At 38.5% G+C, this 72,089-nt stretch overlaps 1 protein-coding gene across 1 annotated transcript; it reads left to right on the top strand.

Moving 5' to 3' along the window:
* The first annotated feature begins 21,178 nt into the window (after positions 1-21,178).
* Positions 21,179-54,032, top strand: Eda2r (ectodysplasin A2 receptor). Its single transcript, XM_004661007.2, has 7 exons — positions 21,179-21,264; positions 37,217-37,313; positions 45,793-45,971; positions 46,506-46,591; positions 48,584-48,748; positions 51,236-51,617; positions 53,640-54,032. Exons 2-6 carry the CDS (start codon positions 37,227-37,229, stop codon positions 51,607-51,609), a joined length of 891 nt encoding a protein of 296 aa, XP_004661064.2. The 5' UTR covers positions 21,179-21,264; positions 37,217-37,226; the 3' UTR covers positions 51,610-51,617; positions 53,640-54,032.
* The last annotated feature ends 18,057 nt before the right edge of the window (positions 54,033-72,089 follow it).

Raw genomic sequence — 72,089 nt, 5'->3', positions numbered from 1 at the left:
GCCAGATGCACAAGGTGCCACATGAATCTGGAGTTCATTTGCAGGCTAGAGGATGCTGTGCTCTCTTTCTCCCTTCCCATCTTTCTCCCTTTCTCTCCCATAAATAAATAAATACAAAATTGTGCTGTAGAGATGGCTTAGTAGTTAAGATGCTTGCCTGTGATGCCTAAGTGCCGGGCTCCTTCCCAGTCAGGTAGTGCCGAGGGAAGCACCAGGCCTGCTGGTTCCTCCCTAGGGGTTGAAGGAGGATGATGAACGTCGGACGACTCAGAACCTCTCCTGGCCACCGGAGAAAAACCACACTGAGTCAGGAATCTTTTCAATACAGGAACTCGCAGAAACAACTCGCTTTGTTGCTATGAGCAGTTGCCTATATCATGTTGGGGACAAAGGCGGGGATTTTAGGATGGGGAAGGAGGTAAGGGCCAATAGTAAAACTTTTAACTATTGAAATGGTAATTACAATTGCTACACAGAGGTAGCAGGCCAGAAGCCATTAGGCATCTTGCTGAGTAATAGCTGGCCAGAGACAGGTTGCCAAACTTTAGCTAGGCTCAGGAAGTTCCACTAGGCCTCAGCCTGGGCCTTTCAGGGCCCAACACCTAAGGACCCAGATTTGATTCCCCAGTACCCATGTAAGCCAGATGCATGTGGAGTTTGTTTGTGGTGGCTGAAGGCCCAGGCATGCCCACTCTCAATCTCTCTCTTTCTCCCCCTCTTTCTCTAGCTTTCAATTAAATTAAATTAAATTAATTGACATTATATAAAGATTATAGGTGAGATATCAGGCAGGAACAGTTACTTTTCAACACATGGAAAAACCAAGCTGTTCCAGCAAAGGAAGAGGAAACTGAAAAGCACTACACACACACACACACACACACACACACACACACACACACACACACACACACACACACAAATACACACACTGAATCATAAATTGGCTGAATGACCAAGATCTGAATTCAAATTTGGCAGTGAAGATCATGAACTGAAAAGGTTGAAGTAGAGTGTGAGCATCAGCGGAAGTCCATGAACTACATGGCTTTACTCTACCACAACTAAGCCCCACTTGAACATTGCAAATACTTCAAAAGAAAAACGACAGGTGATAAACTTGCAAGTAATGAAATAGAATGACATACGTAAATATTAATGCAGTGGTAAAGACAACAAGGATGTATAGCTCCTTCAGAAATTACTAATTCCAGGGCTGGTGATATGGCTCAGTAGTTAATGTGCTTGCTTGCAAAGCATGATGATGTGGGTTTGATTTCCTATTACCCATGTAAAGTCAGATGCACAAAGTAAAACATGCATCTGGAATTTGTATGCAATGGCAGGAAGCCCTGGTGTGCCCACACACACTTTCTTTCTTCCTGAAAATAAATATTTTAATTACTAATTTGACATTAATAGCCTCCAGTGAGAATGAATTAGATTTAATCTGAAACAAAGACCTCAAAGAATTATTAAAGAATATTCAAATTAAAGAAGGAAACAAACTTATGAACAAATCCCAAGAGATCACAAACAGCTAAATAAAGTAAGGAAATTGATAGAAGATATGAAGAGGAATTCAATAAAGAAATAGAAATACTGAAGAAAAGCCAGGTGTGGTGCATGCCTTTAATTCCAGCACTTGGAAGGCAGAGGTAGGAGGATTGCTATGAGTTCGAGGCCACCCTGAGACTGCATAGAGAATTCCAGATCAGCCTGAGCAAGAGTGAGACCCTACTTTGAAAAACAAACAAACAACAACAAAAAAAAAAACTGATGAAAAATTAAATGGAAATACTAGAAAAGAAAAATATGATAAGCCAAAGCCAAAACTAAATAAATGCCTCACCAATAGAATGCATCAAGGTGAGGACCGAATATCTGAACTTGAAGACAAGGTGGAAGATTTAGAATATTCAAACAAAGATAAATTAATCAGAATGTAGGAACAGTATTTTGAAGATATTCTAGACAGTATGAAATGAATCAGTCTAATAATCATTGGTAAGAAGGAGGCAATTTTAATTCTCAAGATATACAAACTATCAACAAGGACATGGCAGAAAATTTTCCCCAAATACAGAAAGGAATGCCAATCAGAATAAAAGTCCCCCCATCATATAATTAAAATTCTACAGAACACACAAATATCTTGAGAGCAGCAAGACACCAAGAAATGTATAAAGGAAGGCCCAAACAAAGCTACAGATTTATCAACAGAAATTTTAAAAGCCAGCAGGAGTTAAAATGACAAATTTCTAGTTCCAAATTAAAGGCCATACTGCAAAATTAGATTACTACACCCAGCATACCTATCTGCTATAATTGGAAGATCAAGAAAATCTTTCCATGATGAGAACAGGCTTAAGGCATTCATGTCCACTAAGCCAGTTCTACAGAAGATACTTGAAAGAGTACTTCAAACTTCAGGAGAAACATATCTGTAAGGCTACAAGAAAGGAAAATGACACTTGAATGGAGGAAAGGAGTACAGAGCAGGAAAAGAGTAGAAAACATAAAAGAGTAAAATCTCCAAAAAACTGACAGTAATTAGTACATATCATCAAAAATAACTCAATATAACTGATCTCACCTTCCCAATCAAAATATACAGAATGCCAGGCATGGTGGCACACCCCTTTAATCCCACCTAGCACTTGTGAGGCAGTGGTAGGAGGATCACCAAGAATTCAAAGCCACCTGAGACTAAATACTGAATTCTAGATCAGCTTGAGCTATAGTGAGACCCTACTTCAGAAAAACCAAAAATAAGTAAATAAAAATCTATAGAATACAATGTATGGGCAGGCATGATGGGCTAGAGTGAGTAGGCAATACACTTGTTTTCTGGCTCCTTCTACCCCCCCCCCCCCAGTTTGGGTTCCCTGCACCAGTCTGTGTGCTGGAGGACATAGCACAAAATAAGCCAGATCCCTGTTTTCTTGCTCCTCCCAGGCCCCAGGTCCTGGTAGGTCCCATTGAGGCCTGGTCCTTGTGTGAGCTGTGGAATCAGACCTTTGCTCTGCTATCCTGACTGGCCACTGGGTACCAACATCCTTGTTCACCTGAGTCAGGGTGTGCATGGGCCAAAGGGCAAAAACTTGCTTCCTCTTCAATAAAATAAATGGTCTTCCTAAAATGGGTAGACATAAATGCAAAAAAGCCAACAAAAGTCAAACAACTGAGAGATCTCCACCAAGAATGCCTAGTCCTACAATGGAATCCTCCAATGAAATCAAAGGGAAATCAACAGAAATTCATTCCCAAAATGAAAACACAACAACCAATGAGAGCTAGTAAAAAAAAAAAAAAAAAAAAAAAAAAAAAAAAAAAAAAAAAAAAAAAAAATTGCTGAACTGGAAGCAAACCATCAAAGAACCAACAATCATATCTAAGAAATTAAACAGAATCATCTCCTAGAGCATTCAGATTTTGAAAGTAGGCATAACTTGATTGAAGAAAATGTTAGAATCCTCCAAAGAGATATGAATAAATTGAAGGTAAGTCAAGAAATGGGCGATCTCAACAACTGGTTGGTTAAACTTAATGAAAACTTGACCAAATGCAAGAATGAACTACAGGAAGCATCAAGAAAAACAGAACTAAGATTGAAATTGTACCTCAAAAAAGAGATGGACATGATGCAAAACAACACAACAGAAAACAAATATGAAATAGAACTTATAAAATCCTCTCTAGAACCCCACACCAACAGAGTTACTCATGTGAAAGATAGAACCTCTGACCTGGAAGACAAAAGAGAAGAAATTGATCAGAAGGCCAAAAGCTTTGCTAAGTTCAAAAAATCAAGTGAAAGGAACATGAGGGAACTATGGGATACCCTAAAACAACAAAATATAGGTATACCAGAAGGGAAAGAAATCTAGGCCAGAGGCATAGAGACCATATTCAACAAAATTATCGAAGAAAATTTTCCTGAATCTCTCAATGAAAACAAAGGAGAAAATGCTTAAAGCAGCAAGAAAGAAACAATTCATAACATACAAAAGGAATTCCATCAGAATTACATCAGATTTCTCAATGGAAATTCTAAAAGCCAGAAAAGCCTAGAATGGATCACTTCAAAGTCTGAAAAACTATGGATTCCAACCCAAGCTACTCTACCCAACAAAAGTATCTCTCATAATAGATGGTGAAAGAAAAAATTCCATAAAAGTCAACTCTATGATTATATGACTATAAATCCCAACCTAAGGAAAATACACGAGGGAATACTCCACACAGGACAAACAACCAATCTTAAAAGCCAAAAAGAAGAATATCACAATAACCAAAATAGATCAGGCTCTGCATGATACAAAACACAAGAAAGCACCAAACCCCATAAAACACTGCATCACGGCAGGGATTAATACAAACCACACAGCAATAAATTTAAATACTAATGGCTTTTAACTCACCTATCAAAAGACACAGGTTATCAGGATGAATCAAAAAATTGGACCCTTCTATCCACTATCTTCAAGAAACCCACCTTACCACTAAAGATAGAGACCTCCTCAGGGTGAAAGGTTGAAAAATGATATTTCAAGCAAATGGAAATAAAAAAGTGGGTGTTTCTAGGGTTGCTATAATAATACCTGATAAAATATACTTCAAACCAAAAGTAATCAAAACGGACAAAGAAGACCAGTGCTTATTCATAAACGGAACAATCCAACATGAGCACATCACAATCATAAATATATTTGCACCAAACACAGGTGCACCACAGTTTATAAAACAAAACCTGCTCAACAATAAAACAGAAATAAACACTAACATCATCATAGTCAGAGGCTTCAATACTCCACTATCAATAGAAGATCATCCAAGCAGAAAATCAACAGGGAAATAACAGAGCTCAACAACATCATAAATCAATTAGACCTAACAGATTTCTACTGAACTTTCCACCCAAAATCTACAGAATACACATTCTTCTTAGAGCCCTTGGAACCTTTTCTGAAATTGACCATATATTATGCCATAAAGCCTGCCTTCATAAAGTCAGGAAAACTGAAGTAACTTCCTGCATCATGTCAGATCAAATGTTTTAAAGTTAGAAATTAACAACAAGAGATACATCAAGAAATCCACCATCTACTGGAGACTAAACAAGACACTTTTAAACAATCAATGGGTCATGGAAGAAATAAAAAAGAAATTGTAAAACTGCTAAAATTGAGTGATAATGAAAACACAACCTACCAAAACTTATGGACACAATGAAGGCAGTTATAAGGGGAAAATTCATAGCCCTAAATGTCTTCAATACAAAGACAAAAACATCCCATATCAATAACCTGACTATCCACCTAAATGCACTGGAAAAACAAGAAGAATATAACCCAAAGAGCTCCAAATGGAAGGAAATAATCAAGATTAGAGCAGAAATTAATGAATTGAAAACTAAGAATACAATTTGTAAAAACCGAGGAAATGAAGAGCTTGTTCTTTGAAAAAATAAACAATATTGATAAACCACTGGCCAGTTTGATCAAACAAAAGATGAAGAAGTCTCAAATTAATTAAATCAGAAGCAGAAAAGGAGAGATTACAACAGACATCAATAAAATTTAAAGAATCATCAGGACATACTTTCAAAGCCTCTACTCCACAAAATTGAATAATCTGGAAGAAATGGATGAATTCCTAGACACATACCACCTACCAAAACTAAACTCAGAGCAAATCAATCTGATAAACAAACTTATCGCATCCATGGAGATTGAAAAAGTAATCAAAAACCTCTCCCAGACAAAAAAAAAAAAAAAGTCCAGGACCAGATGTCTTCTCAGCTCAATTCTATCAAACCTTCCTTGAAGAACTGAAACAAATTTTTCTCAAACTATTTCACATAATTTATGACCAGGGAATCCTGCCTGACTCTTTTGATGAAGGTAGCATCACCTTAATACCAAAACCAGACAGAGATGCAACAAGGAAAGAAAGGTATAGGCTTATATCCCTAATGACCTTAAATGCAAAATTTCTGAACAAAATCCTTGCAAACCAAAGTCAACAATACATCAAAAGCATTACCCACCTTGATCAAGTAGGCTTCATCTCAGGGATGCAGGGATGGTTCAACATACATAAATCAGTCAAAATAATACACCACATAAAGAAACTGAACCATAGGAACCACATAATCATCTCAATTGATACAGAGAAGGCCTTTGACAAAATACAACACCACTTCATAATCAAAACACTGGAAAGAATAGGCATGGAGGGTTTATATCTCAACACGATAGAGGCTATATATAAACCTCCTAAAGCCCAAATAATACTTTATTCAAGGAGTTCCCACTGACATCTGGAACAAGACAGGGATGCTCACTCTCACCACTACTCTTTAACATAGTACTAGAAATTATTATCCCAAGAAATAATACAGGAGAAATAACTAAAATAAAAGGGAATCAAATTGGAAAGGAAGAACTTAAGTTAGCCCTATTTACAGATGACATGATCCTGTACATAAGTGACCTGAAAGTCTCCATCTCAAAATTTCTAAAGGTGATTAATTCTTTCAGTAAAGTGGCAGAATACAAAATCCATGCACAAAACTCAGTAGCTTTTCTATATGCAAATGAAAATATACATAGAAAAAATCAGTGAGACTGCCCATTTTCAATAGCAGCAAAAAATTGAACACCTTGGAATAACACTAACCAAGGGTGTGAAAGACATATATAAAGAAACACAAAAACACTCAAGAAAGAAATAAAGGAGTACTTGAGAAGATGGAAAGACCTCCAATGTTCCTGGATAGGTAGAATTAATAGTGTGAAAATGACAATTCTACCAAAAGCAATATACAGATTTAATACAATACAAATAAAAATACCAGCATCATTCTTCACAGATAATGAAAATATGATCTCAAAATTCACATGCAATGGCAGAAGGACTCGGATACTCAGATATCCAAACATATCCTCAAAAAAAAAAAAAAAAAAAGAAAGAAAGAAAGAAAAAACTCTGGGCCGTATCACCACACCCCATCTAAAGACATATTACAAAGCCATAGTGAAAAAAACCAGCTTGGTACTAGAATGAAAACAGAAACAGAGCCGGGCATGGTGGCACATGCCTTTAATCCCAGCACTTGGGAGGCAGAGGTAAAAGGATTGCTGTGAGTTCAAGGCCACCCTGAGACTACAGAGAGAATTCAAGGTCAGCCTGAGCTAGAGTAAGACCCTACCTCGAACCCCCCCCCCCCCACAAAAAAAAAGCAGAAACATAGACCAGTGGAACAGAATTGAAGACCCAGAACTTAGGTCAAGTAACTACAGCTACTTGATCTTTGACAAAGGTGCCAATAATGTAGACTGGAGAAAAGACAGCATCTTCAACAAATTGTGTTGGGCAAAATTGATAACCATATGTGGAAAAATGAAATTAGACCCACTCATTCTTCCATACACAAAAATCAAGTCCAAATTGATTAAAGACCTTAATATGAAGACCTGAAAGTCTTCAACTACTGGAAGAAAAAATAGAAGGCACTCTCCGTGATATAGGACTAGGAAAAAACTTCCTGAACAAAACCCCAGTAGCCCAGGAAATTAAACAAGCACTCAACCAATGGGATCTCATGAGGCTAAAAAGCTTTTGCTTAGATAACATATCATACTCAGAGCCAATATACTACCCACTGAATCGGAGAATATTTTTGTCATGTATACCACTGACAGAAGCCTAATATCTAGAATCTCCAAAGAACTAAAAAAAAAAAAAGAAAGAAAGAAAAAGTAAACAATAAAAAAAAAAAAAAAATCAAAGAACCCACTCCAAAAGCAGGGCAGAGAACTAAATAGGGAGTTTTCAAATGAAGAATTACACTTGGCTAACACACTTAAGAAAATATTCAACAACCCTAACCATTAGGGAAATGCAAATTAAATGAACTGTGAGATTCCACCTTACCCTGGTACAGATAGCAAACATTAAAAAAATCAAATGAAAACAAATGTTGGCAAGGCTGTGGAAAATAGGAACATTCATTCCCTGTTGGTGGGGCTGTAAGCTGGTATAACCACTGTGGAAATCAATATGGAGACTCCAGAAAAGGATGAATATAGAGTTACCAGCAGACCCTGTTTATCCCTTACTAGGCATTTACCATAAAAGCTCCACATCTCAGTTCATAGATATTTGCTCAAGCATGTTTATAGCTGCTGAATTCATAATAGCTAAAAACTGGAATCAGCCCAGGTATCCATCATTTGATGAATGGATAACCAAGATGTGGTATATCTACATGATGGAATTCTATTCAGCAGTTAGGAAAAAAAATGACACAATGAAATTTGTAGAAAAATAGTCAAACTTGGAAGAGATTATTCTGAGTAAACTCACACAGTTACAAAAAGGTAACCACTACATGGTCTCACTCATGTGCAGTTCCTAGTCTGAATCAGCCTGAGTAGCTGACATACTTGAATAGTATCTTGAGGCTTAGACAATAGGGAGGGTAGGGCTTGGGGAAGAGATGGAGGAGAACAAAAACTGAAGCCAAATTGAACTGGTGTCATAGAATTCTATGTCCTGAAAGTCAGACTAAAAGGCAGAACCCTCAAGAGGACCTTAGAGGGCACAGCTGAATTGAAGGGCCCTAGAGAGGGTGAGATGAAACCAATCTCAAATTTCTCCTGCTTATATTTATTCTCTGTCTTTTTCTTTTTTCTTTTCTCTTGGCACTGGCCTGTAATTACCTGTACCAGGATGTGGTCTACATCCACAATGAGCTGTTGATCAAAAAGACTAGATCTCCCCCCAAAAAACAAGACAGACTTCTGTCAGAGCTCTTGATTACCCACCATAGATTAATGGTATGACCTTACTGCCGAAGACACCAAACGCTGTCAGCATGGACCATGGAGAGACCTGGTTGGAATCTGGAGGAGAGCCAGTCCCCTAACAATTAGCCCATCTAGTGCTGGAAGGCACTACATGAGCTACTCGGGGAAAGTGGCAAACATCTGTCCAAGAAACTCAAAATCTAAGCAACTCAGAAGCAAACAACCTGATGTGATGCTCACACAAGTGCAATAGTGGTGTGCAGCTATGGTGGGAAACCAACTGCTCTTGGATTGACTAACAGATCCACTCAGTGGAACGGAAACCATATCTGGAACTGAGAAACAAGTCAGATTCTCATCCAGATAATGATTCTGCTTTCCATTGTCAAACTCCCACTAACCTTGGACTATAAGAGGGTCTATGCCCTTTTAATTCTCTCAAAATTAATAATGGTTATCCCATTTAACCAGTGCAGACTTCACTCTCCGTTGGAGAATCTGCTTCTCTTTTTCAGATGGGAGCTGGACCTGAGGAGATAAATGATCCAGTGTACTCCATCCAGGCCCCAGCTGAAACCACAGAGGAATTTGGGAAATGAACAAGAGTGCTGCTTTCTTGGTGTATGTGATATCAGCACAAGGGTGATGGAGATAGAAACTAAGGACACTCAGCACCTACCAAACCAGAGATCTAGAGGCTCCTAAGTACTCATAACTAAACTAGACATAAAATGCTCCCATCATGGCTCAGGGAGTTTTGCAGAAGAAGGGGTAAAAAGATTGTTAAAGCCAGAAGTTGGGACATTTTGCACAGAGACATTGCCAGACCCACACATAATGCATGACACACAATCCCTATGTGATTGACGTGCATCCCCAACAAGGAAAGCTTGTCCAGAAAAGGGGCAGGGAGGAGGGAAAGTATGGCACCAACATGCATTGTTTACATACTAAATATGTTCATAGCTAATAAAAAAGAAAAAAATAATACACAAACTAGCATAATGGATTAAATGTTAGGACCTTGTATTTGTTGCCACCAAAGAAATGCACTTTACCATAAAAGGCAGAGCTTTAGGGTGAAAGGAAGGAATAAAGATATTTAAAGCAAATGGAGCTAAAAAAAAAACAAGCAGATATTACTCTTCTAATACCAAACACAGTAGATTTCAAACCAAAACTAGCTGGCATGAATGTGAAAGACTTCTATAAAGAAAACTTTAAGACACTGAAAAATGACATAAGATACTAGATATTGGAGAAACCTTCCATGTTTCTGGATTGGCAGAATCAATGTTGTGAAAATGGCTGTATTATTGTAAGAAACATGTGTATTCAATGCAACTCCCATCAAAGTGCTAATGACATTCTTCGCAGAACTAGAAACAAAATGACTCAAGAATTCATAGGAGATCAAAAGACTATAGGCAAAAAACCCTTAATCTAAAATTATATAGTCATCATGATGATCACAGCATGTTACTGGAACAAACAGATGAATAAACCAGTAGAATAGAATAAAGGATCCAGAAGCAAACCCCACACAGCTATGGGCACCTAATTTTGACAAAAAACATACACAAAAAAAGACAGCTTGGGGGCTCTAGAGATGACTCAGGGGTTAAGGCATTTGCCTGTAAGGGCTAACGACATGTGTTTAATCCCCCAGTACCCACATAAAGTCATATGTACAAAGGAGCACATGCATCTGGGGTTCATTTGCAGTGGCTGGAATCCCTGGTGTGACCTCTTTCTTTCTTTCTTTCTTTCTTTCTTTCTTTCTTTCTTTCTTTCTTTCTTTCTTTCTTTCCTTTCTTTTTTCTTCTTTTCTTTTCTTTCTCTCTCTCCTTCTCCTTACAAATAAATAAATGAAATGTTAAAAATTAAAAATAAAAATACAGCCTAATCAGTAGATATCCACCTAAAAATTCATGAAATTAGACCTTCATTTTCCCCCCCTGTACAAATGTCAATTCATAGTGGATCAGAGTTTGGCTATTGCTCAGACAGGCAGTTGATATGAAGAATATATAAAGAACTGAAAAAGATAAATATCGACAAAACCAGTTGGTGTTTGCTTAGAATGAGTGAGGATGGGGTTTCAGAAACCTTTTCCACCATTTATAAAAGATTTCATTACATACATGATATGCCATCTCTGGGTGTTCTACAGATTAGGGAAAATTGTCACTAATAATCTTGCTTACTTATGGACCCAACATGCTATAGTAATATGACACATAATGTGAGTCTCCTAGCACCATAGTGATATGATTATAATAGGTAAAACCAACTCATTCAAGGACCCCTCTACAAAAGGGCACTCATGTATGCTACAGTAAACCAGGGCAAACACCCTCATCTCTGGATATCATAGGTCACATTGAAGAAGCAACTGTTGTTTTTGTTAAATGGATATAGTATGTCTGTCAAATTGCCTTCCTAACACTTATGTTATCCCCATAGGTTAGTAATGATTATTGCTACTATCAGTCTTGGTCAGAGAAGTTATTTTTTTCCAGTGGGCAGGAGTTCCTAAAGACTCAAAACTGGTCAAAGTGCTGAAAATTAGTGACTGTAGCAGACAGCTTCAGGTTCGCTGAGATAAACTTCCAGACCAGGCACAGTTATGGAGGAAGGGATATTTATAAAAGTTTACAGGTCCAGGGGAAGTTCCATAATGGTAGAAAAATCTGGCTTGCTTTCACAGGTCCAAGCAGAGAGAAAAAGGGAAAAGCCACAAGCTAAAATGCACACAGCACACTGCAGAAACTTCAGGTGGAACTAGGCACTTTGCATATCTTTAAATTGGCATTTCAAACCCACCACCACACCTTAGCACTGGACCCTCAGATCCACCTCCTCCAGCCAGGTGGCTGCAGATCCAAACTACAAACTAATAAAACACCAAATATATTGGGGGCCATCTATTCAAACTACCACAGTGCCTGTTGAATGTTCATTTCTAAAGAGAAGAAAATGAGTATACTTCTATAAAACTATCCTTCAGTGTTCAGGGAACATCACAGAAGAGGGAATAGAAAGAGTGTAAAAGCTGGAGGTAAGGTTGGAATGTTGTAGGACTCTGTCCTCTGGGTGTGGCATGGCCACTGCTGCCTTAAATTCAGAGCAGCTGTGATTACCCACAGGAGGCCTGACAAGATTTGTAGCACTAACATTCCCTAGTGAGAAAGAGGCAGAGCTCAGAAGTCACAAGAAGTAGCACACACTAAGGGCTCATGAGGCCGCACACCAGAACACTCCCCTCTATAGAGCTTTATAAGTGGTTAGTGATTTGCTATGTGAGAGACTTATTTGGTTGTTTAGCAAGCCATAAGATAGTCATATCCTGCAAATAACACTCATTGGTTCACTAAGCTAGACTAAAGTGAAATCATTCCTTTGGTCTGTCATTGTTGCCTTGTCAGAAGTGAGTAGATGTTTGTTCATGTCTTCTCAGGAAAAGCTAACACTACAGATTATAAATTGGGTCCATGAAGAAAAGCCTGATATCTGAGTCCATTGGAGGTACTTCAAAACTGGCCTCTTCAGGACAGGTTTGGATCTTGACTACAGGTATTGGCTTGGAAACTAGAGCTATATAAGCTTACTTGGATCTTGTTATTACTTGTGCTGGCCTGGAGCTTGTGTCTATCCCTGATACTGTAACAGTTGTAGAGACTAGTTCTATAGATTATGGTATGGAGCGTGATAATGTTGGGGTCTGCCTTGATGGGGCTGTTGTGGAACCAAGAATAGCCTGGATTCTGAATACTATCAGGCTGTTTTAGAACCTAGGTCCTGTGGGACTGGCCTGGTACTTGGACAAGCCTGTGACAACACAGATCAGCAAGGGAGTAGGGTGGGCCTGGTGACTCCTTATACAAATAGCAGCTCATTGCCCCAGGCTATGGAGGCTAACCATGAACAGGGTATGCCTAAAACCTGAACCTATGGAAGTTACTGTAGAACCAAGTGCCCTTTAAAAGCTTACCTGGAATCAGGGTGTGCCTGGTAGCTCAGCCTATGAGCCATCGCCTGGTGGCGTTAGATTAACTTGTGCTGTGTGGAAATTTGAAAACTCTGGTTCTCACTTCACCATCTCTATCTTAATGTTTTCCACACTATGCTGCCTGGTCTTGAAGGAGAGATAATATGAGTAGTATGAATCTTCCTTTCCTACCATTTCAATGTGTGTTTTCTGTACTATACCAAGTACATTAATCTCACATGGATTTCTTATGAAATGAAGGTACTTTTGTATGTATATAACATGCCAAATTCATGTTTCCACAAGACAACAAGAACCAGAAAGTCTTAGTTCACCAACATGGTGATGTCATTTGCTTAATGTTTTACATGTTCATTATTTTCATTTTCCAAATAGAGGTAACACTGAAGTGCTCTAGAAGGATTGGTGAAAAACCTCCCATAGCTATAAATTGCCTGTATACAGTATTTAATCTAATAGAGAGTAATTATGTCCTTTGTAATCAGTAAATTATAATTCAAACTTCCTATTGAAGGAGAAACATAAGCAACATAGCCTTTTTATATATAAGCAGTCAGAGAGGGACAGAGGCCTAAAAAGAATAAGATACCACCTGCCTGCCCTAGCAGATCAGATCCTAGTCTGATCCAGTCTCATCCAAGATGGCTGTAAGCAACACTCCCCGGCAGTAATTTCCAGCTTCTTCCTTAGATCTGCACACTTGAGTGGGCTGGCCTCTGCTGAATCAGCCTTAAGTCCAGGAACCAACCAGCTCTCTCATTATATATCTGTGTGTGATAACAAGGCTTATTCTTATTTTATGTCTGATCCATATAAAGGAGCCTAACCATGTATGTAAGCTCTCTCTTCTTCCTGTGGTTTCTCCTGAACACCAATATGTAAGTCTCCCTCTCCTCTTCCCAACCTGGCTGAGAGATGTCTCTGGTCTCCATTTCCCCTCTCCCTTTCCAGCCAGACAAGGAGGGGACTTCTCCTTTGGCTTGAGTCTTTCAGCTAGCCTCCTCCCTGAATCTTAGTTCCCCCAATAATAAACCTCATAATTCATAATGCACCCATCTTTCTTAAAATCAGATAAGAGCCCAAAAGTTGGGTTCACAGGCCTTCTCTGAACCCCAAAATCCAGCATCACCATGATATAAAGATTAAGAGTGATGACTATTTGTCTCTACGCTACTTTGAAGTAATACCATTGATAGATGAAGATTCAAGATTGTAGGTCATTATGGTCATTGTGTACCATGCTTCCGGTCTTAGGCTTCCTAAAGTAATACATAGGAAAGACATGGTTTTGGCTATTTGCTCCAGTCAAAATTATGTCCTTTCTGGGATGGAGAGATGGCTTAGCGGTTAAGTGCTTGCCTGTGAAGCCTAAGGACCCCAGTTCGAGGCTCGGTTCCCCAGGTCCCACGTTAGCCAGATGCACAAGGGGGATGTCTTAGTCCATCCTGGATGATGAAACAAAATATTTCAAACTGGGTAGTTATACCACATACAATTATTTCTCACAGTTTTTAGTCTGTGAAATCCAAGATCCAGATGTCAGCAGATTGACTTTCTTGCTGTATTCTTGTGTTCTCACATGGTAGAAGGAGCAAGATATTTCTTAAAAAAAAAAATCTCTATATATTTTCTTGTAAGCATACTAATCCCATCCATAAAGTATCTACCCTCATGACCTAATCACCTTCCAAAGACCACCTGCAATTACCTTGCATGTTGGCTTTAGGTTTCAACATCTGAATTATGGGAAGGCACATTCAGACCAAAGCATCGGGAGAAAAGGTTACTAAGGTGATAATTTGTTATTGAATGAGGATAGGAGAAAACTAGCTTTTTTTTTAAATTTATTTGAGAGCCACAGACACAGAGAGAAAGACAGATAGAAGGAGAGAGAGAGAATGGGTGCGCCAGGACTTCCAGCCTCTGCAAACGAACTCCAGACGTGTGCGCCCCCTTGTGCATCTGGCTAACGTGGGACCTGGGGAACCGAGCCTCGAACCGGGGTCCTTAGGCTTCACAGACAAGTGCTTAACTGCTAAGCCATCTCTCCAGCCCAAAAACTAGCTTTTTAAGGCAGTTTCAGTTCAGGATTGAGGCTCAAAGAGAACGATGAGATGCCACCACAAAAATGGAACTCATCCAATCAGGACCTATCTACAGTCTAGCACACTACTTAGACAGATGGCCCAAGTGGGTTGGCTCTAGGATGTGTCCCCCTTCTCTCCAAACCAACTGGGTCTCCCCCTTGCCTATAACTACTGCTGTCTTCTTCCTGTCTCAAACTCTGCCCCACACTGCTTAGCTGTGTTTTTATGCTTCTCTGCTTGGCTTCCTTTGGGCCACCAGAATACATATGAGTCTGGCATCCTCTTCACTCAGCCTGGCTGCTCTCACCAACTCTAGACTTGATACCTGTATAATTTCTTTAAATTCGGGGTAACTGTGAATGTAACCCTCTTGATTACTCATTTGTCCTCTGAATCTCTTGGTCTCTGCTTTATATCTGCCCTCTTTTATTTTTTTCCTTGAGCCTCATTTGTTTTCCACTTCTCTAAAAACATATGTCATGATGGTTTCAACTAAGTCTTTCTACATGAGCTCCTCGAGTCCTTCTTCCCATGTGTTTATGACTGTTCTAACTTATCTTCCCACTATTTGTGATTTCTCCCTTAAACAAACACCACAATTTGTTATTATCCCCTCAATAAACTTAATAATTCATAATTTATCCTTCTTGAGTCCATCTTTATTAAAGGTAGGACAAAACTTGGGGTTCATAAATTCTGGGTCACCCCTCCTGAACCCCCAAATCCTGCATTAGTTATGACCACCATCCAAACTACTAAATTGTTTCTGTGTTTAGAACTGGATTAAGGAATCTGCAAATCTTTATAGAAATCTTGTTTCTCTTTTTATGTTATTTATTTGCAAGAAGAGAGAGAGAGATACATAGAGGAGACAGACAGAGAGAGAGAGAGAGAGAGAGAGAGAGAGAGAGAGAGAGAGAGAGAGAGAGAGAGAGAGAATGGGCATATCAGGGCCTCTAGCCATTGCAAACGAACTCCAGATGTATGTGTCCCCTTGTGCATTTGGCTTACATGGGTACTGGAGAATTGAACCTGGATCCTTTGGCTTTGCAGGCAAACACTTTAACTGCTAAGCCGTCTCTCCTGCCCTTGTTTCTTTCTTTAGTTATGGATGTATATATTGAGGTTCAGAGATGTTAAGTTACTTTTTCAAAATAGCACAGCAAATAAACTGGTAAATAATAGATTAAGAAATGAAGGCCATTCTCTATGTTCTGTTCTTTTTTTTTTTTTTTTTTAGTATGAGAGCAACTTAATTTATTTGGTTAATAAGTTATGATCCAGAAAAGACTCAACCAAAAGACAAAGGTGTGTATGACATGTGAGCCATCCTCCCCAATAAGAATGTAAGCCATAACTACAGACTTCCTTACACCCTGTTGCAGTCATGTTCACATTGCTTCCAGAAAATACCCGACCAAGAGAAGCTTATGAGAAAATAAAGGTTTATTTTGGCTTATGGGCTTGAGGGAAGCTTCATGATGGGATGGCACGGGGAAATGATGACATGAACAAATGATGGCATGATGTGCACCTCTTGGCCATCATTAGGTGGCCAACAGAAACAGGAAAGTGTGTCAAACACTTGAAAGCAGAAACTGGCTATAATGCCCATATGACACCCCCCCCCCCCCCACCAACAATGCACTGCCTCCAGGAGGTGCTAGTTCCCAAATCTCTATCAGCTGGGAACCTAGCATTCAGAACACCTGAATCAAACCACCACATTCTGCCCCTGGCCTCCATAAATTGATAACCATCCTTAATGTAAAATGAAATGCATTCAGTACATCTTTTTTTTCATTCAGTACATTTTTTAAAGTCCCCATAATTTTTATCACTCCCAATGATGTTCAAACATTCCCATAGTCCAAGTTCTTTTAACTGAGCCATAATATCAAATGAACCCCCCCAAAAAAATATAATAGCACAGAATAAACATTAACACTGCAAAAGATGGCATTGAGCATAGCAAAGAAATAATAAAGCAATACAAAATTTAAACATGGTATTGCAGTCCAGTTCACATTGTTAGTAGAAATCATACAACCAAGAGTAGCTTCTGGGAAAAAGAGATATATTTTTGCTTACAGGCTCAAGGGGAAGCTCCACAATGGCAGGGGAAAACGATGGCATGAGCAGAGGGTAGACATCACCACCTGGCCAACATAAGGTGGACCATAGCAACAGGAGAGTGTGCCAAACACTGGCATGGGGAAACTGGCTATAAGACCCATAACCCCCAACAATATACTCCCTCCATGAGGCATTAATTTCCAAATATACATCAGCTAGGAACCTAGCATTCAGAACACCTAAGTTTATGGGGGACACCTAAATCAAACCACCACACATGGCAAACACCAAACTCTGTAGTTCCAAGCCCAACCACTCTAGCCAGTGACAAGTCTCCAAGTCCAATAATACTAACCAGCAACAAGTCTCTGGATTTCCAATCCCACCCCTCCAGCTAGGCTATTCACAGTCCTGGAAAACTTGATCAGGGGCCAGCAGCTCTCTTTAGCAGCCATCTCATGGTTCCAGCATCTCCAGTGGGTCTCCACTGTAACCCACAGTTCATCCTCATGGTTTCATTGGATATCCATGCAGGCAATCCACTAAACCTGCTTCACATGCCCATGGCTATTTCCAAACCACAAGACCCTCTCTTTCCTGCATTTCTTATACTCCATTGTACCAGCTAGGGTGACAATTTGTTAATCCAGAGTGGACTAAAACAGACTTTGAAGAACATAACATTCCTTGAGCATTCAGGCCCCTTCCAAAGAGTATACATTCTTCTTGTTGCCCCAATGCAGGTCAGCTGACTCAATCTCAAAGGTTTTAATCTCTCATATAATTGCAGCTAAACAAGCAGAAGGTTCAGTCCAAAGATTTCATTTCTGTGCCATACCCCTCTGCTCACACCAGTCCATTTCTACACAAAGCAACCCTACACAAGTTCTCAGGACATGGGCATAACAACAAGCTTCTCACACAAACTGTGTCTAGCCCAGTTCAAGCAAAGCTCTTTTTCACCCTCACAAGCCAAACCTCACAGTCGATAGTTTTTACAGCATTCAGGTCTTTTAACTCTGACTAGAATAGTCCATCAAGCTATATTTACAGTACTGCAAGGCGTCTCGTAGGCCAAGATTTCAAATCCTTCCACATCCCTCCCAAAAATCAGCTCCAAAAGGCCAAAAGCCATACAGTCAGATGTCTAGCAGCAATGATACCACTCTCTGTATCAACCTTACTGTTGCAGTTAGGTTCACATTGTTGCCGGAAAATAGCCAACCAAGATCATCCTATGGGTAAAAAGGTTCATTTGGCCCACAGGCTCGAGGAGAATCTCCATGATGGCAGGGGAATATGATGGCATGAGCAGAGGTTGGATATCAATCTCTTGTTGGCCAACTTCCTGGCCAACACTAGGTGGCCATAGCAACAGGAAAGTGTGCCACTATGTCCTGTTAATTATTGGAGGAAGACAATGCAATATGACATACTTGGAATCAGATCTGGCTTTCATTCTGGATTGAGTTTATATCTATTTGTGTCATTGGGCATTCCAGTCTACTTCTTGAGTTCCTTCATGTAAAAAACAATGAAAATAATACATACTTAAAGTGTTGTCTATAAAATAAATGAGTCCATGTATAAACAGTGTTTTAAGGAGTAATAAGTGAGACATGAGAAAATATCTGTGACATACTCTTAGACAGAATAGTTTGACAAACAGAAGTTTTTATTTATTTATTTTTTGTTGTTGTTGTTTTTTTGTTTTTCTGAGGTAGGGTCTCGCTCTAGCCCAGGCTGACCTGGAATTCACTATGTAGTCTCAGGGTGGCCTCAAACTCACAGTGATCCTCCTACCCCTGCTTCCCCAGTGCTGGGATTAAAGGCATGCTCCAGCACACCCAGCCAAACAGAAATTTTTATTCCAACACGAGAAAATTTTTTCCCTAAAGAAAAGTGACCAATACTGGAAAAAGCTACATATAAACAAGAAAATGAGCAGAAATGTTCCTTAGTATTTGGCAGTAAAGAAGTACCTTGTGGCCTGAGGGAAAGTACATGGGTCAAAAAGCCAAATTACAGCAGATCAGACCTGATCGGGGAAGACATGGAAACAGTGAGTGCAGGGTACTCTAATGAGAGCTTTAGTGGGAAAGGAAGAGAGATGATGTTTTTATGGAGGAGGTATATAGATTTAATTTTATAATGGGAAGGCTGCATCTAGGTATGTGGCCAGCAGGTTTGATAACCACAGAAAAAGTAAATAATGCCAGAGAGAGTGTGGATGATTGAAATTGAAGGATCATCATGCACAGGGGACAGAGGGAATGGGCCCATCCTCTCCTCAAAAAAAAAAAAAAAAACAAAAAAAAAAAAAACAAGGAAAGCCAGGATGAGTAAAAAAGAGGCAAAAAGCCTACTGGCATCTGTTTTCTAGGGGGGAAAAAAAGGTGAAATATCCCTTTCCTGGACTGAAATTTTTATTACTGAGTAGGGAATTTACAGTTTAGAATAGCTCTTCAAGGAAGGTAGAAAGGTCCTCTTACTGTGAAGGAAATAATGGATTGTATTTTTGAGGGTGATGATATAAACAATTCAGGCCTTAATACCCCTTGAGATTCCTTGATCAACTGCCACTTAATGATTTATGGTATTGTAGAAAATTTACCTATCATTTTTGTGTCTCAATTTTCTCACCTACAAGCTATTTGTGATATAATGATAACTATCTTAAATGGTTATCTATTATGATTAATGACATTCTGCATATATCACAGGGCCTAACAGAGTTGATGAATTAATTGGGAAGTTTTGGCCATTATTATTTTTGATGTATGTTCCAATGTTTGCTTTTTGTTTTATTTTATACTTTGACTTTTTCAAATCATCTTGAGCACCTTGAGACGTGAGGTCTTATTAAATAAGAATAAATTCAATCGTGATAATTCTCTTTCCTGAGTCCATATGCCCAGTGACTAAATGATTTTTATTCAAAAATACCTCGAGATATAATATGAAATATGTGTTTTAAGTGCTGCTTTGAATGTGAGAATTAATCGACATGACATGGAAGATGCTTGCCAAATATGTTTACATTCCATTGAGATGTGCTAGAATCAGCCAGCTATGGAGGCAGAGACAGGAGGATCAGGAGTTCAAGATAAGCTAGAGTCAGGCAAGTGGGCCAATGAGGGAAACTCAAGAATACTACAAAAGTCAAGGCATAATTGGAGAAGATGCCAAGCAAAGTATATACAAAAGCATGAAAGCAAGAGACACAAGTTTCATTGAGTTCCATTGTACATATGTACATCTTCATTAACCCATGAAAATCAAGGGAAGAGTATCAAGATGGAAAGGAACCAATTTTGAATGCTGTAAAGAATTAAAATAAAATGACAAAATATCTGTGAGTTTTACATGAAAGAATTTTTAAATGTCCTCAAAGAGAGTGAGTTTAGAAATTAAGAGGTGGGGATAGGTATGGTGGTACACATCCTTAAATCTAGCTCTAGTGAGGCTGTGGCCAGAGATAATAAGCTCCAGGCCAGCTTGGGATACATATCAAGACATCAAGACATTGTCTCACGAAACCGAAAGCACAAACACAAAGAAATGAAGAGGCAACTGTGATGATATACAAAGAATGGCTGTGAAGAACCCTTTATAGAATCCTGGTTCTGAATGGTAAGGCAGAAGTCAAAGAAAGATCCAGAGGATAAAAGGACTACAAAGTTATAAAAACAGACTATAGAACTGACAAAAAGAGTAAACTTGGGTTATTGTGAGAGAAAAAGAAGCTCTAAAACATGAGACAACAATAAGCTTGAATGGGGAGAGGACACTGGTCTTTTATGTTCCTTACTTTTCCAATACTTTATTTTCCCTATTAAACTCCAAGCCTGCTAACTTATGTTCAGAACTTTGAAAGGCTGAGCTGTATTTAGCTGTCTCTTACTTTTTGATTACTTGATGCTCCCTCCCTCCTTCCCTACACACTGAGTCAGAGTAAAGTCCATGGGCTTCCACCCTCTCTTCCCAGTTTCAGTCCCCGGAGCTTTTGTAATTCTTGCCATGCCAGGGATTTGGCCATTGTCAATCCCTCTGACTCACAGTGTCTGTCTCAGGGGCGGGGTTTACTTGCATATAGCCACGCCTCAACACATCAAGTAGTCCAATAGCGTCCCCGAGGGCTTCACGGGGGTGGGGGAAGTAGACGTAGCCTGAAACAAATACAGCATGGACTTGATCTGTCGCTGCTACACGTGGATGTGAAATGAATCCCGCAGACCCTTGAATGCAACGGATTTCATCTCCTGTGGAAGCGGTACGCTGGTTTGGGGGCTGAGGGCGGCAGCTGGGCAGGGTGTCGGGTCTTTGCTGAGGTGTGTTTGTCCAGAAAATCTCATTGTCAGATCCATCTAGGGATCTTTACAGAGTAAGTATGGTAACACTTTTTGGCGTGGTAAGGTAGCCAGCCCAGCACCTGAGTCACCTAGAGGTGGAACTTATCAGATGTTTCTGCTAGGGTGTTGTAAAGTCAGCACGGCTGGTATGGAGACCCGTGGCCATCATTCAGTTCATCCATATGTCTCTGGAAAGTACTCTCTGATATGTCAGGAACTTAGGCTGATAGCCTTAGCGCCTTAATTAGCTAGTTTCCGCCTGTGTAAATCCGTATTGGACCCAAATGGCTTCTGGGAACATGCCTGGACTTGTCCAACAACCTTGTGTATCTGGGGTTCAGAGAATAGGGAGGAGGAGGCTGGGAGTTAACGGAGGGGAGGAGGGAAAGGATCTGATGTGCGGAGCATCCTGCGGGAAGCTGAACTGGTGGCCCACCCACGTGGTGTCCGGGCAAGTCAGGGCTTGTGTAAAGAGCATTTTGGAGCCCTGTGGCGGCTTTCAATCCACCCTTTCACCAGCCCAGCTGAGTTTCATTTGATCCCTTACTCCTGGAAGCTGAGCCCTGGACAGTGATATTTTGATCCTGCCTCACTCCAAACACTGGCCAAAGCTCAGGCAGCTGCAAGAGCGTGGAAGGGGTGGGGGAAGTGGGTGAGGAATTGGGACGACACCCGCCCAGACCAAGCTGAAGAACTTTCAGCAGGGTCTGATATGGACAGATTTTAACAGTATTAGCAATTTCATGCAAGGTGGGTGTAGTAAATTGTTGAATATCTCCCCCATATAACTCTTGCCCTCCATCACTCTAGCATACCACATATTCAACATAGCATGCCAAACTACTATATATATATAGTGGGCACCAAGGTGCAGGATGTGGCCACTGGGTCCTGACAGACTTACTCGCCTTTACTATAAGAACAAGTACTAGAGAGATGGCTAATAGGTTAAAGCCACTTGCTTGCAAAGTCTGGTGGCCTAGGTTTGAATCCTCAGCACCCACTTAAAGCCAGATGTACATAGTTGCTCATGCATCTGGAGTTAATTTGCAGAAGCAGGAAGACCTGGCGTGCCCAATCATATTCATATTCTCTCCAATATATATTTTTAGAAACAAGTAAAGGTTGTCAACTTGATAGGATTTAGAGAAACATTTGAAATATATCTCTGAACATGGCCATGAGGGAGTTTCTAGATTAGATTGAGGTGGTACAACCCACCCTAACTATGGGCAAGCTGAGCACCAGATTTCATGACTTTATACTTCATGAATGCGGATTAAGTGTGGCCAGCTTCTCCAAACTCCTGCTGCCATGCTTCTCTCTCCATGATAAATTGTTTCCTTGAACTGTAATCAGGAATAAATCATTCCTTCTTTAAAAATTGACGAGGGGAAAAATGGGCGAAGGGCTGGGGAGGTGGCTTAGTGGTTAAAGGTATTTGCTTGCAAAGCCTGCTGGTCTTGGTTCACTTCCACGCCAGCCACCCATTTTAAGCCAGATGGGTGCTTATTAACAGCAGCAAGAGAACCTAACACACCCCCACAACACAAATTTAATTTAAAAGAAGATAGATTTTAAAGGTGCAACTAGAGTGTTCTGTAATTGTCAAGGAAGGATATTATCAACTTGATTTAGAGAAAAATAGCAAAGGTTTTTCTGTTTGTTTGTTTTTTTTCTGGGGCGGGGGGCAGGGTATATTTCAGTTCAGGTTGTCCTCAAACTCCCTATGTAACTGAAGATGACCTTGAACTCTTGAACCTCGTAAATGCTGGGATTACAGGGATATGCCACTATAACCAGCTGGTTTTCAAATTGTCACACCTATCAGTGCTACAGGGCAAGACTATTTGGGTTCAGATCCCATCTGACCCTGTATCAGCTTATATGACCTTGGACAAATAGAATTGCTTCCCCTCTGAGCTTCATTTAACTTCAGGCAAAAGTGGAGATAATAATAGCACTAACCTCATCCAGTTGTTGGGAAGGTTATATGAGATAATCCACATAAAATACTTTCACACACTTAGCACAGTGGCAGGCCTGAAATAAGCACTCAATAAATGTTAACTATTATTATTTCAGATAGACACAGCACAGATAGGATTTCAAACAGGCGGAAATGGGGGAGAAGGCAGTTTAATCAGAGAAAACAGGAACAACTGCTTGAAAGCAAGGAAGCTCAGAACATGCAGAAGGAACACTAGTTGAGCTAGATATTAGAGTGCAATTGGGGGAAAGTGGAAATTAGACTGGTGACAAACAGAAGAGTTCGGATGCTTGACTTTCAGTCTGACTTGGCCGAGAGTTGTGTAGCCACTGTGAGTTTTTAAACTGAAGAAATCAGATCTAGACTTTAGGGAAAAAAATAGTTAAACATGAGTCAGCTAAATTGGACAGGAAAGCACAATATGTAAACAAACAGGTGGAAAGAAATGACAAGGCCCTAGCAAGGTGGTGTCTATGAGAATAGAAAGGCCATGCATTTATCAAGGCATCACACAGTTTGAATCTTCAAAAATTTTTAGTTGATAAATTATATGGGACTTAAAAAGGAGTGAGAGATTCAATATCTCTTGAAGTTACCTTAACACCTTAAAAGAATATGCATTTGCACCTTGCTTCTCTAGGTGATGGGTTCCAAAAGACATATTCATTCTGAGTTTAGATACAGCTGTTTTTAAATCTTAGGTCTGTTTTCCTGCTTTGTGGGTACTCAATAACCTCATTCTGTATTTAATGCTAACTAGTTTAATACAACAAAGAACTATTCCTCCCACATACCTGTAAGATCACTAGTATTCCCAATGAGAAAATTTAAACTTCCCTAATCCTCCTTATGGTGAAAAAGAGGGGAATAGTTCCCACTTATTGGAAGGATAACATAATCCCTATAAACAACCTAGTACAGTGCTTGACACATAGCAGGCTTTTATGAATCATAATTTTCTTCTACACTAACTGACTCCACCTTAAAACATCTTCCAATTTCTTGCTGAATGCTTCCAGTGGGAACATTTTTACTTCTGTCTAAAAGAAACATTTTCTGTCTGCAGGGAAATCTGTGATTGTTAAAATTTCTTTTATTCAGCTGAATTGAGTTTCTCTCTGATTTATACTCAGATGCCCTGGTAGTTCTTCCTGGGGCCACTTACAATAATCTGTTCTTTTTCTTCTGATAGTTCTTCAGAGATCTGAAGACCAGAGACTAAATTTCCCTACATTTGCTGTTCCCAGGTGAAACAGCTCAGTTATTTACATTTCTCATATGGAATAGTGTCAAGTCAAATGATCCTGAGGTTTTGAACTGTACAAGTTTGGGTGGTAATGCCTTCAGAGTGTTGAGGATAACTATAAAGGAAGAACTATGGGAATTTGTGGCAAATTTCTTTATAATGTATTTCATTCAATTCTATAATCACAATAATTCTTCAGTCTAACGAGGGATGGCTCAGAGAAAATGAAACTTGCCAAAGATCATTTAATATGTGTCTGAGCCAAAAATGCAAGCAACAGTATTCTCATTTCAAGTTCATTTTTTGCCCCTTCATTTTCTGTAGTTGTTTAGATAGAAAATACCAGCAGGGTAGGTTAAGTCTGGCACTGGCGAAGAAAAGATGAGGATAGATCTTCCAATTGCCTTATTCCATTTATTCCTTCATTGAAACTTCTCATTATTAGAAACTACAGATAAAAGTTCATAGACCCAGGGAAAAAGCAAATTGTTCCTCTGGCTAGAACAGGCCACAAAGCCCTCCTTTAGATAGATGTCTTCTTGACCTGTTCTACTTGAATGCCTTTTGCAAAGAGTGAGGCATATTTTTCAGTCTTTTTTTCAGTGCTGAAGATTACTTTTGAAGCAAAAGCTGTTTTCTCTACTTTCTATCTGAAGACTGATTCCATCCATGTTTTCTCCCCAGGGCCTTAATGGGAAAGAACTGGTCAGTTTCAACATTGGTTTATATTACTGGATGAGCATGGGACATGAAGATGGCTATATTCTGTCTTGGATTAAAGTTAACTGTATATATTTTCAATGTTGTCTTGTAGACTAAGTCTGTGATAATGTTTGACATAGAATACATTTACAGGTGATTTGAGTGACTAGAAATCAATCCTGGCATAATTACAGTTATTCAATTTCCTAAGTGCCATCTCCAAAAAAGAAAAAAAGAAAAGAAACATCATCCCATTCTGGGACCAAAAAAAAAAAAAAAAAACTGGCATGTAGTCTACGGTGGAAATAAACAGTAAGATGTCATTATTTCCATTATCCAAAAAGTTGTTAGTCACCAAAGTGGATAAGCCAAAGAGTGGGCTGTAGCATTTCCCTTCCATGAGCCACCTTTCCCTGACCCAGTCTAATTTTTGGAATTTTTCCTGGTGAGTGATTAATGAGCCAATCTGAGGTTGTGGGAGAGAGAGAAAAATGAACTTGGAGCCTTGGCAATATAGTCACTGTGTAATCAGTCCTGAAGATGGCTCACTCCTCTATATATGGAAAATAGACAAGTCACTGACCCCTGAATAGAGACCTGGATTCTTTTCTTGTCTTTGCAACCTACCAACTTTGTAACTTTGGGAACATTGTTGTATTTCTCTGAGCTTCATCTTCTTAATCTGGCCCATAAGAGGATAGGGTTAGGTTATCTTGGAGAATTCTCTTATAATTCCATGACTTTATGGTTCCAATTAATTTGATAGCTTGAAATTTCCACCAACTGCCAAAGTGCAGGAAAAAAAATAATAAACCATAGTGAAATGTGTTGTGAGTACCAAGGTGCCTGTTACTAAAGGAGTTCAATTAGAACTAGATGGTGTTTTTCTGCTTGTCAACAAAAAGATAGGGCTAACATGACTTTTAAACTCCCTTCTCACTAAAATCATCAGAGCTTAAAATTTATTACACAATGTGAATTTATATATGAGTTCCTAGGAATATTTTTTTCAGTTTTTCCTTACTCTGACAACCCTTTTAAGTTCTATACTTTCTCTCTTTCCTTGGGTATTTTTACCCAGGAATTTTTTCTTAAATTTTATTAATTTTTATTTAGTATACACAATAATGTGTTTCATTATGACATTTACATACATATATATTACTTTTTTTTTGATCATATTCTCCCAACTAGTCTCCCCTTGTTTGGGGGCATGCTTTTAAAAGAGGCAAGTAATATTTCAGCAACAGTGTGTCATTCTCCACAAAGAAGCCTCAAATTATGGGCTGATTTCCCCAGTCTTACTGTAAGGTTGTGGTCCTGTATTGTGCTTAAAAAATGCCTACTGGTTTGTTTCCTTGCTCTTAGAAGATCTTTCATTCCTTGGCCTATGAGGAAGGGATGGGAGTACTTTAATGAGTTTTTATTGTGGGCTAAAGGACTGCTCTTATGAATGTAATCTGGGAGATATAACTATTCTAGTTTTCTTGGTAAATTGAATGGGATAGAAATAACAAGGGCAAGACTAAAAATCATTAGCAGAAATTAGAAATTCGAATCTTTGACTGAATTTTATACAGTTCTCATCCATGTAAAGAAATCATACCATGAATTCCATTTCCTGCTAGGACACTTCAGCCAAAAGCCTCCTTGGGAAGTCAATGAATCATCACCTCAGTACTGCTGGTAGGGGAACTAGTGTTTTTTTTTTTTTTTTAACTTTCTTTTGACAATTTTCATACACGTGCACAATATATTTTGATCAAGTTCTCCTTCTTTTGTCACTCTTTCCTTGTCCCTCTTCTCCTGATTCCTTTCTTCTTTCCAATTAGTCCCTCTTCTATTTTGATGTTTTTTAAAATTATTTTTATTTATTTGAAAGAGAGAGAGAGAGAATGTGGGGGTGCCAGGGCTTCTTGCCACTACAAAGAACTCTAGATGCATGCTTCACCTTGTGCATCTGGCTTATGTGAGTCCTGGGGAACCGAAAGTGGGTCCTTTGGCTTCTCAGGCAAATGCCTTAATTGCTGAGCCATCTCTTCAGTCCTTCATGTCCGTTTTGATGATAACATAATTTCATGCTATTTTATACATTAATAAATGACTCACATTTGCTGGGGTGACAGCTGAGCAAAGCAAGGGCTTTTAGTATTGGCTGAATGTTGATGTGACCTTTGGTCTGTCTACAACACCATTTGATCCTCAGCTCTGGGTAAGGTAGTAACAAGAATCATAGCAACTCTTCACATATGTGGCACATAGTGGAATTTTCAGACCATTCTCCCATATATTATCTCATTTTTCCCATGACTGTAATCCAAGTGTTTGCTTCTATTTGGCATGATTATTTCAGCAATAATTCAAATGATATTTTCTCTTAAAACCAAACCAGAATTTACTGGCTTCAATTTTGTTTTTCTTTTATTAATTATATCTCTACATTATTGGCAACATAATTCCTATTAATAATTCATTTTTAGTAGTTACCAAATTCTAGCCAAATATTTATAAATTTGTGTATATTTTAGATTTCTCTCCTATTCATTTTGCGATCTTCTGAGTTGTATTTATCTCTGTAAGGCTTGTCCTTTTACTTTTTTGTAGCAGCTGTGTATATATGCTGACATTTTAAAAGAAAGAAAATGATGCATGTGGTTAGTGTTTGCCTTTATCATAGTAGAACTGGTCCACTTCAACAGAATATTAATAGTATCTGTACAATTACAACTACTTTTAGAAATAACTTTTTTCTTCTTTTCTACTCATTTTGGGCATTTCTTATTGCTTCATGAACTGAATAAAGGATAAGGTAAATCATTGAGTCTTTAATTTGCACAACTCTATTTGTTTTCCTGATGTTGCTATCACTAGTAGTTGAAATTCCTCAACCATTTCTGGAAATGGAAAGAGAATCCTGTTATAAACAGTAGTATGCACCCATGGCCTCTGAGTTATTTCTATTCCATGCACATATGTACCCTTAAACATAGAAAGACAGTTTCCTTTGGTCAGTACAAAATAAAGTCAAAATGATACATCCTCCATCCTAACCCTCCTCTGCCTTCGTGTACTAAGATTGGACATTATTGTTCATTCCTTACTTCTTAAAAACTTTACTGTGTACTACCTGCCAGATTCTTGTATTTCTCCTCTGGCTTCTCCTTCTTGGTTGCTTCTGGCTGTTATTACTCTTCTGGCCTCCAGTATGGGTGTCTCTTAATGTTGCACTTTTAGCACATTACCCATCTAAGCCTATGCCATGGTTTACCTAGTTTAATGGCTCTTAACGTCCAAGTTTAATTATTTCTCAGTATAGGTTTTTTTTTTTTAAACTCTCCTAGCTGATTCTGATATGTAACTATGAATGACAGCTAGTATTCTAGTCTTTATGCATTTGATTCATTTCCAGTTCCAATTTGTGTTCTATACTTTCCAATTATCTTCTGGTAATAGCCACTGAAATGTTCTTCTGTCCATTATGACCACTCTTCATACTTAAAATGATTGAAAAAATACTGTATTATTCTTTTTCCTTTACCAATTGATTCTCCTTTCATGCTGTTAATGATCCTGCAATTCTCTCAATCTTCTATGCTTTATATATTGCTCTTGGCCCTCACTTCATAAAATCTCTATTTTTTACATCTCTTCCTTTTTGTTCCTATTGCTACCATCCTTGTTATGGGTTAGTTTTGGCTTAATTTTGAGGTGAAGTTTCATACCAGGAAAAGCACTGCTGTATGAGCATGAAGAAGAACTGATCGCATTGAAATCTGGAAGCAGAGAGTGAACAGAAAGTGTTGTGAGGCTATTATGTCAAGACCCTCCAACAGTGACATGCTGACATGCTTCCTCCAAAAAAGCTCTACCTTTTGGAGGTTCCACAACCTTCCCAAACAGCTCTACTAAGTGCTTACCAAGAATTTGAACACATTAGCTTATGGGTGATATTTTACATTTAAATAACAGTATAATAACAAAGAGTGGAAATGAAGAAACTAGTCAAATGGATATCTTTGAGAGAACATTCCTGGTTTTAGTGAGTGTGAAATCCTTTGAATGAAAATATACCTGCTTGATCTTAAGAATAGCAAGGGAACCAGCACATCTGGAGTGAAGAAAATAAGTGGAAGAAGAATAGAGCATGGGGCCAAAGAGATAATGGAGTAAACTGAGGCAGGCAGATTATCTAAGGATTCATCAGACATCAAGAGGCCTTTAGTTTTCTTATGAGTTAAAGAGGGAGTCATTGAAGTATTTTTAGATTGAATATGACACGATCTAACATTCTTTAAAGGGACCACCATAGCTTTTTCCCTGTATAGCCCATCCTTAGTAGGAAAAAGAAAGGAATAGGTGCTAGGCATTTATCTTTCACTAGATTCCCTCTGAATATGGAAGACCAAGAAGGCCTTATGTTGATTTCACTTTATATTCATGTAGAAGAAAAAGTCAAAGCAAAAAGAACCCTTACAACTGAGATATTTTTGACAGTGGCTCAACATAGGTGTCAGTTGGTAAAGAAGCTCAAATCATATCCTTGAATAATTATATCAGAAACACAAGGGTGTTGCCCACGTATTAATGCATTCTGGAGCTCCCAAGCTGGAACCAAGAATGAAGATCAGTGATCTAAATTATTTGATCTAAGCAGCCTCTTCATGGAACACTTGGGGAGCTTGAGCCAACACTGAGTATGGGTATGCTACTTGTAGCAAATCTGGGCTGGGAACCATTCACAAGACTGAAATAAGCAAGAAATTTAAAATTCACAAATACTGAGGCAGAAGGAAGATAAGATATTTGATACTATAGGAGTAGGACACTGACAAGAGAAAGGTGTGGTAGGTGTAGCCCAAGGCCAAACCAGAAAAGGGAAAGCTGAGAGTCAGCACCAAATGGTTTATAGTAACATGTGGATTATAGGCCAAAGATCTGAAGATGGTGAGGGCACTATACAGATTAGAAGCTTGATTTTAAAGGAAATGATTATTCACAAGCCAGGATGAGCAACTGATTTGATTTTTGCCAATCCTCTGTATGTGGGTGGATGAGTGGGCTCATAGGAGAGGAATGAGCGGGGCTGCATCAGCTGCTGTCTTCATCACCCTTTTTAATCCCAGGCCTCCTGCACTGTCCAGGCAAAGCAAATATCCTAAAATCCTGAGTTCTCAATTTAGACTTGTCATTCTGTTCTGCCTACCCATCCTAGATAGAGAGAGCATGCTTCATGTTACAGGAATGTGTGCAAGTTGAGAAGAGCAGCAGACACAAGCTGTGGCCCAGAGGCAGCTGCACACCCAGCAGCTCGAGTACCTTACATCCAGCAGAAACTCAGCCAACATCAATTATTCATGGCACAGTGAGCTAATGTGGGGATTATTATTAATGTCTGTCTCTTTGCTTCTTCTCCCTGTGTGTATTCTTAACTCCTCTAGGTATTTTCTGGGGAATCAGGACAAGGTGAATGGGCCCAGAGAGCATCCACATGACAGAGACAGACCAAATAAAGAAACACTAGTCATTTAGCCACTCTTCAGTCCTCTTGGTTAAATATTGTATACACACACACACACACACACACACACACACAATGCTTAATAAAATCACTAGTATAATAATGTAATAGTAATAATAATACATATACAAATATGTGTATTTGTATCATTTACCAAATTAATTTTAGTAAAAAAATGCATGAAACATATAGTGAGATGTACACACAATAAAAATAACCATAACAGCTTTAATTTTTGTTTTAATTTGGGAACCAATGTGGTCAATACCTGCTGGTACAATAGAGCCTATTTACAAAGATGAAGAATCCTTTTCAAAGAAATTGAGATAATTAGCATATCATAAATCTAGTCTTTTAAACTGGACAACTTACTGTTTTTTAATTTATTCACAGTTTTACAGCTGTTTCCACTATTTAATTCCAAGTCATTTCCTTTGCCTACAATATAGTCACTCTTTCCTCCCATCCTATGGCACAAATGCCTTAGTATTGCCTCTTCAGAGCATTTCTTTTAAGTGAAATCACATTATTGACCTTTTGTGTCTGGCTTTTATGTAGTTAACAAGATTGGCAATTCCAGCTTTAATTATAAGAGCAGAAAGTTAGAGCAAATATTTATCTGTATTTAATGGGTTATGTAAATAATAGTGTATTCCTGCAACAAAACTTTCACTTATTAAACAATAGATATTTTACCTATATGGAAAGGCAACTGAATGTCATTAAATTAGTAGAATATCAAATAGAATTTATTATATTGTCCATGTTGTCCTATGTTGTTCAAGAGAAAGATTTTTTCCTATGTCCTAAATCCACCAATCTAATTTCAACCAACTAATTTAGTCTCTGTTGGCCTCAGTTTCCCTAATCATAAAATCAGAGAAATGCAATTTAACAAAAATTTCAAAGCAGAGTTCATTATGCCCATATGATTGCAAAAGTATTAATGCTATATATAAAATACTAAGAATGTCTGCATTTTTCTGAAACCAGTGTTTATACCTGTTATTCTATATACTCTCAGAGGACAAGCTCATTCAAATCGACAATTTCAAATGAACAAATCTCTAATCTTACCCTTCCGGTTATAACATCTCTCCTGGACTTTACCTATTCAAGGATCGTTTAAAGCTAGAGATATTGCAAATGAGAAACACTCCAAACTCAATTCATGTTATTTCTGTAGGGAAATCTACAGTTTCTTCCATATTACATCTACTACTATGTTTCTTTGTTTTATCTAATTAATCTTAAATTCAGATATTATTGATGTGCCTGAATTTTTTTCCTTTTAAAAATATTTTTTATTTATTTGCAGAGAAAGAAAGAAAAAGAGAGAGAGAGAAAGAGAAAGGAAGGGCGGGCCACCAGACACTACAAATGAACTCCAGATGTATGCACTACTTTGTGCATCTGGCTTTATGAATCAAACCTAGCTCATTGTGCTTTACAGACAAGTGCCTTAACCACTGCACCATCTCTCCAACCCTTTTTCTTTCTTTGTGTTAGTGAGACAGGGTCAGTCTCACTCTAGCCCAGACTGACTTAGAACTCCCTATATAGTCCAGATTTACAGCTTGGCATCAGACTCACCGCAATACTCTGAGTGGTGGAATTATAGATGTTAGCTCCTGCACCTGACTCTACTCTGGCTTCTCTCTCAAAACAATGCATTTAAAGATTTCTCCACATTATGATATGTATTATGCACTATATTCCTTTTTCTGGCTGAATCATATTTTATTTTTATTAATTTGAGAGTAACAGACAGAGAGATAAAGAGGCAGAAAGATTGAGAGAGAGAGAGAATGGGCACATCAGGGCCTCCAGTCACTGCAAATGAACTCCAGGTGCATGCACCACCTTGTGCATCTGACTTACGTGGGCACTAGAGAATCAGGCCTTGAACCAGGATCCTTAGGCTTCACAGGCAAGTGCTTAACAGCTAAGCCATCTCTCCAGCCCCTGAATAACATTTTGAATGAATAACTGACTATTGAATGAAAGTTTTGCTTGGGGAAACAAGAATATATTCACCTTAGATAGGGCACAGACTATGGACCAGAGCACAATTACACCAAAATCTATATTTGATGAACCAATGAGTTTATTTGTGTTTATAATACATGGAATAAGGGTTACTTAATAGCATGGATGAATCAAAGGTAGCTACATCAGTGAAAAGCCCACCCCAACATAGGCAACAAGTGTGGAAGCTGCATCTCTAGAGCACACTGTTCAATCTGCAGCCAGCTTTGCTAGGGTAGTCTCAGCTCAGCTCAGATGTTTAAGAGCCTCCTCCCAGCAGTTGTTTACTGTTTAAATAACCTTGGGGAAGGGGTCTTGTGTACATTTAGCTTCCCCAGAGTTATTTACTGCTCTGGTTTCCTGAATCTTACTCTGGGAGGAAACATTTCAATTCAGAGAGGAGGCAACTGTTAAATTCAGAGAAAACTGTTACACAACAGTGGTTAGAGAGTTACTATATCTATAGCCTTGGGGAGGGGTCTTGTGACCTTTAAGATTTTTTTTTGAGATTTTTTTAAGTTAATTAATTAATTTATTATTATTATTTTTTTTTTTTTTTTGTTTTTTTGAGGCAGGGTCTAACTCTGGCTCAGGCTGACCCGGAATTCACTATGTAGTCTCAGGATGGCCTCGAACCCTCAGAGATCCTCCTACCTCTGCCTCCCGAGTGCTGGGATTAAAGGCGTGCACCACCACGCACGGATCAATTAATTTATTTTTGAGAGTGAGAGAGAAAAAGGCAGAGAGAGAGAGAGGGAGAGACAGAGAGAGAGAATGAGAGAGAATGGGGGTGCCAGGGCCTCCAGCTACAGTAGCAGATGCATGCACCTTGTGCGTCTGGCTTACGTAGGTCCTGGGGAATCAAACCGAGGTCCTTTGGCATTGCAAGCAATCACCTTAACCGCTAAGTCAGATCTCTTCAGCCCCTTGTGACCTTTTAAACTTCAACTTCCCCATGTCAGAGAGAAACTACAGCCTTAGGTTGTAACAGTGGGAGGAATTATTCTTTGGAAAATGATCTACTATCAGTAAAGTCTCTAATGGTATCCCCACTGAATTTGTACATCTGATTTGTATTATTTTGCACTAACATTTTATAGATTGTTATCTCAGAAAGGTTTCCAAGCCTTTACCTATGGAGTTTATCATATACTGCAAACACCAAAAACAATGCTTATTTTAGTCAAGGTGACTTAGGTACTAAAGGCACTGTGGTGAAATCCATCCTTAAGCCTCAGGTTACTAGTGGTAGCAGTTGGTAAGGAGGGAGTAGTTCCTCTGGTGAAATCATCTAGTATTTTTTTTTCAAGGTAGGGTCTCACACTAGTCCAAGCTGACCTGGAATTCATTCTAGGCTCAGATTAGCCTCAAATTCACAGTGATCTTCCTACTCTGTCTCCCAAGTGCTGAGATTAAAGGCACCACACCTGGATTGCTCTGGTGAGATCTATGTCTTAAGAATGTCTTACATGTTCCAGATTGGGTAGGTCAATAAAGAAGCTCAAGTGTCCTCCCCTTTCCTTCTGCATAAACCATAAGAGTGACAAGTGTGGGCTCCCTCTTAGTGTAATCCCCACTCTTCTGTAAGGGCTGTGCTAAACCAGGGCAAAGTGGAAAGAGAGGATATACTAATTACCAAGTGGCTCATATGTACAATGTCCTATACTAGGTCCTTTTACATGTATTATTGTATTTAATTCTATAGTTACTGTGCAAGATAGGCATTAAGGATAAAGAGGATGATGCTGTGAAAAATTAAACCATTTTTTAGGACTAGTAAATTGTACAGTTGGTATTCAAGTCCAAGTCTGTATGTTCATAATTAATATCTTTGCTTTTTCCATGACATGAGCTTACAGTGTGTTGCTTAGAAAGTCTTTTTGGGAAAGAGAAGTAATCTAAAATAATCTAGGTTGCTAGAGATATACATAGTTAATCATAGTCAAGGAAAAGAGGCATGTTAACAAGCTAACAAACAGCAATTACTGTTGGTTTGTGCACTGAGTACCAGATAAAATGCTTGACTATGCTGTTGGGAATTTTATAGATCTGCCTATATTGCTGACTTAGCCAAGAATTTGGGGATTCAGTCACATTCTCTGTGACACCTTAGAAGGTATAGCAGCAATCATAGGATACTTTAGAGTAGCTGATAGTCTCAAAAGCTGATTATTCTTTTTTAGTTTCTTGAAAAAGAGCTTACATTTACTGTATGGCCCTGCTGACCACAGGAAATAACCTCCTATAAAATCTCCTATTGTCCATGGGTAATGACATTTAACACTTACTAGGCAGTTTTACCCATGTGCCTGAGCTTCTTCAGAATAGTTGAGTCCACACAACTCTTCTCTTTTACAAAAGCAATTTTATCCTTTTAAATGACAATTTAATTTATACAATTTTTATGACCAATTTGACAAAAGGAGGGTCAAAGAAGCCTTCTGTGTTTATTTCCTATGTCCTGAAGGGTATTTGGCAATGCACCAACTCTAATGAGAAATCTAAAACCAGGATTAAAGGGATGTGTTAAATAAGATTCATGTCATTTGATGTTTATTAAGTGGATGAGTCTCTGGAAACCAAACCAAATATAGTATAGTGTCTCATACACACAAAGATCAGCAGCTACTAGGAACAATTCTGATACCTGTATCAAGAGTTTATCTCAAAAGGAGGTCTGAATTTTTTGCTACTCTTAATGTCCTTTTTTCCTGTTTTCTGGGCAAGAAAAGGATGCAAGTTTTTTAGACCAGCTATGCTGGCCTTGTTACTATGTTGATGAATTCCCTTGTCATGAGGGTTACAACTCATGGTTTATGGTCTTCAAAGAGAAAGGTGAGTAGCAAAGAAAGTGGGGCATGCCTAATGAAATTGACACTATTAGTAATCAAAACAACCCAGAAGAAGGTATATTTATCTTGTGCCAAAAATGGGCATCATAGGCCACTTTCCTCTGTGTGAAGGAGTAGGAAAGAATAACAGAGTTGATTGTTTTTTTTTTAAATTCCAGCCAGGATGTCTTTTGGTGAGAGGATGTGTAGGTGCCCACACTTTTCCTCATTTATGATTAGATGTATACATTTAGAGATTTAAGTATTTTGAGAAACCACCTGAAATTTAGCATTATATGAGGTTAGGAGTGGGAAAAAAAATCTCATTATGCTTTTCTTTGAAAGGAACAAGCCTCATGATTCAATTGTTCTCAAGAAAATTCCTCTTTAGTGAAGACTACAACTCTCCATAGTTAATTTTGTCTTACTTGTATAGCTCTTTAAAACCTTCAGGATAATTTGTTTAACCTTAACTCATTTTACCCTCCAAAGAGCTATCTGATGTCAATAAGAAATATACCATTTATTTATCTCAGATTGAGTAAGGACAGAAAAGATTTATCCAAGTTGATAGGTTGAAAGGGAAAGATGTGGGCACAATGAACAGTGTTAGCAAAGAACTATGTTTCAGTTTTTTTGTTTTTTTTTTTCATCCACAAAATAAAGATCATTATGTCTGTACTACCTAACTCACAAAAATATTGTGCCAATCAAATAATAATACTGTGAAAGTGATTTATAAACTCTTAGGAGTTTAGAATTGGGGATTATAGCTATTATGTACTCCTTAGAAATAATCCAATTATTTATCTTATTTTCTTTAGCAGCTCAGCTCCTGATATAACTACTTAGCGAAAATTTGGACACATTATTTGGTCTCTGTGCCTGATTATTCTCAACTATAAAGTGGAGCCAATAACAGCCCGTTATATACTTTTAAAAATATGTAATTTATTTATTTGAGAGAGAGAGAGGCAGAGAAAAAGAATGAGAATGTGTCCCCTGGGGCCTTTAGTCACTACAAACGAACTCCAGACACATGTACCACGTTGTGTATCTGGCTTAGATGATTTGAACCTGGGTCATTAGCTTCACAACCAAGCACCTTAAGTACTAAGTCATGTCTCCAGCCCAACCTTTAGGAATTGAATGCTAATTATCTAGAAAGCACTGAGAAGTATTCTTTTTTATAAAAAAAAATTTGTTTTTATTATTTATTTGAGGAACAGAGAGAGACAGAATGGGCATTCCAGTGCCTCAAAGCCACTGCAGACAAACTCCAGACGCATGCACCACCTTATGCATCTGGGTTACGTGGGTCCTAGGGAATTGAACCTGGGTCCTTTGGCTTTGCAGGCAAGTGCCTTAACCTCTAAGCCATTTTTCCATCCCTACAAGTATTCTTGAGACATGGTCAGTAGCTATTTGGCCTTGGTTTCCTTGGACCTTTTCATGAAGAGCCACAGATGAGTTAACCAGACCCAGAAGCCAAATATCATGTTAGCCACTATTTTGTAGTCCCTTTCAGCTCAGTAGTTACTTTGTTCTCTACCAACAGTCTTTTCATCATGGATTGTCAAGAAAATGAGTACTGGGACCAATGGGGGCATTGTGTCACCTGCCAACAGTGTGGTCCTGGACAGGAGCTCTCTAAGGTAAGTTCTCTCAGTCAGTATACTTAATTTTCCATATCTCAGGAAACTGACTGTTCCAGTTCAGCAGGTAAAATGTTACACAATGATACATACAAATAGTCATTATTCAAATAAGAAGTCAGCCTAGCAAAATCAGGTACAGAGAAGGATTTCATGAGACACCCCATGTATTTTCTTCAGGAAAGAAGTGATATACAATACAGAGGCCAAGGAGGACTATCTGGCATTAGAGAAATCTGTCAACCCAATCAAGGTCTGCTCTCTTGGGGTTCAGCAACCAAAAATCTGGTCATAGAAATAGGGAGACAAAAGAAGTGAGAAGGTTGAAGCAGCTTCTCTCCAAGAGAGTTTGGGCTACTGACTTGACTATTCAAGAAAACATTCAGGTCTGGGAGCCTGAGGAAGTCTAGAATCCCTAGTCTAAAATTATAGATAAGCATTAGAACAAAATGACCAGCAATGCAAAACTGAATATTTCCCTCTTCAGGTCTATTGTTCTCTCAGCTGGAAATAGTATTATTTTTTTCCTCAAGGTAGAAAGAAGATAATCATCAGGGTTTTGTTTCTTTGATTTGCATTCAATTTATTTTTTAAAGATTGATTTAATTTATTTACTTAAGAGAGAAAGAGGCAGGTAGAGAGGAGAGAGATAAGAGATAATGGGTGCATCAGGGCCTCCCACCACTGCAAACGAACTCCAGACACATGTGCCACCTTGTGCATCTGGCTTTATGTGGGTCCTGGGGAATCACACCTGGGTCCTTTAGCTTTCCCAACAAGTACCTTGACTGCTAGGCCATCTCTCCAGCCCTCAGTTTGTTTTGTGAAGTCATTTATAGATTCGTCATCAACGTGTTGAATACTGCAAACAGGCCAGCATGGCTATAGGCACCTTAGGATATGGAAAAATAGACAACGCCTTTCCTCCTATTAACCTTACCTTCTAATTAGTGAAAGAAATAAAAAATAGATATATATTTAATAATTGAGGATTATAGATCCAAATATATGACAAGAATAAAATATAGCAAAGTAAAATATACATATATAGTGATGTAACAGAGTTCTGGGTAGCTACTTCAAAGAGTGATGTCTTCTGGAAAGCATATGCAAATAGTGTAGCCTCAAGACAATAATGTATTAGTTATATTCAACAAAGGGAAGGAAGATTCATGCAACTGGTATATAATGAGCAAAAAAAGGACAAAATGAGAGGGAAAGGGAGGTATGGGTTATACCACATGAAAACTTGAGGTCTTTTTTACTTTATATGTTCATTTTAATTTTAAATTAGCGTATAGAATTTTAGGTGTCATTATGACATCTTCAAACACATTTGTTTTATTTGAGAAGGATTATAGGAGAATGAGAGAGATGAGGAAGAAGGAGAATCAACTAAAATTCTGTGTGAAATCTTTAATGAGAAATTTTCATTGTTTTTCCTAAGGCTGCTAACTACTTTGGAGAGTTGTGTTTTTTTTTTTTTGTTTGTTTGTTTTTTTGAGTGATGTGGTCCTTTGGCTGAAATAAAAAAAGAGGTTATCAGCCCAACTTCTTTCTCTCTATATACATAAAAATAAAGGGAATAAGGTCCAAGGATATCAAAGAGTATAAGATTCTATTTTAACTCTTTACATATAACATTGCAACCTACAGTAGAATCTCCACAGGACTGACCAAAGAAGGCAGCTATGCTTACCGCTATACCACCAACACCCCTAGGATTAATCAAGAATGCCAAGACTAAAGAAAGGCCAAAAAAGATTAGCTTGTGTTGTCTATTAGGATGACCCCAGTGGAATAAGCTGCATGGCTAGACAAAAAAAAAAAAATGTTTTAAATATCACATCAATTTTCATGATAAAAAGCCTGATAAATATTCCTAACATGTATATGATCGTTACCTCTAAAGCCATCACAAATATATAAGTAAACTTCTTCAAAGGAAAAAAATAAGTCTGGTTCAATAAAAATAAAAAATCTGTTACCATAGAACTGCTATAAAGAAGTCTATGATGAAATATACATTTAACTCTGCATGTCAGTAACTTCAGCTTATCTAAACTGTTCCTGCAAAAACTTTATATGCAAAGAGCTTGTACTTTTCTAGTCTATACTTTGTACAGAGCTCTCATGTACTTTATTTATAGATGAGTCAACCAAGGCTCAAAGAAGAGGTACAAATTGCTCAGTCATAATGGTAGAGCAAAAATAAATGCAAAAGCTTTGAAGTCAGATACACCTGAGTCTCATTGCTGTGATAAAATTATTTTGCCTGTGAATCAGATAAGATACATCAAGTTGAAAGTAACAGATTTCTCGAAAGAACACATGCAAATAAGCCAACAATCATGTGAAAAAATAATCATGAAGGAAATGCTAGTCAAAACAATAATAGAACATACTTCACCCCTGTAAAAGTGGTAGTATAAAGAAGACTAAAGATAACAACTACTAGCAAAAATATAGAAAAGAGAACACAATCACAATGCTTGTAGGAATACAAAATAGTAAATCTATGTTGAAAACAGTATGGGAGTTCATAAAAAAATGAAAATATGACTACCAGAAGTCCCATTCCTGGGTTTATTTCACAAGGAAATAAAATCTGTATGAACTTCCATGTTTACTGTAGCACTATCCCAAACAGCCAAGAAATAGAAACAACCTATGTCTCCATCAGCTGGGGAATGGATAAAGAAATTGTTACACAAGCACCAGCAAATACTATTGAGCCAGAAATAAGAGTTGAATCCTGTCAATTGCAACAAAATGGATGGAACTAGAAACATTATGTTAAGCAACATGAGTTAGGCTCAGAACTACAAGCTTTATGTGGTCTTACTATAAGAGTAATAAAAGAACATTGACTGAAAAAGGCCTGCTAGGTAGAGAGGGATGATGAGACAGATTTCTTTTGGGGGGCTAAGGTTTATTAGAGGGTTATTAGTATGCCGTGTAAGAACATGTTGTTGTTACTAAAGCTGGAGAAAGGCTTCAGTTTCCAAAAGACAAATGAAGCTCCTTGCCTTTATATCTCCTCAAGAGAGTAGGAGAGTTTTACTGTGTGACTCAGCTAGGAGCACAAAGGCACTAGATAGGACCCAGTGTCAAAACCCAGGTGACCTTGGATCTCCTTGGCATCAGGGGGTTGTTATTCTGCAGCAGGAGTGAGGATTGGGGTGAGCCAAGAAGGTACACAGATAAGATAGTAATAGTTAAAATTCAGGGTTACCTTAGCCTGAGCAGCAAGGAAGCTCTTAAAGAGAACACATCTGTTCTAATACTTGCTCATATGTAGAATCATAAAAACATTAATGTCATATATATTCAATATTATTCAGTGTATGAAAACATTTTATCACATTAATATGTATAATACATGTTTTATGTACTAGTTTAAACTAAATTTAATGAGAAAAATAAAATATTTATTAATAAATTGTACATATTTAGTATGAAAAACAGTAACATAAAAATTAATGGTGAATTATAGGACATGCATACTTAGGCATGTATTATGTATATATTAATGTTTGGAGACCAGAAACCTTGTGGTTTGTTGGGCAGATCAACAGTATTTCCAATGGCAAAGGTTCTTTTCATCTATCTTGCTATTTTGTCCCCAGTGCTCATGGTTTCATGATTTCCACAACCCAAAACATCATATCTTCATACCATAAAGGTTTTCCTAAACAGGGTCAAAAGAGCTTGCCTTTGAGTAGAGAAGTATTTTCCCCAAAGACTTCTTATATCTTATAGTCCATACTGAGTAATTTACTTCACTCTACCTACAAGAGAAGCTGGAACATGAGTATCTGGCAAAGAAAAACAGTATTTCCATGACTGACTAAACAAATTAATTCATTCTTTAGGCTGGTCATCAGGCTACCTAGAACGAAATCAGTGTTCTGTTGGTAAGTAAGAAGGCCAATAATATTTGAATAAGCTGCTGACGGCATCTGAGTCAACTTTTGTACTCAGTTACTTTCATTTAGTCTTAAATTTCACTCATGAATTATAAGTATCACCATAAAGAAATAATTGCAGAAAATGAACAAATTTCTACAATAATTTTTCTAGAAATATAAATGTTAAAACTAAATATAATTTTAAGATTCTTAAAATATACTAGCAGATAATGCTTGAATTTTTTCCACCAACTTCCATTATAAACACACATGTATTTTAAATAGTGCATATCCCAAGTTCCAAAAGCCTGAACCAAAAATGAAGAATACATGGTACTGTTGTATATTGTTTTCCTCTAAGGATTAAACTACTAATGTATGAGAATATGAGAATTTTGTTTTTACATTTAAGTATATGATAGGGAAATTTAACGACCTATTTCTGTTCATATGTTCGTTTGCATTTCCAATTCTGTGAATTATTTCTTAATGCTTCTTTTTATGTATTGAATATATGAACATAATTCCCTCCTGTTATCCTCTTTTGCCCCTCCCATCTCACTGATCCCCTCCCTATATTCAAGAAGTCTCATTCTTTTTGTCCTCCTCCATCCTCTATGTAAAAATGTTGATTGGCTCAATATTGTGCAGGCCTTGTGGGGTATTGACATCTATGAGGTCATGAATGCATCAATCAGTTCATGCCTAAGTCAAAAGCACCAAAGCACTTCTCCCAACTCTGTCGCTCTTATAATCTTCCCCCTCCATTCCACAATGTAGCTGAGACCTGAAGTTTGTGATAGAGATGTAGACTTGAGCTCTCAATAGCCTTGTACTTTCATTACTTTGAGTGATTTTTGAGTCTCTTCAGTATCTACCATGTACAAAGAGAAGCTTCTCTAGCCAGCAGTAAGAAGTAAGAGCAGCATTTAAATTCTTTCTGGTATTTCCTCCACAATGTGCATTGAGCCCTGGTGGGCATGAAAGAGATGTTTCATCCAGGGCTGAGCACTCAATGGTCACTTCTCATCATCTTGATGAGTCTTGAGTCTCCCTGAAGTTACTGCCATCTGCAAAAGGAAGCTTCTCTGACAAAAGGTAAGAACATCACTGGGCTGGCAAGTATACTCAGTAGTTAAAGGCACTTGCTTGCAAAGCCTACTGACCAGGTTTGATTCCCTATTCCCACATAAAGCCAGATGTACAATGTGGCACAAGCATCTGTGGAGTTCGTTTGCAGTGGCAAGTGGCCCTGGTACAGTCATTCATTCATTCTCTCACTTTCTCTCTCTCTTGCAAATAAATATTTTAACAAACCTATAGGACAAATATATGAGTATAAATATAAATATTTAGAGGACAATTTGATAGGCATAGCATAATTAAATTAGCCAAACAACAGTGGTAGCTTTCACCATAGAACCTTTAAACTTCCAAACCAAATTTGGTTTTCAGTACAAGGCAGAATTCCCATGTATATAAAGCAGGCCTCAAATCCAGAGAGTGCTTGCTTAACCCCATAACAGTCATGCCACTATTGCACCATTGCCACATCTTGCCTGGCTTGTCATTTGTGTAACTCACAGGGTCCACTGCTTGTGAGTATTTTTGATGATTTTTCTCCCCCAGTAGCCTTCATAGCACATTCTAGCATTATGATAGCAGGCCAACAGGGAGGAGGCTACCTACTCAGTTCCAGCTTGAGTGCTCAGTGTTTGTGAATGAAGCATATTCTATCTTCAGCAATACAATATTACCATTTTATTTTGGTGGGTAACCAAAAGCATTGGTAATAGCTTGTATTGTTTTAGAGAAGTTTATAGGCCTCCATGACCAACAATTTACTGGAGGCATGCCCCTTGCCTTGCAGTAAGTTTTTCCTATAAGCTATGTCTTCTGGGCACAGCACTCTCTACCCCAGAATTGTACTTCTCCACAAACTATATTTTAAAAACATTAATTTGCTAAGAAATGGTTTTCCACAGGGCTTATTAATAACATCTTTAGCTCTGTGTATCACTCCCCCATCCACTTTTGCTCCTCCATTCCCTAACCTCACTAAGACCTTTTCAACCCCCTTGTATTCTGTCCCTCTGTTTACATGTCTACTATCACTTCCCTAAATCCCTCCCAATTCTTACTCCCTCATGGCTTCTTTCTACCTTCCTGACCTCTACTACTGACTCATACTACATCTTACATACAGATCCAAAAATTCAAAGCTAACATCCACATATGAGAGAAAATATGTGGTATTTGTCTTTCTGAGCCTGAGTTATCTCATGTACTATAATGTATTACAGATCCATCCATTTTACTGTGAATTTCATAATTGAATTTTTCTTTACAGCTGAACAAACCTCCATTGTGTTTATGAACCACATCATCTTTATCCAGTCATCAGTTCATGGGTATCAGGGCTGATTACAGTTACTAGCTATTGTGAAGAGAACATCAAAAAAATAAATGGCTAAGCAAGTATCCCCTACTGGATTCTTATTTAGAAAGCCTTTTCCTATGCTTATATCTTAAAATGTTCTCTCTTATTTTTCCACTTGTGGTTTCGGGGCTTTGGGTCTTACATTGTAGTCTTAATCCTTTTGAAGTTGATTTTTGTGCACTGTGAGAGATATGGGTCTAAATTCATTCTTCTACATAGATCTCTGGTTTTCTCAGTGTCATTTTTGGGGCATACTATCTTTTCTCCAATGTGACTTTTAGACTTTTAATCAAGATAAGGGAGATAATAGTTACATGGACTTATGCCTGGATTTTCTATTCTAGTCCATGGATATACTGTCTGATTTTGTGCTAATGTCATGTTTATTTTGTTGCTATTGGCTGCATAGTATACCTTGAAATCAGGTATTGTGAGACTTCCAGCAATATTATTTTTCCTGAACATTTTTTGCTATCCACGGTTTTTTGCTTCCATACAAATTCTAGCATTAATTTTTGTGAAAAATGGTGCTAGAATTTTGATTGTAATTGTATTATGTATATTGCTTTTGATTAGATGGCTCTTACTATAATATTTTAATTTTTCTAATCCATAAGCATGGGAGATCATTCTGGTTTTTTTGTGCTAGCCTACATTTCTTTCTTCAGTGTTTTAAAGTTTTCATTGTACAGGTTTTTTACATCCTTGACTAGGGGTATTGTGAAATATTCAATTTTTTTGTGGCTACTGTGAATTGAACTATTTTCTTTGATTTCTTTCTCAGTATGTTTTTATTAGTATATAAAAAAGTGACTGATTTTTTTTGTGTTAATTTTTTATCCTCCCCTGAATCAAGAGCCAGCTAGATCATTCATCTCTCCTTTGTACTACTGGCATACAAACATTTCTTTTTTTTTTTTCGAGGTAAGGTTTCACTCCAGCACAGGCTGACCTGGAATTCACTCTGTAGTCTCAGGGTGGCCTCGAACTTATGGTGATCCTCCTACCTCTGCCTTCTGAGTGCTGGGATTAAAGGCATGTGCCACCATGCCCAGCTCAAACATATATATATATATATATATATATATATATATATATATATATATATATATATATATTCTTTTTAATCTGAGAGAGTGGGCAGATAGAGAGAGAGAATGAGCATGCCAGGGCCTCGAGCCACTAAAAGCAAACTCCAGATGCATGCACCACCCTGTGCATCTGGCTTACATGAGTATTGGGAAATCAAACCTGGGTCCGTTGACTTCACAGACAAGCACTTTAACTGCTAAGCCATCTATCCAGCCCCAAACATTTTCTGTTGTTATTTAATTCGAAGCAGGGTCTCTCTTTAGCCCAGACTGACCTTGAACTCACTCTGTAGCCCCAGGCTGGCCTGGATCCTCCTATTTCAGCCTCCTGAATGCTGGTATTAAAGATGTGTGCCAACACACCCATCTCAAACTTGTTTTTGTTTTGTTTTGTTTTGTTTTGTTTTGTTTTACTATAACCTAGAATAAGAAGTATTTTTTAGCCAAGCATAATGATTGTAAAGGTAGGTAGTCATTATATACTTCTATAAGCTGTTTGAAGTTCCTCTGGTACACAGTAGAATTGTGCTTTCTTCCACCCTTTTAAGTTGTTACTGAGCAATTGATATGTGTGGCCTAAGACATATGAACAAAGTAAAATGGGTTCATACTTGGGGAAATTTTTCAGAGCCAGTTCACAGTTCAGAATGTTCTATTTTCTCGATGCTCCAATCATGGCAACACAAAGATGAATTTTCTTATAGTGGTATGCCCTATTGAGGCTGATGTACACAGCACAGTCCTCAGGAAGCTCCTACTGGGCACATAGTGAGAAAGAAACAAAATTTGTTTTTAAATCACTATATTCTGGCTAATATACATAGCTTTACTTCATTTGATACAATTACTCTCTTTTTTCCATTTCCATTTTCAATATTGGCTACAACCTAGTAAACTGATCGTATGACCCAATAATGGGGTTGCAGCTTACAGTTTAAAAAATAAAATATGCCTCTATAACATATTCACTTGTCCCATAATTGCACCTCTGTCCAAGCTCCTATCAAACAGTATTAATGTATTCAATCTCTCTGCAGGACTGTGGTTATGGAGAAGGTGGAGATGCACACTGTACAGCCTGCCCTCCCCGAAGATATAAGAGCAGCTGGGGCCACCACAGATGTCAGACGTGCATCACCTGTGCTATCATCAACCGGGTCCAGAAGGCCAACTGCACAGCCACCTCTAATGCAATTTGTGGAGACTGTCTGCCTAGGTGAGCCCACTATATTGGACTAATAAAACTTCAAGATATTTTGTAAAGCTCTTTGATATTGCCCTTACCCCTCAAATCTAGTCAAAATATTCTAATCATCCACACATGATACTCCAATTAAGCTCTTTGAAGTGGTGTCTTCCTAAGATTTCCCTCTAGAGTCCAGCACATTGTCAACCACAGATGAGCAATTACAAGCTCTTCCATCACTTGAGTATTCAGCATATGCCCAAGACATAAAGTAAGTATTCCTATAGATTAAAAAGAAAATATGCTTCAGTTGATATCAATCTAATGCTTCCCCATATCTGGCATTAGCTCCCATTTTGGCTCTAGTCTGTAGTGACTGGAGGAAGAGGTAGAGTGTCTGGGCCTTTGAGTCAGAATTACACATGGAAACAGAATGCACACCATACATAGGCACTGACTTCTATTAAGGCAAGATTCTTAGAGGCTCCTGTGGTCCTAGAAAGGACTGATATAACTGCATTGTTTATTTCATCATTCTGACATTTCATTTTTCTCTGGCTACAGGTTCTACCGAAAGACACGCATTGGAGGGCTACAGGACCAAGAGTGCATCCCATGCACAAAACAGACTCCTACTTCTGAGGTTCAGTGTGTGTATCTACTTTTTTTCTCTTCCTCTCTAACCCACTGAGTGGTAGGAAAATAAATTACTAAGACTTACTTACTCATAGAAAAGACAAGTGAATGATCCCTAGTACTCCTTTTCAACTGTTATTGCAAAGGAATACAGTAGGCATGAATCCCGATTTGTCAGTGTTCAAACTCATTGGACCATGTTTCCTTTTTCTTAAAAAATGTAACTAATGATAAATCACTTTTTTAAACTAAAGTGGATTGTTGGCTATGTTCAATGAGATAATAGATCTTACAAAACACCAAATATACATATATGAGTTATTATCATAATGGTTAATGCAAGTCACTTGATCTTACTCTTTATCAGAAGCTTAAAAAGAACCAGTCTAGTCTCTGACAATATCACTATCAATTTATTTCACTGACTTTCTATAGCTTTTTGTCTATCTACCATTCATCTCTTCATTCATTCTTTTAAAAATTTTGACATTTCTGAAATCATGAGTTATAGAAATATTTCATATGTAGAGAAATAGAAAAGTAAAACTGTTCAATTAGACAAAATCCTTAGATAATAAATCTTAACATTTTAGATGTTTTTAAAGAATAAAGCCTCTACAGGTACAATAAAATTCCCTTTCAGAACCTTTCTGAGTCTCATGGTTTCTTTACCTCACCATATACAAGCACTGTCCCAAAATTGTATGTACTTTTGTAGACTATGCTATAGTGATAAACAAACTTAAAGTTTGTTTTTAGATACAAAGGTCTTCTTTCATTATGTGCATGTGCCTGATAGACTAGGTATCTTCCAGGTACTTGGCACAGGGAAAGAGTTAAATGAGACTACTGGCTCTGAACTGCTTCAGTCTGGAAGTGACACACATTATTACCTAGCAAAGTTCATTGGCCAGAAGTACTCTAATGACATTACTACAAGGATGTAAGATTGAACACAGAGGATTTTATGTAGATTTAGTGAGCCTACTCTGGCCATACTTTCTAGTAATGTTTTAATACTTTATTCATTCATTATGTTTATTTCTATTCTTTTTTTTAAATTATTTATTTATTTATTTGAGAGCGACAGACACAGAGAGAAAGACAGATAGAGGGAGAGAGAGAGAATGGGCGCGCCAGGGCTTCCAGCCTCTGCAAACAAACTCCAGACGCGTGCGCCCCCTTGTGCATCTGGCTAACGTGGGACCTGGGGAACCGAGCCTCGAACCGGGATCCTTAGGCTTCACAGGCAAGCGCTTAACTGCTAAGCCATCTCTCCAGCCCTATTTCTATTCTTAAGGAGTATATTCTATTGTATTTTGCAATATTTTCTATAAATGATATCCAGCTGTCTATCCTTTGCCAAGTGTTTCTACTCTTGATTATTTTTATTTATTTTTATTTATTTGCAAGGAGAAATAGAGTTAACATGGGTGCACAAGGGCCTCTTTCCATTGCAAACAAACTCTAGATGTATGCACCACTTTGTGCATCTGGCTTTATGTGGGTACTGTGGAAGTGAACCTAGGGCTAGTAGGCTTTGTAAGCAAGTGCCACCATTGAGCTGTCTTCCCAGACCTCACTTTTATCTATATTATTTCATGAAATGTTTTAATATATCTCTAGGGTTACATCATGATTTATTTCTCATGTGCTTAATGATGAACATTTTAATTTAGTTCCATATTTTGCTTTAATGGAAATGCTACTACAAGTTCCACTTTTTTAGGTTCTATGATTTGGCTTGGCATGGAAAAGGTATAGGATAGGTGAATCTTTGGTTGATTGTACTAAGGTATACCATGCCTACCATTTGTGCTGTGCTGTGTTCCTTATGATCTTGCCTACCCTACAAAGAATAAAATAGCATCCAAGAATAAAATAGTATCTCTGATAGAGAAATTTCAGGGATAAGGTGGTGGCCTCAGGAAATCTAGGTCCCATGTTAGGGTGACTATTTACCACCCATAATGACTGACTCTCCTGTATGCATTTTTGTCTCACAGGTGCCTTCCAGTTGAGCTTAGTGAAGGCAGATGCACCCACAGTGCCCCCTCAGGAGGCCACCCTTGTTGTACTGATGAGCAGTCTATTAGTGGTGTTTACGTTGGCCTTCCTTGGGCTCCTTTTCCTCTTCTGCAAGCAGATCTTCAACAGACATTGTCAGCGTGGTAAGGATAGCTGTTTCACATTTCACTTGAATCAGAAGTAAGAATCCTTATTGTCAGAAGAGAATTTTCTGAAGTTACAAGTTAATGGTCCTTTCTTGCCATGCTGGAAAATCCTGGGGTAGTATTCAGTTGGCCTGTGGCAACTATTTGGAATGGCAGTAAAAAAAAAAAAAGCAAGGGGTATCAAAGCTGCTTGGCCCAACCTAGACAGTTTAGGACCTGGATTAAGTTTCTTGGATTCATAGAGAGCATGGCATAATGGGAAACTCCTTGAAAAAAGAATTGAGAAACTACTCATAAATCACTGTGTGACGTAGACAAGCTATTGAGCTTCTTTAAGTCTTTTTTTTTATTTTTTAGGCTTTAAAATGGAAGGTAGGATTAGTTTTTTTAAAGTTATTTTCCAATTCTGTGTATGTATACTAGTAGGCATAGTTTCTGAAACATGTTATAATTGAAGAAGATTGGGAAACATCTGAAATATGATTAATAAAATTGAGAAAGATCTAGGGCAACTGCTATCAATGTCATAATTTCTCCAAATGGGACAACTAAAAACAGTATTTAGTCAACAGTCAAATTTTTTTTTCCCAAAAAAATATTGATGACCTCAAAAACCTGGCATAACCCATAGGAGATGAGTAAAGCAATTTTTGTAAATTTTTGGTAAAGCACTGGGCTCCAGGGCTCTGCAAAGTGAATACTAGGAACCATCAAAGAATTGTTTTTCTCCCTCCATCTTTGGAAGAAAAGACATGAATAGTTTTTTTGCTCCCTTCCATACTCAAGATAATAACAGGGTATTGCCTGTGAGCATAAGGTTAGGCAGCTTCCTCATGTTTTCCAAATGAGGAAGATATTAATCAGAATTCACTGACTGACACATATCCTAGGGCTATATAGGAGAGATCAATGTGTGACTTAAAATTTAGATGCAAGAAAAAGCAATAGCAACTGTGGCATACTACAGAGATATTCTCCTATCTAAAGGGAAATCTACTACTCAGCTGCAGCTTTTTGTTAAAATATGGGAACATTTAGTGTTTCAAATTTTTTTCATTAAAATCATGAAATATGTAATTTTGTATGACATTGTCTTGAACACTGGCAAATAATCTGAATAAAGATCAGAGCTGCAACCATGGTGAGGCAGTCATAAACAAACACATACACAGTACATACCCTGATTGTTGCAACAAATTACTGTACTTTTTTTGGGGGGGGGTTCAATGTAGGGTTTCCCTCTAGTTCAGGCTGACCTGAAATTCACTATGTAGTCTCAGGGAGGCCTCGAACAGATGGTGATCCTCCTACCTCTGCCTCCTGAGTGCTGGGATTAAAGATGTGTGCCACCATGCCTGGCTAACTGCACATTTAATGGTTTATTATCTCATAGCTTCTATCACCCAAAAGTTCAATAAGCTTGAATATGTCTCAAAAAATCTGAATCAAACCATTGATAGGACTGTTCCTTTCTGGATGCTCTAGGGAAACCTGTTTCCTTAAATGTTCAAATAACTGAATTCAGTCTGTAAGTCCTATTTTGTTTGTTCTTCGAGGTAGGGTCTCGCTGTAGCCCAGACGGATCTGGAATTCACTATGTAGTCTCAGGGTTGCCTCAAACTCAAGGCAGTCCTCCCACCTGTGCTTCTTGAGTTCTAGGATGAAAGGCATGCACCACCATATCCAGCCCAAAGTCCTGTTTTCTTGCTGGCTATCAGCTGAAGGCTATTCCAAGTTTCTAGATTCTGCTCATTGTTTGGCTCATAGCTTTTCTTCTGTTTACAAAACTAGGAATAGTGGGTAGTGTCCATCTCATGCCACATCTCTCTAATACTGTGTCCTATCTGCTACTTTTAAGGGCACATGATTACATAGGATCAAAGGGATAGTCTCCATGCTTTAATATCTATCACCTTAATTCCATGAGCAGAGTCCTTTTGCCATATAATATAGCATAAATAATACTACATCAAGTGATTGAGATGACAGCAGGGAAAGACTTTCCAAAATCACTTTTCCACAAAGAATTAATTATCTTATTTATTTATTTATTTATTTTATTTTATTTATTTTTTTGGTTTTTGGTTTTTCAAGGCAGAGTCTCACTTTAGCCCAGGCTGACATGGAATTCACTATGTAGCCTCAGGGTGGCCTTGAACTCACAGTGATCCTCCTACCTCTGCCTCCCAAGTGGTGGGATTAAATGCGTGCACCACCATGCCCAGCAAGAATTAATTTTTTTTTAAGAATTAATTTTTATCTGAAATAATTTAACTCCCCTAATCCAGACCCAGGCAGACTCAGCTGATAACCCAGTGAAAATATGTTTCTTTACTTTGTCACTTCAACCTGGTGCTTGATGCTCTAGTTCCCTAGGAGGGGAAGCTCCCAGACCCCCTCCTTATCTTGTGCTGAGACCAGGTGCTCTGCTGAGAAGAAGCCCTGACTTTGGGTGACCCAGTGGCTTTCTGCTTCCATTTTCAGGGCGTTCATTGAAATTTGCAACTGAGAAAGCAGCAGAGGAGTCTCTCTTCCCCATGCCACCTGGCCAGGAGACCTGCCCTGAGTTTCCAGTGAATGAGAGCATCTTTGAAACCAAGCCACTTAACTCCATCCTGGATGATGACTGCAGCTCAACTCATGGCTTCCCTACCCAAGAGTCCTTTACTATAACCTCGTGTGCCTCAGAGAGCCATTCCCAGTGGATCCATACTCCCATCGAATGCACAGAGCTAGACCTGCAAAAAATTTCCAACTCTGCCTCCTATAATGGAGCTGAAGCCTTGGGAGTGAACACAGCTGATAGCTCTGAAGATAGTTTGGAGCTCAGTGTGCCATTTGAAGTTCCTAACCCTTAAGTACTGAGGTGAGCTGGAAATATGGGGATAACAAACCATAAATTAGGAGCTACCCTCAAGGAATTTTCATCTTTAGTGGTATTATTGAGTAGGGCACAGGGTGAAAGAATAGCAAAGTAGGACTGTTGGTGGGTAAAGGGGCAATGGTAATGATACTAAACTTTTAAACCAATCAGACATCTGACTTTTGAGCTCATAATTATCAGGAAATTTGCCAGGTTGCCATGACAACTTTGTCTCCATACTGGCCTTTTAAAAGGTCTCTCAGGCCCCCTGTCCTCTACCAGTCATATTCAGTGTGTGTACAACCAACATAGCATATTTGTACCGATATCTATCATCTGGAAGCTCTGCATTTCAAATAAGCCTCCATTCTTGAATAGTTATACAAACTGTTCACCTTGCTCAGACTCAGATCCTTCATTGCACAAAGTAGGAAATACTCATAGGTTATTGTGAGAGTTGAATCAAAACACTTGTGCAAGCATCTTTTACAGTGTCTGATGCATTAGAGATATTTACACCATGTTGGGATTTCTTTCCTTTCCCAGCCCCATCACAAATTACACATTCCTTCTACATCTATTACATTTACCTGATCTTCATAACCTCATGCTTTTGTGGTAAGCAAATCAGAAATATATTATCTTTTTAAATAAGCAGGAGGTGAGATAAAACGAAAATAAGTGAATTTCTTAAAGTCACAGAGAAGAACTAAGCTAGAGTGTTCCATTATAGAGCTCATTTAACCCCACCATTGCAACTAATCCATAGCAAATGCTGATTTCTCAAAGGCTTCAATATGAGGCAGGAGAGTGGACAGATTGCAAATTTTCAGTTAACCAAACTTGAGCATTTATTTTCACATCTCTTCAATGAAAGTATTGCCAGGTCTCTTAAGGCATTCTCCTCCCTTCAGGTGAGAAATTGTACATTTTAAAGCCACAACTAGTATCAGACTGGATACCATCAATGTCATTTTTTCCATTCCCTCTAAGGTCTCAATCCCAAGCTTAACTATTTTGTAGAATACAGGATAAATAGCTCTTACACAAAATGTTTTAGAGTAGAAGTATACATATTGAGATATCTTAGGGAAGAGAGAGGAATCTACACACTGATGTTTCATATGACCCTTAAACACATAGTTTGAAATACCATTTCACATGACATTTGTAAGGTGCCTGTATTTCACTGTGACCTATCATGCAATCAGATATGAAATTTTTCAGTTGTGGTATCATGTCAGTATTCTGAAGGTTCAATTTTTTTCTGTTATTTATTTATTGGAGAATGACAGATAGAGAGAGAGAGAGAGAGAGAGAGAGAGAGAGAGAGAGAGAGAGAGAGAGAGAATGGGAGTGCCAGGACTTCCAGCCACTACAAGTGAACTCCAGATGCATGCACCCCCTTGTGCATCTGGCTAACATGGGTCCTGGAGAATCGAGCCTCGAACTGGGGTCCCTAGGCTTCACAGGCAAGTGCTTAACTACTAAGCCATTTCTCCAGCCCAAAGTTCAAGATTTTAAGCATTTTGGATTTTTGAGTTTTGGATTAGGGATGCTCCTGTTTTCCCAAGAATAGTAGTCCTTGCTTACATACTTGTGATCGAAGAGGGCTCAGTATTCAATGTGTGATACAGTTATGAGTGGTAAATTTAATGTGAATATAAAGAAATGTCTTTGTCTCCGGTGGTACTCACCTATGGGTCCTGGCTCTGTTTCTTGGGCCACACAGTCCTCATTTTATTTAACTGCCCTCTGAACCCTGAAGAGGTGTAAAGATAGCACCTTCTGGAAAATGCCACTTTAGGTTTCTCTAAAGTATATATAGCATAAAACTTACGAATTTTCATGGAAAAAAAGTATTAGCAGTTTAGAGTAAGGTAGAATTGTTATATTCACAAACTATGTCATGCATTTCTGCCACTGTGTTTTAAACCACTTGTCTAATGATTCTGATGGGCTGGGGGTTACAAGCTGGTACTGAGATTGCCTTATAGGTTTTAATTTGCTCTGCTCCCTCCACAGGTCTTGTGTACTCCTGGCAGCCTTTCTCAGGCATTTTCACTGGATTCTCCTGCCCTGATTTTATACAACAGCAGCCTGAGTCTGGAATGGAGTGTCCATAACAGCCAGTCCTCTATAAATAGGGTGTATCATGTCCCATCTTGTCAGAGGATTGATTCTTCACTATTTTCATAAGACTGACCTGAAATAGTTCTTGCTTCTCTTTTCTGGCTCTTAAACCAAATTCCTTGTCAATGGGACTGCTCACTGTTCAGCATTTTCCTTATCTTGAATTGATTATAGAGGAAAGGGGAGAGAATGACAATGGATAGAATAGTATTTTCCTGCCTGCATTTTTGGTCAGGGAGACCTGAAGGAGAAATCTGAAAGAACTCTATTGACATTTACCTACCACTTTAGGGATAAAATGAACCTTTGCCTTTTTGTTCTTTTTTAAAATATTTTATTTTTATTTATTTATTTGTAGAGAGAAAGAGGCAGAGAGAGAGAATGGGAGTACCAGGGCTTTGAGCCACTGCAAAGGAACTCCAGATGCATGTGCCACCTTGCGCATCTGGCTTACGTGGATACTGGGGAATCAAACCAAGGTCATTTAGCTTTGCAGGCAAGCACCTTAACCACTAAGCCATCTCTCCAATCCTGCCTTTTTGTTCTTGCACTAACTTCCTCCAACACACAGACATGCACATGCGTGTGCATGCGCACATATAGGAAAAGGCCCCATGCCTTGATTCCACCACAACCCATGTCCTAGACTTCTGTGGCTGTGAAAACTCTGATGCAAGCTTATTTGTCAGGGTCTTCATCATCACAAATAGGTCTCTAACTATTGTCAGTATCTTCTTGATTTTTTTTTTGAGGTAGGGTCTTGTTGTAGCAGAGGCTGACTATGTAGTCTCAGGGTGGTCTTGAACTCATGGTGGTCCTCCTACCTCTGCCTCCTGACTGCTGGAATAAAAGGCATGTGCCACCATGCCCGACTTCTTTTCGATTTTTAGAATAATCATTTCCTTTTTTTTTTTTTTCTGGTCTTGCTTTTGGTCTTTCCTGATGTCAGGTTTTCAGTCTTAGTCTCTGGATCCCCAGGGCCTAAGTAGAGCTTAGAACTTTGGTCTTCAAGTGATTGATAGTGAAGTTCCGGGGGTATAGGGATGGGGTGCTGAGAAGCTAAGGTTCTCACTGGGGTCTGGTTGTGGGACAGTGAAGGAATCATTTGGTGCTTTGTTTGGTTTAAGGAAAAGATAATCCATTTTTCCTAAGCCTTTTCCAGTTTTACATGCATGATGTAGAACTGCTATCTCCATGGCTTCCTGGTAGAACATGGTAGATGAGACCCTCATGACTCAGGTATGAGCATCATAGTTTGTTTTTAGGTCTCCCTTATGTCCTAATGGACAACTAGGGATGAGTCCTTTTCACTCATACTGTGTCAGTTTGGGATGTAAAAAGTGGTCAAAGGAGTAGAGCAACTGACTCTTTTGCCTGAAAGAAGTATATACAATCCAGGATGCTGAGTATGGCTTAACTTATTAAAGCCAAACTAAAGATCGGGCATACTTATTCTGGGCCAATAATATTGGGAGACACTACATATATGGGTGCTGTACTTTATGTTTACACATGATAGTCTTCTGTCATTGGACCTTTATACAGATACAGAGGTGGCCATGACATGGAATACTTAGTGAATAAATAACAAGGCAGAAGTGTTTTCAAAGGCTCTTCAATATCTTGAAACTTTTATTTTCTGGAAAACATTGTTTTGAAGTGGAAGAATTTTGGTTTGCTTAGCATATCTGTCTCATAAAGCAACTGTCCTTGGAAGAGTAGAGAAACAGGAAATACCCTGATGTTTTCCTTTAAATGAAATAATATCATTGTTCACAATACCAAGAGGGACTTGCCCTTTGCCACCAGCTCCCCTGTCTGCTACCACCAGCCATTTTTGGCCAGGCCTGACCTTAATGAGAAGCTAAGATACTTTCCATTTAATACTCATCTACAAGAGGTCAGAAAGTGAGTAGGGTTACAAGGCCAGACAGGAGAGTCCTGTCCATCTAAATTTCCTTTTGTCCTTGATGTGTGAAAGAGCAAATGTATACCAAAGAAACATCCATCCTACTTTGTCCCACCACAGTTTCTCTAATTTTAGTATAGATTATTTGAGTCATACCTTTATACAAACATGGGAGGGGAGACAATTCTTTTATCTTAAAAACCTGAAAGTAGATTTTAGACACTTGACTAAAATTATCAATAATATTACTTCAGTATTTTACAGTTCTAAAACGTTCATTATACATTATCATGTATATTTTTTAAATGAGGAAACTAAGTGAGATCTACATTGTATGACTTATCTAGAGTAATTTATATTTTAAACAAACAGCCTACCCTATACATGCCCAGACCTAAGTGTATATCTCATGACAGAATACAGATGGAGGAAGGGCAAGTGAAGCAGAAACTGCTCTATGTTATAATGGATAGATAGGCATGGGTGCTCAAAGTCCCTTTTAACTGTTTCTCATCACTAAATAACCCTTAAAAGATAGGTGGCTAGGCATTATTGCACAAACAAGTAGTCCAAATACATGGACAGTGGAAATAAAGGACCATGAGTTCAGTGCCCCCTGGACAACATAATAGGACTGGATGTAGATCAGTAATTGAGCACAAGGACCTGGATTCCACCCCAGCATTGTAAAAGAAACTAATGGAGAGATTTAGGAAATCTATTAAGGCATCTTATTTCTACCACCAGGAAACATAGCTGGCCCTATAATCTGTTAAGTGCTGCTGTAGCTGCAGTTAAGTCACCCATCAAAAAATAAAGCATGAGCTCATCATCACATCTTAGTCCAACTACAACAGGATGAAGGATCCTTTTGCTTTTCTTGCCCTCTAGCTGCTGTCCCCTGGGGGAGACTATAAGATTTTTTTCTTTCTGCTTTCTTCCAGAATCCCCTAGACTCATGATACTCACTGAGTCAGCTGGCAGGTCCTATGCATGTTTGAAGGACAGTGGTCCTGAGTTGTAGCATAGGGTAAGAATGCCTTTCCTGGTATTTGAAGTGCTATATTTTTCCATCTCCATCAGGGAGAAGGGCCGAAGTTTGCCCTTTTTTGAACTCTATAAAACTTTTTTGAGCCATTTGGGAAATGGGGGAAGGGAATGCTCCCCTATAATGCTTAGGTTCCCCAAATTATTTTATAGCAAGCCCTCAAAGATATTCACAATCCATTTAGTGTTAGCTCAATGAGGATTGGAAAGTGGCCCCACTGTCCTTATATTGACACGTCAATTGGCACCATGCTTTCCCACTGCCCTATCCTACCTGATTCTCTTTTGAAGCACCTTATACCTTTGCTCTTTACCTGCACCTCTCATGAGCAGAGAGAAACAAGCTCCTTGGAAATTACATTATTTGTTATCTCACAATCTTTTTAAAGTTTGTTTAGCTAGTTCCTACCCTTGGTTATTAATTAAATACCACAGACAGAATATGTACTCATAACCAGGACCTAACCCTAGCAAGGAGAGAGACTTCTACTTAATTTTTTTTTTTTACTTTTAAGATTTTAATAAATGAATTTTGGAGAATAGTTCATTTACAAGCACTGATTAAGGGCCTCTGAAGCAGCCCATTGATGAGGGTGCTAACACCAGAAAAGTAAAAGAAAAAGGCCCTATTGTACTGGGCAGGGAATTAGAAGGAATTGAATTATGCAGGCCAGCCTCCTGCAGGTACTATTAGCAAATGCATGTGAGTCAAGGTTCAGGCCTTGGCATTTAGGTTCTCTATGTTTTTTAATTTTTTTATGGGACAGTTTATTCTTATCTCCCTGGCTTTAATTAGCCATGTCTCCATCTTGTTAGAGAAGAAGTAGTACCCAAACAAAGGTTGATCCAGCTTAAACAAGCTGCAGGTGTTCAAAGATCATCATGTGCCTAGCTGTGGTTCAAGATCAAATCTAATACAGTCAGCCAGAGTGAGAAAGATAGTGATTACAAAATAGCAATGTTCATGTGAAAAAAAAAAATGACACAGGCACTCCTTTTCACTATGCCTGTTCATGGAATAGACATTATGGAACCATCCAAAAATCAGCTTGGTTCCAGTTTTCTGAAGTTCAACAATTGGAGTTGGCAATTGAATAGGGCAAAGAAGTTTTGCCTTGCTTTCTAGGGTATCTTGTGGTGAATTGAAGGATGCCCTTTTTTCTCGTCATAATTGTTTTTTGGTTATAGGTAGTATGATATTTGGGTACTTGTTCATGAAGGGTCCTTTCAAAGTTGACTCTTTTCTTTCTTCTAAAGAAAGCAAACTTGAGCACCAGGTGTCTTCTACTTTTGAGCTGTCAATAGAAGCACTTCACACTGACACATATTTGACAAAGCTCTGAGCCTGGACAAGTTGAGTTTTCAATATTTAAGCTAGCAAAACAATGTTGTTTTTGTTGATGGGGGAGATGTCTCTTGGGAATATGTTTGGTTTTTTGCTCATTTTTAATTCTCCTTACACCTAGACTTGGTAAGGGTATCAGTGCTCCAGTACTACCATGGTCAACAAACAGCCCTGCTAGGCTGAGGTACTCACCTCTCTTGTTTCACTCCAGTGCCCTTCACACTTTATTACCAAGGTCTTTGGTGTTTTACATTTAATGTAAATATATTTTAAGCATACTTTGCCTTAAAATGAGGTATTTATAAGGATTTTGTTAACTCTTGAGCTATATGCATGTGTAGATACTGGCAGGGTTGTGTTTGGTTTATGATATGCTACAAACATTTTAATTAGTTAATAAACACAAATATATCCAAATGCCTTGATTATTACTCTGCTTTGATAGAACTGGAGTGGCTCATTTAGCTATTGTCTGTTCAGTGAGCATAGAAAGAAAATGTATTTCTGATCATTGCATGTAGCTCCGGAGGTGGGATTCACTGACTTGTCACCCAGGAGATTTGAGTTATAGTCTAAACTCTCCTATATTTTGAACGTTTTATGATATTTAGATTCTTGTCTGGCTGGAGATCTAACTAGATTTTTTTTTTACATTCTAAACTAATAAGTAGGGTCCCATAGTCGTAAGAGTACTGTACACATATCTTCTGAGTCTATAACAATCTCTGAGCTGATGTGTGCACATTTTCATACTGACCATACTGTTTATTGTTAAAACTGCACAAGCATATTCTATGAGACTATCTAGAGGAGTGCCTCTGAGGAGCATTTCTTTGCCATCCCAGATTTGTGTATACAACCTCATGACAAGGGACCACTGTAGGAACACCATTTAACTTCAACTATTATCTTTTACTATAATTTCATTTAAGAACTGAGGAAATCAACCATCCTCTGATCTCTAAAATTGTCTATCTTTGATAACAATGCATTGTGACAAAGATGTAAATAATTTAGAAACCTCATACATTGCTGGTGGAAATGTAAAACAGTTTTGATCAGTGTTGCAAACAATCTGGCACTTCCTATAAAAGTTAAAGCTTCAGTCATATGATCCATCATTCTACTTTTTGGCATATGACCAAGATAATTAAAAACATGCCCATAGTACTTAATGGAAATATTGTCTATTGTATGCAATAGTGTAAATAATCTAAATGTCTATCAATTGATGAGCAAATGAGTAAACTGTAATATGTACAGTTAATATAATTTTATAAGTTGAATTCTAACACTTGGTATGTCATAATTTAACCTCAAATCATGCAAAATGAAATTTTCTAGATACTGGAAAGCACATGTTATATGATTCTGTTTATGTTAAATAATTTTTATTTAATTTTATTTTGAAAGGAAAACTAATGATGCCATAAGATAAATTAGTGGTTGCCTACTACTGATTGCAAAAATGGCATTAATAGACATGAGTTATCATATTTAGAGGATGAAAATGTTATAGTCATGACTATACCTCTTACTATATTTGTTGACATGCACACTTGAAATGGATGAACATCCTAATATATAAAAATACCTCAATAAATCTGTTTTCAAAAATATTCTGTGATCACTGGTCTCTGAGTTAATTTTTTCCAGTTTAATTACTTTCCATTTATACATATCTGTTTGTAGGCATGAACCCATTACACTCTCCACTTCCTCTCTCACACAAGCATGCATGCACACATGCACACACGCACATACCCCCTACTTAATTACTCAATTCAGGGCAAAGAAAAGAGGTAAAATTTAAGTCCTGTTCAGTTATATTTTGTCTGAACTATCTACATAACCTGGAAGAACTAGGAAGATAAATCACTGTTGTGTGAAGTCTTCAGGGGAGAAGCTGATGAGTACAGGATGCCGCAGGTAGGACACTCACAATAAGCTCAAGGCTGATTCCCCCAGATTTGACCCTGAAAATCAATGAGTTTATTGGGCTTCTTTACAGAGCATAAGCGAGGGGGTTATAAAAGTGTTGGGACCCCAACATAGCTGCAGTGTTGAAAGGTCTCATCTCAGCATGAATGATAACCTCCCATTAGGTGCATAGATGGAGTTCCCTGGCCCCTGAACTTCTGTATCTCCCCCTGAGGTCACAAGACCTCAAATATCATTGCATAACAGCTGGTACCAGGGGCTCCTAATATCTCATGTAAGGGTCTGACACCCCTTCACTCCCCCTCCATCTATGAGGGAAGGTCAGGAAGCCTAAGCTAGAGCCTTGGGAGGGCTCAGTCACAGCTGTTTCTGATAAAGATGGCAATCATTTTTCTTAGAGACTCTCATCCCTCAATAGTCAACTATGTAGAACTTAGAGGACGAAGTTTTATGACCTACCACTCGGACCAAAAGAGGAATGACAGGGGAAGCTACTACAACCTCAGGAATGCATACAGGAAAAATATATTAGGGAGGGGAAGTACAGTTACAGACCACAGAAAAGTGTATTAGAGTCACCAATGAATGGAGAATTGGTGGCAATTAGCAGCATATAAAAGGCTGGAATTGTGGTGAATCTGTCCTGCTTCTGTGTGAGAAAAGGACTTTATAAAATCCAAACCAAGTCTGATATTCTCATTTGATAAAATTGGAAATGCTTGGGATGGGGAGATCGCTCAGTGGTTAAGGTGCTTACTTCAGAGCCTAAGAACCTGAGTTTGATTCCCCAGTCATCACATAAAGGTAGATACACAAAGTTGTGCAGCAGCTGGAGGCCCTGGTACACCCATTCTCTGTTTCTCTTCTATCTCCCTCTGCTTGCAAATAATAAATAAATAATATTTTAAAAACTTGGAAGTGTTGGGATAACATATTAAACCCACCAATTTATTCATAGTGACTAAGGTACAGAAAGATTGCACATGTGTGCAGTACCTTTGTCTACTTTGGAGTTGATGTCACTGTTGCTGTGTGCCTATGCCAGTTGTAGGGCAATGATTTCCCACTCTACCCTGAAAGTATGTGGTGAGGTGAGATCTCTGAACAGATGAATCACAGCAGTAAAGTCATCAGCGTATCAAGTGGGAATTTTTATGTGATTATTAATTTTTGGGGGGACTAGGAAAACTTCCTTATGTTTACAATGTGACTGGCAAGTTTCTGTGTACCTAACAGTGTGCCTTTCAAGGCATAGAAACTATATGTACACAGGTGTCAGAAGTTCTGATGCTGCTTGTTTAAGCAAAATGGATACCTGTTGAGGGCAGCTACTCAGTTGCATAACTATCAGCCATGGTGTTTCTCCCCCCATGTCATTCCTAGTACTAGAAAATCCCCTTTCTTTTTTAAGAAATATTTTTAAATATTTTATTTATTTATTTCGGCAAGAGAGAGAGAGACAGAAATTAAGAGGCAGATAAACAGAGAATGGATGCATCAGGGCCTTCAGCCACTGTAAATGAAGTTGAACAACAGATGCATGCACCACCTTGTGCATCAGGCTTGCATAGGTCCTGGGAAATTGAACCTGGGTCCTTTGGCTTCATAAGCAAATGCCTTAACTACTAAGCCATCGCTCCAGCCCCAAAATCCCCTTTCTTAATAACTCCTTTATAAGAATGGAGCAGTGACAGTAAGGATGAAGAATAAATATTTAGTGGTTACCCCTCATAGACTTTCCTAGTTTTATATTTTATCATAATCAATCACGATGTCCCCAGGTGGCAAGTGCTGTTTAAAACCTTCACTTTTTTACAGCTTTGAGTTCTTTATTAAGATGGTCTTTTTATGAGTTTGTACTCAGTGAATACACTCAAGTTGGTACCATTGTTAGCCTCCTCCCTGACCACCCACATCTGCAGGGACCCTCCTTGTTGTGGAATATGGGTCGTGCGTTGTGGGGTTAGCCTGAAGTTCAGGACTGGAGAGATGGCTTAGCTGCCACATTTGCCTGCAAAGCCAAAGGATCCCAGTTCAATTCTCTAGGACCTATGAAAGCCAGATGCACGAGGGGGTGTATGCATCTGGAGTTCATTTGCAGTGGCTAGAGGCCCTAGTGTGTCCTTTCTCAAGTAAATAAATAAATATTTTTTAAAAGAAACTGAAGTTCAGACAGACTTATAATTTTCCTATTCTTCCATAGCTATAAGTGATGTACTAGAATTCCAATATTTAATCTATGAATTTTGTTGATATTTTCCATTCCTTATCAAAATAATTTTTATAATCCTGGCATTTAAATAAAACATTGTTGGGATAGAGAGATGGCTTAGCAGTTAAGACATTTGCCTGCAAAGCCAAAGGACCCAGGTTCAATTCCCCAGGAACCATACAAGCCAGCTGCACAAGGTGACACATGCATCTGGAGTTCATTTGCAGTGGCTGGAGTCCCTGGCATGTTCATTCTCTTTCACTCTCATTCTCCCTCTCTCTTCCCCATCTCGAGATCTATCTACCTCTTTCCCTCTCTCTTTCCCAAGTAAACTTTTGAAAATTTAAAAAATGCTTCTTCGTCAGGCATAGTGGCACACGCCTTTAATCTCAGCACTCGGGATGCAGAAGTAGGAGGATCTCTATGAGTTCAAGGCTACCCTGAGACTCCATAGTGAATTCCAGGTCATAGATAGATAGATAGATAGATAGATATCATATATATAATACATATATAAAATACATATTAAAATATTATTATATATAAATACATGTATAAAATACACACACACACATGTATTTTACTAACAGTTATTTCCAGATTCCATGGCCACATCTGAGAAAGTAAACTTGTAAGTATGAAAAACAAAGAACCATAGAGCATACTATACTTTTCTACTCAGCCATGTGCTGTCTATAAAAACATATCCCATGTCATATGGGCATTTGTTAGCATTGTCAGGACACTCTGATGTGCATGTATATACGTACATACATACATACATATATACATAAACACAAATATGCACACACATGTAAATAAAATATTAAAATAATAAATATCAAGAATACAAACAACCCAATCAAAAAACAGGATATGGAACTGAATTGAGTTCTTTAGAGAATTCTTCATATTTCCTCTTTAGTGTTTAATTTATTTTTAATTTTTACTCACTTTATTTTGTATGCATGATCCATCAGTTCCATGCTTCATTTCATCCCATATTTCATTTTATTATTTATTATATTACATTAATCTATATACTTGCATACATTGCTGTGGTGGTTTGATTCAGGTGCCCCCCCATAAACTTAGGTGTTCTGAATGCTAGGTTCCCAGCTGATGGAGATTTGGGAATTAACACCTCCAGGGGGCAGTGTATTGTTGGGGTTATGGGTATTATAGCCAGTTTCCCCTTGCCAGTGTCTTGGATACTCTCTTGTTGCTATTGTCCACCTTATGTTGGCCAGGGGGTGATGTCTACTGTCTGCTCATGCCATCGTTTTCCGCTGCCATTGTGGAGCTTCCCCTCAAGCCTGTAAGCCAAAATAAACCTCTTTTCCCACAAGCTGCTCTTGCTTGGGTGATTTCTATCAGCAACACAAACCTGACTGCAACAGTAAAATGGTACCAGGAGTGAGGTTGCTGCTAGACACCTGACTGTGTAGCTTTGGCCTTTTGTAGCTGATTTTCAAGAGGAATGTGGGAGAATTTGAAACCTTGGCCTAAGAGATTCCTTGAAGTGCTGTAAGTACAGCTTGATGGACTATTCTGGTCAGAGTTGAAAGACCTGAATGCAGTACAAAGTATGGTCTGTGAGGTTTGGTTTATGAGGGTGAGAAAGAGCTTTGCTTGGATGAGCTAGCAGTTTGTGTGAAAAGCTTGCTGTTATGCCCATGTCCTGAGAAGTTGTGCAGGGGTGCTTTGTGTAGAAATGAACTGGTGTGAGCAGAGGGATATGGTACAGAAAGAAAAAACTGGGGGATCAACTATTTCCTGTTGAGCTGCAATTGAGAGATTACAACCTTTGATACTGGGCTAGCTGACCTGCACTGAGGCAACAGGAAGAATGTAGACTATTTTGGAGGGGCCTGAGTGCTCAAGGAGTGTCCTGTTCTTCAAAGTCTACTTTATTACCCCCTGGATTAACAAATTGGCACACTACCTGGTATTGTGGACTATGAGGAATGCAGGAAAGAGAGGGTTATTGAGTTTGCAACACAGTCTTGTGTTTTGGAAATGGCCATGGGCAGTGTGAAGCAGGTTGGCTGGTTGCCTGCATAGAGATCCCATGGGGCCATAGGGGTGAACCATGGATTGCAGTGGCGAGCCAGGGGATATGCCAGGGCCACAAGATGACTGCTAAGGAAAGCTGCTGACCCCAATGAAGTTTTCCAGGACTGGGAGTAGCCTAGCTGCAAGGGTGGAATTGGAAGTCCAGAGACTTGTTGCTGGTTAGAATTATCAGACTTGGAGAGTTATCTAACTGGGAGATTTGTCACTAACTAGAGCTGTTGGACTTGGAGCTACAGAGTTTGGTGTTTGCCCTGTTTAAATTATGTATTGCTTGAGTATTTCTTTGCTGTGTTCAATGCCATCTTTTGCAGTGTGAATGTTTATTCTGTGCCCCACATCCCTGTCAACATTTGTTGTCCTTTGATTTTTTTTTTTAATGATTTCCATCTTTACTGGTGTAAGGTGAAGTCTCATAGTTGTTTTAATTTGCTTTTCCCTAATAGCTAGGGATATTGAACATCTTCTTAAATGTGTATTAACCATTTGTATTTCTTCCTCTGACAATTCCCTATTCAGTTCTCTGCCCCATTTTTGGAGTGTGTTCTTTGATTTCTTTTTCTTATTTCATTTTTTGACTTCTGTGTAGATTCTATATATTTTGCCTCTGTCAGTGGTATAGCTGGAAAATTTTTCTCCTATTCTGTGGGTAATCTAATGGCTCTGATTATGGTGCATTTGTCTATGCAGATGCTTGTTAGCTTTATGAGTACCCATTGATGAGTGATTGTTTAACTTCCAGGGCTATCGGGATATTGTTCAGGAACTCTATTCCTCCTCTTATATTAAGGAACAATCCTCCTAGTTTTTTCTTCCAGTAAGAGAAGAGTTTCAGGTCCTAAATTGAGGTCTATAACCCATTTGGACTCTATTTTTGCATTTGGTAAGATGTGTGGGGCTAGTTCCATTTTTCTACATATGGATATTCAATTTGTTCAGTTCCATTTGTTGAAGATGCTGTCTTTTCTCCAGTGTACATTATTGGGACCTTTGTCAATGATTAAGAAGCTGTGGTTACTTGACCTAAAGCCCAGGTCTACAGTTCTGTTTAATTGGTCTGTATTTCTATTTTTATGCCAGTACTATCCTGTTTTTGTTACTATACCTTCATAATATAGCTTTATATCAGGTATGGTGATATCTCCAGAGGTGTTTATTTTGCTGAGGAGTTTTGGATATCCAAGGCCTGGTGCCATTCCATATAAACTTTGAGATCATTATTTTTTTTTATCTCTGTGAAGAATAATGCTGGAATTTTTATGACTATTGTATTAAATTTGTATATTGCTTTTGGTAGAATTGCAATTTCACAATATTAACTCTACCTATCCAGGAGCATGAGAAGTGTTTCCATATTCTCAAGTTGTCTTCAATTTGTTTCCTAAGTGTTTTTATGTTTTCAATGTATAGGGTCTTTCACATCTTTTGTTAGTGTTATTCTAAGGTATTTAATTTTTTGTTGTTACTCAAAATGGGACAGCCTCACTAATTTCTTTCTCTATAAATTTGTTCTTTGCATATATATAAGCTATTGAATATTTTGTGTTGATTTTGTTTCCTGACACATTGCTGAAGGAATTAATCACCTTTAGAAGTTTTGAGATGGAGACTTTTGAGTTACGTATGTATAGGATCATGTTATTTGCAAACAGGGCTAACTTGACTTCTTTCTTTCCAATTTGAATCCCTTTTATTTCTTTCTCCTGTCTTTTTTGATTAGTTATGCATATAGTGTGTATACAACCATGATAGTACCATCAATAGCCTTCACCCTATTATACCCCCATGGGGTTATGGGTCTTGTGTTGTGGGGGTGGCCATCAGTTATGGGGGAGAGGCAATGTCTCTGTACATAATGATCAAATTTATGACTCTAACAATCTTTCCTCCCCCTCTTCTACAAATTTTCCTGAGACATATTGGGTTCATTTCAGGTCTATTTCAATGATGAGGTCTTGGGAGTCTCTGTGTCTCTGGATATCTGATTTGGTAGGAGTTGAGTGTTCTCTGTATGTATCGCCCTCACCCTTGTGCTAATACCAGGTTCACAGATAAAGCAGCTCTTGCTTGTGTCCCCATTAACTCTATGGCCTCAGCTGATGCTCTGGTGAGGTGTGATGGGCTGATTAGCTCCTCAGGTTCTGTGTCTATCTGTAAAAGAGAAGCAAATTCCCCAACACAGAGTGAGGTCAGTGCAAGATACATGGATATCCATTATTATTTTACAGAGAATTGAATAGGTATAGGCCCTCTTTTAACCCATTATTGGTGGGGCCTTGATATTGAGAGTGGACTCATTTTTGGATATGGTTCTGACTTGTTTCCCCATTCCAGGTATGGGTTCCATTCCGCTGAGTGGATCTGTTAGCCAAGTCAAGAGTACTTGGTAACCCACCATGGCTGTGTGCCACTATTGCACTTGTGTGAGCATCACATCAAATTGATTGCTTCTGAGTAGCTTAGACCACAAGTTGCTTAGACAGATGTTGTTCGTTTTCCCTCAGTCATTCATGTAACACCTTTTGGAACTAGACAAGCTAACTGTCTGGAGATTGACTCTCTTCCATTTTCCAGCCAGGGTGCTCCATGTTCCATCCCAATAGCATATGGTATCTTCAGCAATAGGCTCTTACCATTAACTTTTGGTGGGTCATCAAGTACTCTGACAGAATTCTGTCTTCTTTTGGGAAACCCTGTAGGTCTCTCTGATCAAAAGCTCACTTTGGATGTTACTAACATGCTGGTACTGGGAATTACAGGTCAGTAAAAAGGGAAAAGAAGGAAGAAAAATATAGATAATATAAAAGAGAAAGAGAGAAGAGAAAGAAAGCAGGTGAAAGAGAGTGAAACAGGAGAATATTGAGCATAGTCTTTATCACACCCTCTCCAGGCACCTGTGATTCAGGTGTTCTCTCTAAGCACCTGATGAATGTTTGACTTTTTAGTAAGTCTTTCAGGATGTAGGATTTTATACCATTTCCATTTGGGTCCAGATTTTTGTCCCACCCACCTTTACCCTCCCCTTCTGCCCCATAATCCCTATTGTCCACTCCTTAAGATGTTTATCAGGTATGTCAGCATCTTGGATAGATTCAGGTTAGGAGCCACAGATGAGTGAGATTATGCAACAATTAACCTTCTGTGATTGGGTGGAGCTCACTGAGAATGATCTGTCCCAACTTTGACCACTTTTCTTCAAATTTCATTGTATCATTTTTCTTTACTGCTGCATAGAATTCCATCATGTAGCAATACTACATCTTAGTTATCCATTGATCTAAAGATGTACATCTGGGTTGATTCCAGCTCTTAGCTACTATGAATTGAGCAGCTATAAACATGGTTAAGCATATATCTTTCAGATGATACTTGGAGCTTTTAGTCTAAATGCCCAGTAAGGGAATAACTGGGTCTGTTGGTACCTCTATAGTCATCCTTTTTAGGAGTCTCCATATTGCTTTGCATAGTGGTTTTACCAGCTTACATTCCCACTAACAGTGAATGGGGAGGGTTCCAATTTCTCCACAACCTTGTCAGTATTTGTTGTCACTAGATTTTTTTGTTTACTATCCTTACAGGGGTAAGTGGAATCTCAAGTCATTATAATTTGCATTTCCCTGATGATTAGGGATGATGAGCATTTTCTTAGGTGTGTGTTTGCCATTTGTATTTCTTCCTCTGAGAACTCCCCGTGCAGTTCTCTGCCCCATTTTGTGAGTGGGTTGTTTGATTTTGTATTGTTTAGGTTTTTGAGTTCTTTGTACATTCTAGAAATTAGGCCTCTGTCACTTGTATAGCTGACAATTTTTTTTTTCCCATTCTGTGGGGAATCTGTTGGCTTTGCTTATTGTATGCTTGCCTGTGAGAAAGCTTTTCAGCTTCATGAGATCCCAATGGTTGAGTGAATTTAATTTCCTGAGCTACTGGTTTGTTTGTTTTTTTCCAGGAAGTCTTTCCCCACTCGTTATCATACAATGTTCCTCCTATTTTTTTCTTCCAGTAGTATCAGAGTTTCTGGTCTTATATTGAGGTCTTCGATCCATTTGGACTTGATTTTTGTGCATGGCAAAATGTGTGGATCGAGTTTCATTTTCCTGCATATCATTATCCAGTTTGTCCAGCACCATTTGTTGAAGATGCTATCTTTTTTTTTTTTTTTCAGTCTACATTGTTAGGGCCTTTGTCAAATATCAAGTAGCTGTAGTTATTTGACCAAATTCCAGGTCTTTGATTCTGTTCCATTGGTCTATAATCCTGTTTTTATGCCAATACCAAGTTTTTATTACTATGGCTTTGTAGTATAGCTTTAGATCAGGTATGGTGATGCCTCCAGAGGTGTTTCTTTTGCTGAGAATATGCTTGGATATCTGTGGCCTTCTGCCATTCCATATGAATTTTGAGATCATTTTTTTCTGTCTCTGTTGATGTTGATTTTTTTGTTGGCATTTCATTAATTCTATATATTGCTTTTGGTAAGATTGCCATTTTCACAATGTTACTTCTGCCTACCCAGGAAGATGGGAGGTATTTCCATTTTCTCAAGTCCTCCTCAATTTCTTTCTTGGTTGTTTTTATGTTTTCATTGTAAAGGTCTTTCACCTCCTTGGTTAATATTATTCCAGGATAGTTTTTTGATGCTATTGAAAATTGGACAATGTCACTGATATCTTTCTCTGTATCTTTGTTTTGCATATAGGAAGGCTCCTGATTTTTGTGCATTGATTTTGTATCCAGCTGCTTTGCTGAAGGAGTTAATCATTTTTAAGAGTTTTGAGATGGAGTTTCTCATGTCACTTATGTATAGAATCATGTCGTCTGAAAATAGGGCTGATTTCCTTCTTCCTTTCCAATTTGTATCCCTTTTTATTTATTTCTCCTGTCTTATTGCTTGAGCTAGTACTTCCAGTACTATGTTGAATAGCAGAGTTGAGAGTGGACACCCCTGTCTTGTTCCTGATCTCAATGGGAATTCCTTTAGTCTCTCCCCATTAAGTATGAGATAGGCTTTTATGACCTTTACATATAGCCTTTATTATGTTGCGATATAGACCATACATGCCTATGCTCTCCAATATTTTGATCATGAAGTGATGTTGTATTTTGTGCATCTATCAAAATGATCATGTGATTTTTGTGTTTAAGCTTATTTATGTGGTGTATTACATTGACAGATTTCCCTATGTTGAACAATCCCTGCATTCCTGGAATGAAACCTACTTGATCCAGGTAGGTAATGCTTTTGATGTGCTGTTTAATTCAGTTTGTGAGAATTTTGTTCAAGATCTTTGCATCTAAGTTTATCAGGGAAATAGGTCAGTAGTTTTCTTTTCCTGTAGCATCTCTGCATAGTTTTGTATTAGGATGATACTAGCTTCATAAAAGGAGTTGGGGAGCTTTTCTTATTCTCCAGTTGTGTGCCACAATTGGAAAAAAAATGGTTTCAGTTCTTCCATGAATGTTTAATAGAATTCAGCTGAGAGCCATCTGGTCCTGGACTGTTCTTTTATTTTTTTTTAATTTATTTATTTATTTTTTTTTTTGGTTTTTCGAGGTAGGGTCTCACTCTGGTCCAGGCTGACCTGGAATTAACTCTGTAGTCTCAGGGTGGCCTCGAACTCATGGCGATCCTCCTACCTCTGCCTCCCGAGTGCTGGGATTAAAGGCGTGCGCCACCACACCTCACCACTAAAGACAGACACCTCCTCAGGGTGAGGGGTCTAATTTTCTGGCCCACCCTGTTAGCTTATCTCTCTTGATGGGTGAATTGATGCCATTAATATTTAGGGCAATAACTGTGAAGACTGATTTAATACCTGCCATATTGTGGTGGTTTATGTGGTTTGGTATTTTCTTGGCCTTTGCCATTTGTGTGCCTTTTCAAGGTTTGGTTATTGTGATCTGTTTCTGGTAGATACTTGAGGTTGGTTATTTGAATATTCTGTGTGGCTAATTCCTTTAAGTACTTTCTGTATGTTTGGTTTTGTGTCCATATTGTTGTAAAGCTGAGCTTTATCATGGAAAGTTTTTTCTTTCACTATCTATTATGAGGGACACTTGTTTTTTAAATTTTTTATTTATTTGAGAGCGACAGACACAGAGAGAAAGACAGATAGAGGGAGAGAGAGAGAATGGGCGCGCCAGGGCTTCCAGCCTCTGCAAACGAACTCCAGACGCGTGCGCCCCCTTGTGCATCTGGCTAACGTGGGACCTGGGGAACCGAGCCTCCAAACGGGGTCCTTAGGCTTCACAGGCAAGCGCTTAACTGCTAAGCCATCTCTCCAGCCCGAGGGACACTTTTACTAGGAAAAGTAGTTTGGGTAGGAAGTCATGTATTCTTAGAGTTTGCCATGTTCCATTCCAGGACCTTCTGGCTTTCAGCTTTTCCATTGAGAAATCTGAATTAATTCTGATGGAGTTTCCTTTATATTTAAAGTGTTGTTTCTCCCTAGGTGCCTTAAGACTTTCACTTTGTGATTGGTATTTATAGTCTTAATGATAATATGACTTGGAGACTAAGGTCCAGTCTGTTTGGAGTTTGCTAGCTTCTTGTAAATTGATGGGACTTTCTTTTGAGAGAATGGGAAAGTTTTCTTTGATAATTTTGTTTAAGTTTTCCTTGCCTTTGATCTGTTTTTCTTCCCCTTCAGGTATTCCCATGATCTGAATGTTGGAATGCTTAAGGGTATCCCACAATACCCTCATGTTCTGTTCACAGAAATTTTTGAACTTGTTGAAACTTTTGGACTCACAAACTGTTTCTTCTGTTTTGTCTTTCAGTTCTGAGTTTCTACCCTCCACATGGCTGACTCTATTCTTGAGAACGTCTATAGTTTTGGACTTTTTCAATTTGGTTCATATTTTCTACTACTTTTTAATGTATAGTTTCCAATCCTCTGCTGAGTTCCCTTTTCATAACATTTTATGATTTTCTTAATGCTTCTTGGAATTCATACTTGTACTTTTTAATGTCTGCATTGAGCTTAAGCAGCTGGATATTGAGCCCCCCCCCCCCTTTTTTTTTCTCTCCTTCCAATCCTTTAACTCTCTTAGGAACCCTTCCTGGTTCTTTTGTAATAGGTCTAATCAAGTAAGCATACCATTCATACAATTATGGGTCCCTTGTTTAGTTTCTGCAAGTTCTGATATTTGCTTGTCCAGGGTTGCATTGCTTGTTTCTTCATTTTTGGATTCTGATCTGATTTTCTCATCTATGTTTTGATTAGAGACATCCATTGTGGGACTGGGCAATCTAGCTGGATTTACTTGCATCCGATTTTTTGTACTATTCTTTTATTGCTGTGGTCTGCCCATCACAATGTTTCAGAAAGCCTAGGGTGTGGGACTCTAGCCTGCTGGCCAGGGGTGAGGGGGCAGTGTTGACTGTGACAGTGATCACCCACAGAGTTTAGAAAGGCTAGGGTAGAGACATTAGCCTGGGGGCAGCAGCAAGTAGTATGGTTATCCTGTGTGCAGTGCTCAGAAAGGCTAGTGCAGGGGCACTGGCCTGCTGGCCTGGGTCCCTTTTCAGTGCTGAGAGGTAGCATTAGCAAATGGGCCAGTAATCGGGCATGTGGGGTTCAAAAAGGCTAGGGCTGGGACCCTGGTTTACTGGCCTGGTCCCTGTTCTGTAGTGGATGGGGTGGTGGTGAGTAGGCTTGCTATCATGCTCACAAGGGTCAGAAAGATATGGTGGGGACCCTGGCCTACTGGCCTGTGTTCCTGTTCGTGGGTGAGAGGGAACAATGGCAAGTGGGCTGGCATCATATGTGCAGGGCTGAGAAAGGCTAGGGTAGGATCAGTGACTGGGAAAGCAAT

Source organism: Jaculus jaculus, chromosome X (assembly GCF_020740685.1).
Source record: "Jaculus jaculus isolate mJacJac1 chromosome X, mJacJac1.mat.Y.cur, whole genome shotgun sequence".
NCBI classification, from domain to species: domain Eukaryota; kingdom Metazoa; phylum Chordata; class Mammalia; order Rodentia; family Dipodidae; genus Jaculus; species Jaculus jaculus.
Note: the sequence above shows the minus strand (reverse complement) of the source record. Positions and strands in the feature narration are given on the sequence as shown.

Bases quoted from the DNA above. Each gene is read 5' to 3' on its own strand.
- Eda2r (XM_004661007.2), top strand. From the start codon at position 37,227: ATGGATTGTCAAGAAAATGAGTACTGGGACCAATGGGGGCATTGTGTC. The intron at 45,972-46,505 runs GTGAGCCCACTA...CTCTGGCTACAG, and splicing joins TGTGGAGACTGTCTGCCTAG to GTTCTACCGAAAGACACGCA. The intron at 46,592-48,583 runs GTGTGTATCTAC...TTTGTCTCACAG, and splicing joins TCCTACTTCTGAGGTTCAGT to GTGCCTTCCAGTTGAGCTTA.